Below are 72089 nucleotides of genomic sequence, written 5' to 3' on the forward strand. Positions count from 1 at the left end.
TGATAAATTTCACTTTACTTTCTCTTTACTTTGATTACATACAAACAAAAAACTCACTATTATTGTTTGGAGTTTCCCCCACCCAGAGTCGGACCTGCTGGAAAGGAAGCATTTGACAATTTGTTTTTTATTGCTGAGAATGAAGAGATATGAGGTCATGTGGCCACAGTAGCGGCTGCGAGGTTCTAGATTTCTATATTTTAGTGATTAAGTCCAGAGGGTTTTCTGCCAGAGGCTGCATCATTGCTAGCTCATACCTCTCTGCTACTTTATATTCCACATATGAGTGCAATCTTTCTGTGTCTGTCTCTTTCTTTCTGACCCATTTCACTCAACATGATACTTTCCATGTTGATCCACTTATATGCAAATTCCATAACTTCATGCTTTCTAACAGCTGCATAGTATTCCATTGTGTAGATGTACCAAAGTTTTTTTAGCCAGTCATCTGTTCTCGGGCATTCGGGTTTTGTCCAGATTCTGGCTATCGTAAACTGTGCTGCGATGAACATACAGGTGCAGATGTCATTTTGACTATACTTTTTTGCTTCTCCAGGGTATATTCCCAGGAGTGGTATTGCTGGGTCAAATGAGAGCTCAATTTCTAATTTTTTGAGAATTGACCATATTGTTTTCCAAAAGGGCTGAACTAGTCAGCATTCCCACCAGCAGTGTAGGAGGGTTCCTTTCTTTCCACATCCACGCCAACAGCGAAACAACCGCTGTTGGAAAAAGAAAAGAACATTTCCCTTATTTTTATTTAGAAACTGATTGAAAACAGGATTATATAAGCAGATTAAAAAATAGAATTCAAGTAATGTTCTGAAAATCACATATTTTCAGAGTCAGGAGGGACTTAGGGATCAAGTAATACAATTTGATTCTTTATTTTAGAGAAGAGAAAATTAATTGAGACCCAGTTTGATAACACTTATTCTTAGAGCAGAGCCAAGATTGGTAACAACATTTCTAACACCTGCAAACATAATCTCCTTGATATTTTTCTTAATTGTCGATCATCAAATGTATTGTAAGAGAACATCATATGTGTCTAACAAAAAATGTGTATTTCAAGAAAAATTGAGCCTCAGCTCAGTCAATGTGTATTGAAGGTGTCAAATATAAAGGAAAAGTGATTATTGTAATTGAAATGTTTGTCCATTATTTAAATCAAAGATGTAAGGACACATTTCCTCGTGGAATATCATAAAGTTACTCCTTTTTCTCATCTTGGTATAGCATCACAGAAGGTATTTCATTTGCTGTCTTGCTTTTTAAAGTTTGGGGGTTTAGAAATCCTTTCAAAGGGAAAAAAAATTCTTGCTAAAATTGAAGTGAATACATTTAATGCAGCATAATCAGCTTCTAAATCTACTTAACTGGAGCCCCATCATGCATTTAGTACATTGAATGAAAGGCACAAATGGGAAACATATTATAATGAGGACTGGGGAATTTTGTGAGACTAGAACTTCACTTTCCTGAAATGTTTTTAAGCATCTGATTTCGAAGTCAAGTATAGCTCAATTTGCATAGCTCTTTATTTGCATTTGACCTAGACACCTGCATTAGTTTTCGGAGAACTCAACTTTTAGGATGTTTTTGAGCACTTCACTGCCACCCCACTATGACAAAATGCCGTGGGCTCCTGAGAGGGGCACAGCATGACACTCTTTAACCTTTCACTTGTTTTCATTTAAGTCAGAATAAGTTGTTTACTTATCTCATAAGCATGTTTTGTTTTTCAGAGGCTAACAATCTGATCCAAATCTGTAAAACTAGACAAAGTCTTAGCGAAATGGGCATCTTTGAGAAATAGAATCCCAATGATACTTATTGATAATACAGAGTTCATTCTCACAGGAAAGGTGACATGCTCTTACAGAACTAATATTAGATCACAGATCAGAGTTTTCACTCAGCTTGAGGAAATTAATATTAAAAACTCACACTCCTAGGAACCTCTCAGCTTTGACTTCATGGCAGAATATACATCACTTTAAATATAACTACTTACCCTTTGATTCTCACTCAAAACCTGAAGTTACCCTTGATTCTTTTCCTGCCTAATCAATCAACATCCCTAAAATCAGATGATTTCTGAAGTTTGACAGAGTTGACCTCTCTTGTTTATCTTGGGCTTATTTCTTCTCCATTCCCAGAGGCATTGCCTTAGCTCCGTTTCTCACTATGTCTCATTCAGACATTCCCATATCATTGTTGCACTTCCTGCATCTAATTTTCCTTCCTTCCAATATAGAAGTTTTTCCAATATCACAGCCTAAATATCACACTGTCTCGTTCAAATTTTAAAAAAATAAAAACATCTGTTTCTTTTAAAATAAAAATTAAACATTTTCTCTACTCTTTCTCACATGTGCATGGTTTAGCCCTGCATTCTCTTCTATTTTCCACTCCCTCCCTTTTTATATATGACGTTTTAGCCCTGTAGAGTTCATTCTTCTGCACTGGTCTTTCACATACACTGGAACTTGGCTTTGTATAGTGCCTGAGTTACCATTTCCCTACTGCATGCTTGGTGGTGTCTGTCAAGGCAGTTAATGGGTCTTAGAGAACAGAAGGCAGTATAAGATCTTTTTTTTTTAATTTTTTTGACCTCCCAAGTATAAACCATGGAATGGTGCTAAATTTTCTATTTTCTCATCTGCAAAAAAAAATAAATAAATAAAAAATAAAAGTTGATGGCAGTACTGTCTGGCTCACTGAACTTTTTTGAGGTTTATATATGCAAAGGGTGAAGTGTATTGTCTGACGATGATCAATGGGTGCTAGCTATTACTAGTCCCAAACATTAGGAATAATTCTGTCATTATCTTCAAAGAGAATAAAGCTACTACAGATTAAGGACATGATTTTGCATCTCATGCAAACTGCCCAAATCTATATTTAGTAGATAGGGTTAAAAATAATTTTAAAAAGCTACCCTTTTACCCCACTATATCTTAAATAATGATCATCTAATTTGTAATCCAAATATGTATTATATAATGTAATTCATAGTCTATGACTGTGTATAGGTGGACTTAAAAATCAGAGTCACTAAGAAAATATCAACTGCTAGGTATCACTTATTTTATTAGTATATCATGAAATTCCAAGGATCACTACCTTTGTATTTGTCTTGGTTTCTGGCCCACACTCTGGGGTGCTCCGGACTTACTCATAGCTCTGTGCTCAAGGACCACTCCTGAATGGTCTCTGTAGAACCTATAGGACACTGGGTACATAGGCCTGTTCTAAAACATGCAAGCCACATGCTCTACAATCGCTCATGCCACGATCTCTCTTTTGCAGAAGATAGAGGTGCCAGGAACTTCCTGATCTTGTAAAGGTTGAAGTTAAAAAAAGAACTTCAGACCCAATCTTAGATTTAGTTCAGAAATTAAAATGCTACTTCTACAGTCTGGTTTTTACATCCTACTAGCCTTTACCTTTCTGGCGGTTGGAAAAATGAGCCATACCTAGAAGGAGGGCTGGAGAGATAGCACAGCAGATAGGGCATTTGCCTTGCATGCAGCCGACAGGGTTCAATTCTTCTGTACCTTTCCAAGAGCCTGGCAAGCTAGTAAGAGTATCCCACCCCACAGCAGAGCCTGGCAAGCTAGCCGTGGTGTATTGGATATACCAAAAACAGTAACAACAAGTCTCACAATGGAGATTACTGGTTCCGACAGTGCTACAGTGCTACCTACAGGGTTACTCCAAGATATGTGCTCAAGGGTCACTGCTGGCACTGCTTAGTGGATCATATACTGTCCTGGGGCTGTGTCCACATGAAAGGTAAAAACTCCCCCCTCCCGAGCCCCCTGTCCTCCCCTCACCCCCGGAACTATCTCTATTGTCCCGCCTCTAGGGGTTTATTTTATTCCTTCTTTGCCTTTGGACCCTCGATCCTGCCTGGAGGTGATGAGGCAACCCAGAATTTTCTTATATTACACATTTTTAAATCCTCTCAACATGACAGTCAGCTCACGTTTTCACTCCATGTGTGTTTTTTTAATAAAACTTTTATTTTATTAAATAACCATGTGGAAGATTACAATGCTTTCAGGCTTAAGTCTCAGTTATACAATGCTGAAACAACCATCCCTTCACCAGTGCCCATATAACACCACCAAAAAAAAGAAAAAAAAACCCACACAGTACACCTCCTATCCCGCCCCCCCCCCCCCGACCCCATGCCTTGTAACTGATAAGTTTCACTTTACTTTCTGTTTACTTTGGTTACATTCAATATTTCAAAACACACCTCACTATTATTGTTAGGAGTACCCCACTAGAGTCAGACCTATTGTGAAGAAAAATGAGGCCACTATTGCGACCGCGCGGTTTTGGATTTCTGTACGTTAACAACTAAGTTCAGGGAGATTTCTTCCAGATAGTGGATCATTGCAAGCTTGAAAACCCCATCAGTGGTCCTCATAATATGGCGGACACCGCGCCCTCCATGTGTGGTTGAGCTACCTCTGTTCCTGACGTGCCTTCTCCATCCCAGAGAGGATATCAGACCCTCCTTCCTTGCTCTCGCGAGAGCAGAGAGCAGGAAAAAGTCTCCACGCCACAATTGCTCAAAAGAACTAATCATTGCAGCTCTGAATGTGAAAAGTGAAAAGCCAAACGTAAATTGCATAGGAGGTTGCACCGAGAAATACTGAGGTCTTTTTATGCCATAGGATTCTATCATACCATATTGAGCAATATTTTATTTTAACATTTTCCATTGACAAACAAATAAAAAGGTCAAAACAAAGGGCACTCATGCCTTCTTTTGGTTTCTGCAGCAGTAAACTGTAGGAAGCAGCAGAAATTGAGGTTTAAGGGCTGGAGTGATAGTACAGCAGGTAGGGCATTTGCCTTGCACACGGCCAACCCGGGTTTGATTCCCAGCATCCCATATGTTCCCCCGAGCACCGCCAGGGGTAATTCCTGAGTGTAGAGTCAGGAGTAACCCCTGAGCATCGCCAGGTGTGACCCAAAAAGCAAAAAAGGAAAAAAAGAAAAAGAAAAGAAATTGAGGTTTAATCCACAACCTGGTCCCAAATGCTTTCTGAGAGCGGTGTAACCCTCCAGGCTCTAGCTCCTTCCCCAGAGCTTGCTAGCTGAAGCCTTCTCTCCAGCAACAAATGTAGCTTGACAAGGGGAGTAAAAATGTGGAGCTTTATCCATGTGTTCTTGGTTAATTTCTGGGCAAGCTGGGCTTCCACTAAGATCTCATAGTGGCCACAGAAGAGAAACATGGGAAGGTGAATATTATAGCATGGAAGTTTTCATAAAAATGCAATGTTCTCTTTTTGGATATGTTGCAAATACCATAATAGTATTGCAAACCTTAATGCCCAAAAGGACAGGAAGACAGAGTCAGAGAGAGAGAGAGAGAGGGAGAGAGAGAGAGAGAGAGAGAGAGAGAGAGAGAGAGAGAGAGAGAGAGAGAGAGTCAGACAGTAAAAGACAGAGACATAGAGACAGAGAGAGACAGATAGAGACAGAGACTTAAACAGATGCAGAGATAGACAAACACACTCAGAAAGAGAGACAGAGACAGAGACAGGGACAGAGAGAGAAGGAAAGTGTCTGCCATTGAGACAGGCTCGGGGGAGAGTGGCAGGAGGGAAATTGGGGTCATTGGTGGTGGGATACCAACACTGGTAGAGGGATGGGTGTTGGAACATGTATGACTAAAATCCAGTCATGAACAGCTTTTTAAATGTGTATCTCATGGTGACTCAATAATAAATAATGATGATGATGATAACGATGATGATAAAAATAATAATAATAAAGAATGCGACATTCAGACCCGAGAGATAGTACAGAAGGTAGAGACACAGTGTCCCTTGCCTTCAGCAGACTCAGTTTTGATCCCAAATATCTCACATAGTCCTCTGAGCCAGCCAGGAGTTTATTCCTGAGTGCAAAGCCTTGAGTAACCCTTGAGCACCACTAGATGTTTCCCCACCAAAAAATAAGCAACAAAAGAACTCAGCATTCATTATTCATTCATGTAATATGTTTTTACTGGGTCCCTCCTTATTCTGAAAGCTCAGAATGCTAGACTAGGTGACAGGCACGACCTCTGCCCTCTTGGAGAAAGGCTGGGGCTAGAGAAATGAAGACAGGGAAACAGCATGATAGTTTTAGCAACCCCCTCTATGAAGCCATTTATAAATAATTCATGAGAAGAGTGTTTTGAAGGTCTGCCTTAGCTACGCTACTGTGCAGGAGGGTACAGAAAAGACCCTTTTCCAGGTAGATGATCTAACCAATAATTTACACTGTGACATTGGCATATTTTGGAACCAAGTGAAGGAAAGAGCACGTCAGAGAGGAATGCAGTACCTGAATCACATGGATTAGAGATGGATGTAATTCTATCACATTGGATTTCAGCAGAGCTTTCTTACAATTCAAAGACCTTCAACAAAGATGACCTAATTCAAGAGATATAAATACTATATAGGGAGAATGGATAAAGGTTAAGATAAATAATTATGAACTATAATAAAGGAGTTCCTATAAAGTTACAAAGGAACTGCCGCTATGCTAGTAACTGTATGTCCATTCACCTTTATCTCCTTCCTAACCACTAGCATGACAAATAGCAAGAAGCATCTTTACCCTGCAATACTCCTCCTGAGTATTTTACTGAAAATGATTGACACCAGCTCAGTTTAATGAAGCAATTCCAGGAATCCCATTATTCCAAGAACATTTAGAAGGATGCGCTGGGAACAGATTAATAATATCAGAGTCCTGGGGCCATGAGTAAAACAACATTAAAACAAACTCACTGTTGTTGAGTTCACTTGCTGTTCTTTTGTGCTAATGGTCTGGACCCTTGATTCTGACATTCACATGCATCAGAAGAGACATTTCTCATGTACTCATAACTTGCTGTATTTCTATGTACACAGTATTTCTATGTACATAGAAATCCCTGTATTTCTATGTAGCTTTCAGTGAGCACCTTTACACTTTCATCCTAATCTACTCATCCTACAAGAAGGGTCCTGCTCTGTTGATTTTTCCCTTCTCTCCTGAAGTCTGCCTCTGAGCTTCAGCTCAACATCTGACACCTCACCTACACTGCAGGACTCCGCCAAGTGGACTTCCTGCTTGCCACTCTGAGTTTCCAAGAATGATGACACTGGCTTCTCCTGCCTACATGGAGCCCTGGTGCAGCAGGGAATCCTTTTCCTTGGCAGCACCTGCTCCTGAGAAGGAGATGCCAATTCAGAGACAAGTGTCTTGAACACTCGCTCTACCTGCTCCATTGAAGCAATGGAGAATTTTTTTTTAATTTTATTGAATCACCATTAGTTACAAGCTTTCATATTTGGGTTACAATCACACAATGATCAAACACTCATCCCTTCACCAGTGCACATTTCCCACCATAAATAATCCCGGTATATCCCCCCCTTTCCCACCCTCCCCCTGCCTCCATGGCAGACAGTATTCCCCATACTCTCTCTCTACTTTTGGGCATTGTAGCTTGCAACACAGACATTGAGAGATCATCATGTTTAGTCTGTTATCTACTTTAGTCACACATCTCCCATCCAAACTGATTCCTCCAACCATCGTTTTCTTGGTAATCCCTTCTCTATTCCATCTTCTTTATCCTCTCCATTCATGAAGTAGTCTTCCAGCTATGGGGCAATCCTCCTGGCCCTTGTATCTACTGTCCCTAGGTGTCAGCCTCATATGATGTTATTCTATACTCCACAAATGAGTGCGGTCCTTCTATGTCTGTCCCTCTCTTTCTGACTCATTTCACTTGCATGATACTCTCCATGAGCATTGGAGAAATTTTAAGCAATAAATGGAGGAAGAAAAATTAAATCCCAAACAGAAATACTTAGCACGGTACCTGCTACATAGCAACCACTCAAGTCAGAAATAGCTTTCTCTGTCCCAAAGGCCAGCTCCTGATCTTTGTCACTTGTCCCAGCCTTTGGCACCGATCAGGATATGGTGAGTGTCACCCCCAAAATGCCATATCAGCAACAATAATGGTTCCCATTTAACAAAGACTTGCCATTTTGCAGGGATTTATAAACATTAACTTATTCCAATGTTAAAACAACTTTTTTTTGGGGGGGGTGTAGACAGATCAATACCCTGAAGAAGAGAGAAATTGGAGCTCAAAAATTTTAAGTCACTCAATTCATCCAGCTGTTAAAATATAGAACTGGAATATCAAGCATGTATCATTAGTGAGTTGTTGATGCTCTCATCCAGGTGTGCCTACAATGATATAAAATCAAGTGTTGTTTAGCAATCCTGTGCCTGAGGATGTATTCAGGTCTCACATTGAGCATAGCTTTGGTATTTCAAATTGTTATTTGGGATAACGATACTTATCATTCTCCACACAATATGATCAAGCTTAATTAGTGGATCTTGGTACAGCATTTGGGGGAGTGATTTAGACATAATCACAAGCCTTACCTCTCATTGATCTTTATCATCCTTTTTTATTCAGTATTGACCCAGTATTATTGACCAGCTCAAAGGCCATTAATCAGGCTGACTTAGAGTTTACCATTTCCGATGACGTTTTTACAAACTGGTAGTTATTTTTTGTCTAATGCACATCCACTTCCAGCTGTCATTTTAACTGAAGATTTGAAAGGTTAAATTAATTCAACTTTCAATTTTTCTACCTTTTTCATACTTTTATTATAGCAATTACTACATGATATCATAACTCATTGCATATGATTATTGCACGTGTCATCCAAATTTCTATATTTGAACTCTTCAGAGCAAGGATTATAATTTCTCGGTTGTCCTTGAATGAAACAGTTTAATCAAGAGCAGACACCATATCTGCTATTGAGATGGGCTAAATCTTGGGTGAATATGAGAGACAGTCACTAGTTTGGTGCAGCCCAGTTGGGCTCTGTTGAGACATGGTTTTAGAAAAGACAATTAAGACTATAACTAATCTTGTATCATTTTAGGGTTAAATCTCTCAAATTCTGAGTTCTTTGTGCTTTTCTCTCCCCTGCTATCCTAACTTAATATATTGTTACCATAGCTTTTCATTTAACTTCACCAGATCTCAGTTGATCTGTTTTCTATTAGCCCCAACAGAGCCACAGCACAAGATAATAATTCAAAGACAATTTTTTTCTCTCTGGAGGGAAAAGGATCATAGTATGAGCTAAATACATGCTAATGCTGGCCATGGAACATTGTGACACAATTATAATGTAGAAAAATATCATTGTATGAACATCATAGATGAAGAAACTGAAGCTCAAAAAGACTGAAGACCTTGCCAAGGTTACACAGTTGGTAAGTTAAAGAACCCACATTTGAAGTTTCCATAGCTCTAAAATCTTGTAGATTTCAGTCCTAAAGATCTTTTCCAGTTGTTGGTAATTAAGTATCTCCTCCTTCCTTCTTGTCATAGGGTATAGTCCAGAAAGCCTGTGTTGGCTCTAACAGTACTGCAATTCTCTAAGTAACACTGCTACCTGATGAATTTTATTTTGCAGCTGGGCATTCACCAAAATAGAGAAAGTGTAAGTTGATGCTTTGGTTTGGGGAGGGCTTTGCCATGGACAGTAGAGAGTGGGTCACACTGTTTAACAATAATAGGAAGCAGAATCTACAACTATCAGGGTATACACAATTAGAGATGTGGGGCAGATGATTAGAAGGAACTGGGTAAATCTCACAATCAATCCTAAAGGAGATGGGACTAATAGCAAGTTCTTATTAGTGACTCTCTCTAGGCGGGTTGTTGAAGCAAAGCTGGGAACTAAGTTTGGTCATGAAAACTATGTCAGGAGAATCCACATCCCTGTAGCGAGGACAGAGATGAGGTAAGATTTCCCTTTTAAATACAATCACCTGACTGTACTCAGGGAAATTGGCGTCTGAGCAAACTATGGTCATTGTTCTCCTTTCCTTCCTTATCCGGTCCTTCAGTACCTTACATTTATTTTCACGCCACCATTACCTCTTTTTTTAATTGAATCAACTTGAGATACAGTTACAAGTTTTCATGTTTGCGTTTCAATCATACAATGATCAAACACCCATCCCTCCACCAATGCACATTCTCCACCACCAATGTCCCCAGTATTACACACCCTCCTTTCCAACACCCCCCTCTCCCGCCCCGCTTCTGTGGCATATGATTTCCCTCATACTCTCTCTCTACTTCTAGGCATTATGGTTTGCAATAGAGATACTGAGAGGCTATCACGTTTGGTCCTTTATCTACTTCCAGCACACATCTCCCATCCTGAATGATTCCTCCAACTATCATTGATTTAGTAATCCCCTCTCTATTTCAGCTGCCTTCTCCCCCAGCTTATGAGACTGGCTTCCAACTATGGAGCAATATTCCTGGCCCTGTGTCTAATGTCCATGGGTGTCCATCTCATATTATGTTATTTTATATTCCACAAATGAGCGCAGTCATTCTATGACTGTCCCTCTCTTTCTGACTTACTTCACTTAGTATGATACTCTCCGTGACCATCCACTTATAAACAAATTTCATAACTTCATCTTTCCTAACAGTTGCATAGTATTCCATGTGTAGATGTACCAAAGTCTCTTTAACCAGTCATCTAGCTGTTCACAGGCACTCCAGTTGTTTCGAGATTCTGGCTATTGTGAAGAGTGCTGCAATGAACATACAGGTGCAGATGTCATTTCTACTGTGCTTGTTTGCACCCTCCATATATTTTCCAAAAAGGTTTGTTCAGTCGGTCTTCCCACCAACAGTGAAAGAGTGTCCCTTTCTCGCCACATTCATGCCAGTACTGGTTGCTTTAGTTCTTTTGAATGTGTGCCAGTCTCTGTGGTGTGAGATGATATCTCATTGTTGTTTTGGTTTGCATCTCCCTGATGATTAGCAATGTAGAGCATTTTTTTTTTCATGTGCCTTTTGGCCATTTATATTTCTTTTTTGAGAATGCTTCTGTTCATCTTTTCTCCCCATTTTTTGATGGGGTTGGAGGTTTTTTTCTTGTAAAATTCTACTAGTGTCTTGTATATCCTGGATATTAATCTCTTATTAGATGGATATTGGATAAATATCCTTTCCCATTCCATGGGATTTCTCTGTATTTTGGTATTTTGATTGCAGTTTGTTTTGAGGTACAGAAGCTTCTAAGTTTAATGTAGTCCCATTTGTTTATGTTTGTTTCCACTTGCTTGGTCAGTGGTGTTTCATCCTTAAAGATGCATTTATCTTCAATGTCATGGAGGGTTCTGCCTACATTTTCCTCCATGTACCTTATGGATTGAGGAAATAAACAGAATATGCCATCTTTCGGGTCTTTAGAAATTTGAGGGACACATCCATGAGTCACCAGTTGAAGGGCCTGAGAAACTTTGGTTTTCTGGAGATCAGACATTTATCCTGGGGGATGTTAGTCATCTTGTTTCAATTTGTTGCATGTCATCAATGCTAAGGGCCTGTAACATGCCAAGACCAGCTCTATATAATGGATAACATAGGGAGCAAAATAGATTCAACTATGATTTCTATGAGATAACACTTCAGTTGAAAGAAAAAGCCGATACTTTTCCTCAAGCTTCTCTGTCAACTTCTCTTGTCTCATCCTCTGGACCAATGCTCTTTTCTGGAAACCTCAGACTTGTGGAAATTTTCACATTTCTTCTAGAAAGTTTCCCCCAAGCTCCTATCTCCCCAAAGAAGCTCAAATGCTTAAGGAGATTTTTAGTTAATATTTTTAGTTAATATTTCTAAGTTGAGAAAAGAGTATTTTTTTTTGAAATCACAGTTGAAAGGGACTCCCGAGGACCATATTTCCATGGTAACAAGAATTCTTCTGTTCCCCAATTTCCCTCTGGTACTCCACTGAGAAGTGTTTAGTAGAATAAGACAATCAGTTCTCAATATGCATATTGGACCAAGCCCAAATCTGTGACAGTGTTTTTTTTTGTCTCATTGCTTACACACATCTCATTAGGAGTTATATGTAGATTACCACTTAGATTCATTTAGATCTATAATGGTGTCTGATTAAACTATAGTTATCTGTTATTCCAATGGACCTAAAGAACTTTAGTCTGTTCTTGTGGTCTCATGCCATAAGCTCAACCTTATTGAAATTGTTTTAAACATCTCTAATACTATGTGGAATGACGTACAAGCCCAAGATACGTCCTTTGTATAGCCATGTCAATGAGTCAAAGATGTTTGAAAAATAATTTTTATACTCAAACATTCTTTCAAAGATGATATATTGTGGTTGAGTGAGACAAATTGAGGAAGGGTGTAATACCACATCTCCACAGCTGCATCTTCTCCAAGGAATAAAGCAAAGAGTGGGTAAGAAGAATGAGGATGGATGGAAATAAAATAGGAACTGTGTCTCCTTAGCTCCAAATTACATACTTGTCCAATAAATTGGGACTCTCATGGCTTCACTTTATGTTGCTAGGTAAGAAACCACACATACGAATAGGGTTATATAGGTTTAAAACTCTTCAGCTACCATAAGCTTAATTGAACCAAATGATTCTACCATATCTTAGACTCAAAAACAATCCCAACTTGAGGGTTGTACAAATTTACTGGGAATAAAGATTTACTTTAACCCATGCCAAGCAGATGAAATAGCATAGATATTGTTTCCTTTTATTTCTTCATTCATGGTTTTCACTAGTTACAAATGTACCCCATCCAGCTACATAATTGCCTAGCAGATTGTTAAAGGGTAGTTTTAGCCTGCTGCAGATGGTGCCACCTACAGCCAGATCTTTGGTTCTTGTTTATGCTGCCAGTGGCCTTGGTCATGATCTTCTAACAGCTTGTTTAGGAGATGAGAAGGAACCCTGGGGCATTTATGTTCACAGTTTACTTATATTCAGATCCAGTATTATATTTCCATGGATACAGTGATGCAAGAGGATGGATAACTACTATTATGCCAACCCCATGTCCAAATTATTTCTTAAAATGTATTGTGATGAGTAGAAAGACTCATCACAAAAAAAATGTAACCAAAAGGTATAAAAATGACAACAATTTCCTGTATCTCAGATAACAAAGGCTACATTAATTGTTAATATCTGATCTAGCTTAATATAAAACAAATGTTAAGAAAATATCAAATTCAAAGGCAATTAAAATGTGTAAATGTGACTATTTCTAGGTTATTGTTATAATTCTATGTACCATGAATTAGTTACTGGGTCTTCCATTGCTTTTTATCAACATTTCTTTGATGATTCCTGGAGTACTCTGTTTGACTATAGCTGTTGATATAAAATAAAGAATTATTCAACTATTCATAGTTTAATTACACTAAATTTTCTCCTCCTCCCTTTCCTCTGCTTCTTCCATTTTTCTTTCTAGGACAATAGGAGCATATTTTGAAAGGAATCTGGGGAAAGAGTAGAAAAGTAAACTGCTCTCTTACCAACTCTCAAAATACACCAATTGTTCCATTTGGTAGTAAATATAGTGTTAGTTTCTGTTAGATGTATTTTTTTCATTCTTACAAACCTTTCTTATTTATTTATTATTGAATTACCGCCACGCTCCAGGCCACTTTCCACTTGCTTGGGCTGAGCCTCACTCATGAGTGAACATATTCCTGGACCTTGAAGCACATCATTATAGATAAGTTTCTCGGAGAGCCCAGCAAGCATACCGAGAGTATCCCGCCCATACAGCAGAGCCTGGAAAGCTCCCTGTGGTGTATTTGATATGCCCAAAACATTAACAATAACAGGTCTCATTCCCCTGACCCTGAAAGAGCCTCCAATCATTGGGAAAGGCTGCTAAAATCTCAGGGCTGGGATGAATGGAGACGTTACTGGCACCCATTCGAGTAAATCGATGAACAACGATGACATTGATGACAGTGATACACCATGAGATACAGATTTACAAAACTGATCATGGTCAGTGTCCCAACATCCATCTCTCCACCAGTGCACATTTCCCATCACCAATGTCCCCAGTTTCCCTCCTGCCACCCTCCCCACAAGCCTGTCTCAATGGCAGACACTTTCCTTCTTCCTCTCACTCTCACTCTCACTCTGTCTGTCTGTCTATCTGTCTATCTCTGTCTCCTTCTCTACCCTTTGGGGAATTGTGATTTGCAATATAGGTACTGAGAGATTCGTTGTTCGGTGTTCATGTTCATTTCTTTACCTGTTTTCAGCATGCAGTTTTTATCCATAGTGATCATTTCCAACTATCTTTGTCATGGGGGTCCTTCTCTTTGCCTGTCTGTACTTGCGACAAAGTGGAATTTTAAGCAGTGGCTTATACAACTCAAGAATCTTTCTAAATTTTAGAGATAATTAAAGAAAACATGGGCAAAATAGATGACATGATTACAGGAATAAATTTGCGTGGTGTATCATTTCACATTTAGAATATAATCCTGCATTATAGTTCAACTATGTAATCTATCAGATTGTTGGTAACTCTATATAATTATTGAATAAAATTGGTAAGGAATAAAAAAGAGAAAAAGGAAAAGAAAAGCTAGAGGGAGAGAGGAAGACAGAAGGACTTTATGTCATGTTTTTATGTTACAGAAAATAATAAAATGCGGTGTGCATATTTTATTACCTTTTAAGAAGTCACCGAAAGTAATGCAGTTATTTGGCTCAGTGGAAATTTTGATCATGACTATGAGTTACTGAGGCATTTGATCACCATCTAGAATTTAGTCTCTCTTGAATTCCACATGAGGGGAAAAGAGGACATTCAGACAGAGAAAGCCAGAGCTGACCAAACAAGGAATTCCAGACAGAGATTAAAAGATGTGATATTAGGGCTGGAATGATAGCACAGCAGGTAGGGCATTTGCCTTGAATGTGGCTGAACTGGGTTCGATTCCCACCATCCCATATGGTCCTCTCAAGCACCATCAGGAGTGATTCCTGAGTGCAGAGCCAGGAGTAATGCTTGCACATTGCCGGGTGTGACCCAAAAAGCAAAAAAAAAAAAAAAGAATATAGAATATGGTATTTAGTAAATTATGAGCCTAGGTATTTAAGAGATGTTTAGAACAAAAAAGTAACAAATATTTACAAACAAATTTTTATAAGCTTAAAATAGCATTAATAACTAAGATAAAATTTGTTTTTAAAATTACCTTAGGTTTATTAAAGTCACTGCTGCAATACAGAGAAAATGAAATTCTGTTCTCAATGTTGCGGTCCAAATCTTAAAAGTACTTCTCATATTTCTGGCTGAAAAACCATTTAAGTTATCTGAGGAATAATAATAAGCCAAACTTTTGTCCCTCATACAAGATATCTGTGACATTTTCACATATGAGCAGAAATCTGGCCAAGTTTTAATTTCTTCTCATTGTATTCTTATTGTATTGCAAATGGTTCTAACATCTTTTTTCAAGTTTCTTTTTTTTAACTTCATGTTTTTGTTTGATGGAATTTATTTGGAGAAAGGAAAAGTATAAATTATTTTATGTTGACTGTTGTAATCAATCCCAAAGAATTTTTAAAAGTAAAGGGAACGGAAAGAAATTTGGTGGAATGGTAGTACATTCCACTAAAAGTTGAATGCTTTTTAAAATGTCTACTATTGCTGTCTGACAGTTAGAGATATACCAATGACACTGTAGGTCGTGGTAAGTAGAAGGTCAATGGCTCGTCTAGACACTGTCCCTGATAACAATAAGCATTTTCAGATAGCCAGGAAAGCATATCACTTTTAAAAAGGTAACCAGATAGGTGATACATTCTTGTATTACCAATAATTGGCCTTAGAATTAAAAGTAGAGAAACAACTTTCTTTTTTAACTGACTCATGCATGGGATTACTTTAATAAATGGCATCAAAGGAAAGGAGAATGTTCTACTTTTAACCATCAAGTGACTGTTTCCTATTCATTTATTTTAGATATTATATGTGAATATTCTTTCTATAAGTCTTTTTTGGTAGGCTATGAATTTGTAGAGGTTAAATGTTATCCACAGTATTTTTTTTCTCATTTCCTAACATTCTCCTTCCATTCTTGCTATACTGTATGATTCCCTATAGGACTTCCTTTCCTTTACTTGCTTCTCCCTGTGATTTTATTATCAAAAATGTATAATATGGATTATATGTGTCATGTTTGCAATATTAAGCATATTTGCTCCTTATAGCAAAAGCTCATCTTTGCTGGTGGTACTTGGGGTAGAATTTAGTCTACAAAAGTAGGCTGGAGCTAGCTGAATTCAAACTTTATCAGGTTACAACCCAAAAATATCATGACAAAAGAGTGTGCTTCATCTTGTCTTTTGATGAGCACAGCACAAAGTAAAATATTTTTCCTTTTTAAACACTGACAGCCAAATTTCTAAACTGGTGCCCTAATTACACTCTTGTAATATGAAGCCTTGTCCATTTGCAAATCAGTGGAGAACAAATTTTACAGCATACTGAATGCTGGAGTGTGAAAGGAACATGTAAAAAGGATAAATTACTCCTTTAAAAAATATTTCTCTAAACACTTTATTATGAAGAAGCTCAAACATAAACATCTGAAAAAAATAGTAAATATAAAATACCTTCCACCTAGATTCGCCCTAAATGAAAAAAAAATTACATTTTGATCACATTTCTATCTTTCAATCTATTTCTCTTTCGACATATTTATTATCTTAGTTAAAAATGGTATTATTTTCATGATGCATTTTAACATGAAATGCAACTATTCTCCTAAATACTTCTGCCTGTTGTAATGCTTTTGAAAAAGAAGATAGATGTATTTCTCCAACTAACTTCAAAAGAGCAATGTTAGAGAGGTAAATAAAGATAAATGAAATTATTTTCCAGGAACAAAGATAAGAAAAAAGTTTTGAGATGCCAGGTAGATTCAATTTAAAAAATGGTATTCTGCTCCCACTGCAATTTAAATCAACATGCTATTTTTCTTCTTTGCTCTAGTAGCAAGAAATAATTATTCATCATTAGATTTATGTGACACTTAAAAATTTTCATATTAATTTGGTAACAAATGATGCCTAAGTAGGTTCAGTTTTAGTAGATGTTGTTGCGACACTACACAGATTCAGGAGAATACTCTTGTATATATGCTGTTAGAATCAAATAAATAGTTAAGATGATCTGAATTTAGAATGAGGTAAAATGTCCTTCCATTGGATCGTTGTTTTGATAATATAAAGAGTATTTAATTAAATAAGTACCCGAACAATTAAGATGCTAATTTATCTTGCTATATTATTATGATGCTTCTCAGCTATATAATGACTTAACCTTTTTGGCTGAATAATTCATCAAGCATTTAAGCTGTGGAAAATGAATGAAATGAGGTGTTCTGAACAGAAGATGCTATCCATTGATTAGGTATTTTTAAATTGGGAATGAGAATGATTACGCTGGGCAGTTCCCCATCTGCCAAGTAAATAGAACGAGATATGATTTAACTTTGGGATGGGATTATCCATATTTCAATGATTTAGGAATTGAATCAGGATCAGGGGTCAGTGCTTAAAGTAACATGATAACAATGGATATCTTGTGTTGCCAAAAGACCGTAGATACATTCCTATATTGGAATAGAAGGGAGAGAGAGGATAAATGGAGGGTAAGAAAGAAATTTTTTTTATAAGATACATTTCTATACTGGGAATTCACAGGGCCATTAACTGGATCTGACAAGGGTAGGGAAACTTGAAATCCTATCAGAGTAAGCCATAAAAAGAGAGTATTCATTGTATAACTGAGACTTTAACTTGAACGCTGTGTAACTTTCCACATGGTGAATTAATAAAAGAATTTAAAAAAAAAAGAAAAAAAAAGAGTATTTCTGTGGGATGGTAAAAATAAGGAAACTTGTTGAAGATCACTGTATTACTGTCATCCTGTTGTTCATCGATTTACACGAGCGGACGCCAGTAACATCTCCATTCATCCCAGCCCTGAGATTTTAGCAGCCTCTCCTTACTCGTTTTGCCCAACAATTGGAGGCTCTTTTTAGGGTCAGGGGAATGAGACCTGTTATTGTTACTGTATTTGGCACATCGAATATGCCACGGGGAGCTTGTCAGAATATTCCATGTGGGTAGGATATGCTCAATAGCTTGCCGGTTTCTCCGAGAAGCATAGATAGATAGATAGATAGATATGCAATACACAGCATATATGCCATATATGCTGTGCATTTATTGTCCTTATTCTAAACTATGTGTTCATATATATACGTATATATATATATACATATACATATATATATTTCCCATTATGATGCTGTGTTGTGTGGCCACTTTGTGGCCGCACAGTCCAGAAATATGTTCACTCATGCATGAGGCTTGGCTGGATCGTGTAGAAAGTGGCCTGGAGCATGGCAGCGGTGGGGTAGTGGAGATTGGCTGCCAGGGCTGGGTCGGCTCACCCAGCCTCTGGGGAACCCCTTGTGCAGAATCCCTTGTTGAAGATACAGGATAATTATTCCTAGGAATACTGTACAGAGAAAGAGAGAGATGCATCCTTTTTTCAGTGACACACCATGGAATATGGTCTACATTATTGTGTAAGAGTGAGATGTCTTTTTATTGCCTATAAATTCTTACAGATATGCATTTATTATTATATAGATCTAATCTCAGATCATCTAATCCATGTTACCCGGTTTTACCAGCTGTATAAAACTTTTGCCTGGCAAGTCTATATTTTGGGGCATTTGAAGAGATCATAAAGAATAGTGTTTATTGATGGTGAATATTCCTATTATGAGAAGAAATATCGCAGAGTGAGACCACTAGAAGAAGTTGAGTATGCCAGTTGTATAGATATTTGAACGACTCATCGAGGTTCACACAAGGAGTTAATTTAAAGCATTGAATTTTTACCTTGATTTCTAGTTCAACATTGTCATGGGGAATTGGGAGGAGGAAGAAATAGGATTCAAAAAGGGATATTGGAAGAAGGGAGAATCTAAAAAAAAAAAGTAGAGTCAAACTATCTCAGTTCCCCTGCGAATGTTTTTTTTTTAATTATTTATTTACTTTTGCTTTTTGGGTCACGCCCAGTGGTTCACAGGGGTTACTCCTGGCTCTGCACTCAGGAATTACTCCTGGAGGTGCTTGCGGCATGATATGGAATGCTGGGAATCGAACCTGCATGCAAGGAAAATGCCCTACCCACTATATTATTGCTCCAGCCCCTGCCTGCCAATGTTTTATCTTTTCATTTCCTATGCAGTTATTTAAAACTCCACACATCCTAAATATTCCAATTTTGCTTCTGGTTTTGTTGTTAGACTGAACACACTGATGCTCAGAGGTCCCCCCGATCTTTCTCAGGGAAGCATGTGCAGGGGATCCAAGTTGATTCTCCTGTGCTCAAAGCAGGCACTCTATCCATGTACTTCTCTGTCCAACCTTAAAAATCACTTTTTAGACTTAAAGTGCTTTATAGTTTATTCACTTTAAAACTCACCAAATGACTTTATTTTTAAATGCTCTGAAGTCCTTCTTGGTTCACTAACATTTTCATCACAAAGGAAAAAAATCCTAAAATTAAAAAATATCCATACATTTTAACTGATTATCGTATTCTTACCATTCAATTTAATTTTCTTGACTGAAAACCATGACACGGGTAATATTTTACTTGAAATTTTCTGAACAACTCCTTATTGATCCCTAATATAATAACAATTTTGCCATTCTCATAAGCTGCCTATCTTCCTCTCCCCTTTTTCACCTTTCCTTGATGTACACAAACCCCTTGTTCACTAAATGGTTTATACATTTTTTTTATACAAAATTGTCTTAAATCTGTTATATGAGAAATAATTGCTTGGCTTCCTTTGTTCTTCTTTCTGAAACAAAAGTCAATGGTGATCTGCTCTATATTCACCTTTGCTGCAACCAATTTATTGTATACTCAATAATAAAAGACATTTGAACTTTTTACAAAGGCATAGTTTAGAATAAGGACAATCAATACACAGTAGGTATAGTCCCTAGAGATTTTTGAGAACAAAAATGTTTCAACAATACACAAGGTACAAGAATAAAAAAGAGCTTCCTGTGACTCCAGAGAATGAGATAATTAATGAAGTAAATTAGGAAAAATGCTCAATTGTGGCTTTGCCGAAATGGGTTCATATAAATATATCTTTGTTTTCACTTCATATGAGACTTCCACATCTATTTCAGCAAGGGTTACAAAAATATATGTGATAAAATAAACCATAAACTTATTTATAGCAGATTAATTGTTTGAAATAATAGCATGCTGATTTGTTTTTCTTAAATGTTGTGTCCTCTAGGTTTTATGTAACTTATCCATTCATCCATATATACGACCATTCTTTCATTCATTCATTCATTCAATCTTCCATTCATTTGGCTACTATATTATATATTTTAGGCATGTGTCAGGGTTGCAAAGATAGATGAGTTATTCCCTGTTTGAGCGTGTTGTTAGCCTAAGAAAATACCCTGCCTCTCAAATTAGGCCTCACTCCCGGGGAACAGAAGATGATCCAGCAGTAAACACGGAACCTCTTTCTTGGGTTTTCATTTCCATCTAAGTATTATAAAAAATTGAAGGTTATTTAAATAGTTCACAGGTAAAAGCAATACAAATATTCAAAAGCACGATAGCAAAATGTGATATACTCAAAAACATAAGAGTTAAGAGAGAACTTGACAGATACTGTATGAGTTTGAAGAAGGAGTGGGAATTTGGGTCAGTGTCCCAGAAGCATCCCAGTTGTGTGCCCCCTGGGGAAGGTTGTTGGGAGGGAGGGAGTGCTATTGCCTGGGCAGGTAGAACCAATTGTGCCATTGGGTTTAAACTTTATCCCCCAAACTACAGGAAGTCATTGCAGATGAGCACAATAAAACACCCATAATGGCTTCACTCTTCTTCAGCTGCTGGCTGGCATTGTTCTAAAGCTTCCCGAGAAAGCTAAAGAAACAGGATATTGTGCTCTATTGACCATGAGTCAGAAAGACTCTATTCTGGTTTCACCAACCTTGAACCAAGGTCCTGGGTGAACTTGTAAAAAGACTTTGCCCCGCCTGTGACTTGTTTCTCTAATTTATCAAAGGGTAAGACAATTTTCTGCTCTTTAGTTTCCACAGGGCCATGATATGTCCCATGGGGCCGGGAAGGGTGTATATGGTGGGTACACGGTGAAGTATTGAAAAGGACGTGGATGTTTACTGATATGCCTCCCATAAATTGTCAAATTTAAGCTGTCAATCAGTGTCTTCATGCCTGCTTTCATAAGAGAGTTTCCAAATCCTGATTTTCTATCCTTGTCTTTCTTAAAAACAGATGGCAGCTTTTAGTCAGAGGATTAAGAACTTATGTTCCGTCAAGGTCGTTGCATTTCTCTGTTTTGTTGCATCTAAACACAGCCTCCAGTGCCATAATTCAGTAGGAGCTCAGAATATTTCTCCTGCGTCACTCTGTTCCTATGGTCAGGTGTCCTGCCTCTGTTCCTATTTATCTCCTGCCCATTGCTTTGCTTTTGCTCTGTGTTTCAACTCCATGTCCAAAAGTGTACTGGATTCTGACCCTGGTCTTGGAGGCTGTCTAAACTCTAGCATCTTAAACTGTGTGTCATAACCCCATTTAGAATCACAGAACAATGTGGGCGTCTTGCAGAATCTTATACAGAATTGTTTTAGAGACTGAACCAATAGATCAGCTTGCCTTACACACAGCTGACCTGGGTTTAGTTCCCCGGACTGCATATGGTTTTTGGAAAACAGTTAGCTATGCTCAGTGCTCACTCCAGACTCTGCTCAGAGATCCTGGCAGTGCTTTGGGAACCTTATGCTGTGGTAGAATTCCAACCTGGGTTGGCTGTGCATAAGACAAGTGTTGTATCTGTCATATTATCTCTCTGGTCCCTACAACTAATTTATAATTTATTATAATTTAATGTTTGATTTTCATTCATCACTATTATATTATTATGTTTGTGTTAAATATTGTGTATATATGTGTGTATATGTCATGCAAAGGACTTGTGAATCTAAAATGTTTAAGAAGTTCTGATTCATATGCCAAGATATTCTTTTTTTAAAAATGTTATTGAATCACCACGAGATAGTTACAAGCGTTCATGTCAGAGTTACAATCTCACAATGATCAAACACCCATCTCTCCACCAGTGTACATTCCTCACCACCAATATCCCCGGTATACCCCCCTTTCCCACCTTCCCCCTGCCTCCATTGCAGACAATATTCCCCATACTCTCTCTCTCCTTTTGAGCATTATTGCTCTCAACACAGACAGTGAGAGATCATTATGTTTGGTCCATTATCTACTTTTGGCATTCATCTCCCATCCTGACTGATTCCTCCAGCCATCATTTTCTTAGTGGTTCCTTCTCTATACCATCTGTCTTCTCCCCTCCACTCATGAAGCAGGCTTCCAGGTATGGATGCCAAGATATTCTTTTTTTTTTCCTTTTTGGGTCACACCCGAAATGCTCAGGGGTCACTCCTGGCTCTGCACTCAGGAATTACCCCTGGCGGTGCTCAGGGGACCATATGGGATGCTTGGAATTGAACCCGGGTTGGCCTCATGCAAGGCAAATGCCCTACCCACTGTGCTATCGTTCCAGCCCCAGCCAAGATATTCTTAATAAATAAATCATTCATCTCGAGAGCTCAAGACAACTATTCTTTTACTATTTTTTCACCCCATTCCAAGACCTCTATTTTTGAAAAACCTGAAATACATACCTTTATTTTGCAAATACGAAAGGAGAGATAGAAAGAGAAGTAGAGATAGGGTGGATTTCACAAAGTATGTGTAAAAATATAAACGCACGTGTGAGGGAGGGTGCGATGATATGTGAGTGTTTTGTTTGCGGGCTCTCAGGACGGAGTACTCTCTCTCTCTCTCTCTCCCTCTCTCTCTGCTCATGTTCGGTGGTCTCTCACCACTGTGTATGGACTGGATCTGGATGACTCCTCCTTGTGCTCTGCTTCTGTGTGTGCCACTGTGTTCTCTTCTGTCTCTCTCTCTATCTGTGCCTCTGTCTCTATAGTCTCTCCTCTGGTCTCCTCTGACCTCTCTCTGTCTGTCGTCTCTCCTCTGGTCTCTTCCGATCTTTTTTCTCCTGATCTCTCTCTCAGGAGCCCTTCTGCTTCTCTCTTTGGAGCCCTTCTTGATCTCTCTTCTGACTCTGTCTCTTACTTCTGACTCCGACCCTTACTTCTGTCTCTGACCCTTACTTCTGACTCTGACCACTACTTCTGACTCTGACTCTCACTCGCTTTGTGCTCTTTCTTCCCCCTGCTTCTGGCTCCAATGACTCCCTGTGCTCTGCTTCTGTGTCTTCTCCCTCTACTTCTCTTACAGTATTAGTTTATATAGCAATCATGTAGGGTAGTGACAAAAAGATGGGTTGAACATTAACAAATCAACAAAGAGGGGTAAGACCCTCCTCCAGGAGATTAACAAAATCTCATATAAGGAGATTTCTCCAGATTACTAGGAGATCCGCTTAAGGACGAGATCCCATCCAGGGTGTGTCACTTTCTTCTTTCCTCAGCTAATAACCCACTTAAATAGTTTAGTAAATCTACTTCTAATATTTATAGCAATGTCATTCTGTCTGAGCACAGTAAGAGATATATCAAACTTAAAGTTTGGTTCTTCCTGAGGACGTTCACTATATATTCCAGACCACAGTCCTCAGGTCAGGTTAGTCTTCCTAACCCCAGCAGGGTCTTAGTCTCGTCCTTACTTTTGGATCATGACAGAATTTTCTATGACCATGCTCTCAACCTATAGTTGAGTATTGTGGTGCTTTAATGTGGCCCATTTCGATGCCAGGGTAGCTCACAGCTTGCCCTGCGTCCATTCCATCCCAGGTCGAGACCTTGCTTTTAGGTTCTAGGAACTAAGGGCAACTGAGTTGAGAATGCAGATGCCCAAGAGTAAATATTATTGGAGTCAATCAGCTCCCAAGTTACAAAGCGTAATATTACCTGTCTTCCTGTGTCCATACAGAAAGGACATTGCTTTTAGGTAAACTAAGTTCCCTGCGGCAAGGCTAAAAGGACAAACCCAGTGTTATCCTACATATATGCACCCCAGTTTGGGACTAGGCAACTCCTGAATGGTGTGAACCCAACACAGAACTCATTTTAATGGGGAAAGGAGTTGTTCTTTAGTTTGTTTTGGGGACACATCAGTTTTGCTCAAAACCATCCCTGTCTTTCTGTTCAGAAGTAAGCCGTAGTGCTGCTTAGGAAACTGTATGTGTTGCCAAGGATTCAAATAAGAATTGGTCATGTGAAACACAGTTACGTTTACCTTGCCACTCTATTTCTAGCCCCCATTCCCAGAACTCAGATTCATTTGACTTAAGCTTTTGTTTTTTGTATGTTTCATTTTGGTGGCACACTCAGTGTGCTCAGGGCTTACTCCTGGCTCTGTCTCAGGAATCCTTCCTGGTAGCGCTTAAGTGGTGCCAGGGATTAACTGGGGACAGATTCATGCAAGGAAAGCACATTAACCACTGTACTATCTCTCTAGCCTCAGGTTTTGTTGTATTTCATAATGAGTAAACATTATCTGTGAATTTATCTGTTAGTACATCAAGCAGTAAATATGTCATTAACATTCGATAGTATTAGAGTCTTGGAAAATAACAGGGGCATTAAAACTTCTTGTGTTTGATGAGGAAATTTTTGAATGGGTTGGGCAAACCTTGAGGAGATTATATGTGAAGCAATACAAGAGAAACCAACATAAAGAAGCTGAGAGTCATGGGGATTCTGTGAAGACACTAAGAAACTTTGCTGGAACAATGAAGTAGGCTTCACTAAGGAAAGGTTATAGAATGCTAAAGAATGGTAATTCACTTGTTTATTTGTCTAGTTATTTGTAGCTCTGGTTGATCTAAATGGATTCAGATTTCTCAGTTTCACACAATCTGTTTAAAACTGAGAAAACCAGTCTATCATAGGAATATTAAAAGAATAATTGATGACAGGGTAAGGTTAGTCTAGAAAAATATGAATAGCATCAGGTATTCATATTAAAATATAAAATTCTGTTTGGCAGTGGGTCACAGATCTAATTTATGGAAAGAAAGTATTTTGGAATGAATCAGAGTGCTAAGATTTACATGACCAACTACAAAACCTCAACTACAAGAATTTCACTGTATCACTGTCATCCTGTTGTCCATCGATTTACTCAAGCAGGCACAAGTAATGTCTCCATTTGTCCCAGCCCTGAGATTTTAGCAGCCTCTCCTTACTCGTCTTTCCCAACGATTGAAGGCTTCTTTCAGGGTCAGGGGAATGAGACCTGTTATTGTTACTGTTAATGTTACTGTTTTGGCATATCGAATACGCCACGGGGAGCTTGCCAATCTCTGCCAACAAGAATTTAACTCTGTTTTATTCTAAGAGACATTATCTTAGTGCCCACCTAAAGAGATGTGTTGTGAAACAGGACAGCAATCATTTTTAACAGTATCCCTATAGTCAACACAACAGCAATGTTCATGACCGGTTCTCGGAACATTCCCGAAAGGGGGCCAATGGTATATAATGCGTGCCAAGTTCACTAAAGATAATTCTGTGCTGTCAAATATGCAATTGAGAACAATAAATAGAGTTTTGCCAGGTGGGGCGGGCATTGGGAGCTGCAGAAGCAAAGTGAACAATGGCAGAAAGTTGTAAAAGTGCCTGGAGTGGCTGTAGAACTAAGCCAAGTTGGGCAGGACTGTAGCATAGGGTGTGCCTGGGAGCTCTGCTGCCTGTAAGAGCTAATCCAAAAATCCCTAGTCTGGCAAACAAGACTCTGGACGGGCAGGTTCTCTGCCTAAATTTCCCAACTGAAACATCGCCTCACCCATCTCCACCCTTGAACCAACCTTAAACCATAACATTCAATCATTTTGAACTTTTTGTTTGTAATTTCCTAGATATCCCATGTCTTTCACACCCACATACCCAGGCAATTCCTTGAATTTGAACCATCGTTATTAGCACGTGCCTGTTTCTATCTAGATGGCTTACTTCTCTTTCTCTTTCAAGCCTCAGCATCTTCCATAAGCCCTATGTTAAACACACACACACACACACACACACACACACACACACATGTGCACGTGTGCCTGTGTGCACACACATCTTCCCAGGCTGAGTCTTATACCCCTTTTTTTCATTTCAGAAAATTTTCTGACAATCTTAACATGCTCCCCAAGTAGCTTTTTTTTTTGTATTTGGTTATTTTTGATTATTCTCCCTCTGTAACATCATGATTCTTTCTTATTTGTTTTTATTTTTTTTACCATACAGCAAGTATATTGTCTAAATAAAACACTATAAGTCATATAGCCATGGAAGGAAGGAAGGAAGGAAGGAAGGAAGGAAGGAAGGAAGGAAGGAAGGAAGGAAGGAAGGAAGGAAGGAAGGAAGGAAGGAAGGGAGGGAGGGAGGGAGGGAGGGAGGGAAGGGAGGGAGGGAAGGAGGGAGGATGGGAGGAATGGAGAAAGGGAGGGAGGAAGGGAGGGAGGGAGGAAGAGAGGAAGGAAGGGAGGGAGGGGTGGGAGAGAGGAAGGAAGAAAGGAAGGAAGAAAGGGAGAAAGTGAAGTGGAAGGAAGGGATGTAGAAAGGGAGAGATAAGGAAAGGAAGGTGGGAAATTTGTGACAGGGAATTAGATGATACTGAAGTAGCAGTCAGGGGGTAAGTTGCAAAGATTCCATACTATGCTAATGACTTTGGCCTTTACTTTGTAGAAACAGAGAACCATTAGAGTTGTTTATATGAAGGAATTAACAGGGAAAATCAGATTATATGGAAAATAGTTGGTAGCATTTTGTGAGTAGTTGAGGGAAAAACAAATCGGTTGGTGGTCATTGCAGTTAACCTAATATGTATTAGTATACAATTATGTGTTAGTATGCAATTCTAATATGCATTAGTATACAATTCTAACCTAATATGTATTAGTATACAGTTCTAAGTAGGATGTGATAATTGGCATTTAAAAAGCACAGGAATTTAAGTTATCAAGACTTTGTGACAGGTTCTTTAAAACGATTTAAAAGACATTAATAATGCTTCATCTGTTCATCAAATTCTTTCTCTCTCATCATTTATTACCTTTAGTGGGATGAAATATACAAAGAGCTTCCAGTCTTATATAAACAATTTAATAAACATATTTGTACAACCAAAACTATTACCATGATCATGGTTTGTAGCATATCAGAAGGATACCCTCAATCCCTCCTATACCATAGCACTCTCCAAAGGTGGCCACTTCTTTTATTTTTATCATTACTGATTAGTTTTTCCTATTATTTATTTATTTGTTTGTTTGTTTTGTTTTTTGGGTCAACCCCAGTGATGCTCAGGGGTACTCCTGGCTCTGTACTCAGGAATTATTCATGGTGGTGCTTGGGGGACCATATGGAATGCCGGGGATCGAACCCGAGTCAGGCTGCATGCAAGGCAAATGCCCTATCCACTCTACTATCACTCTGACCCCCTTATTATTTATCTTAATGTAAATAAAATTGTACAACATAGACTCCTCTGTCTCTTCCCGCTATACTGTTATTGTGATTTTTGTTTGGTTGATTCCATTCTGAGTCTATTACGAATGACGTTTCATTTTGAAAGCTACATTGATTATAGTCCTATTTTAAAAAGTCTTAAACTTGTAGTCTAAACCTGGTGCTGACAGTTAATAGCTTGATAATGTTGACAAGTTGACTTCAGAAATTTCTCGCTGTGTCATTTTGTTGTTGTCATTGTTGTTGTTAAATTGAGGCATCTATTTATAAGCTCAATTTCAAAAAAATCCATGTTGAGCCAGACATAGTAAGTGGGACAGAAGCTGCAGAAATAACTTAACATGTGAATCTGACTTATTCACTATTGTTGCTGTGGTCCCTGGTATACAATAAAGATCACCAACTTGCTGAACTAATAAATGAAATTTAAATATAGTTAAAATTTCCCCTACAATATTCTCTGACCCAACTAATCTTTCTATTGGAGTTTTCTGTCACATACTAAACCATGGTATGGCTCGGGGCTACGAGGTTAAGATGCTCAAACTACTCACCTCTATCTAGGAATATCTACATTTATTTTAGTTTGAAAACTTCCATGTGGACATTGCGCGATATTTCTTGTTCTCTTGGCAATATTTTCCCACCAATTATGTTACTAATGAAGGAACGGTGCGCCCCGTTGGAGCACTATTTGCCACTGATTCCTAAATGAAAACATTGTTATCACTCCAAGAGTTTACCTTTATTAAGAACTGCTTTCCTCACCTATGCCAACACATTTACTTATCTCTTACTATTTACTGTAAACAGTCGCCATGGTTACGTATTGGTCTGATATCAACTAATATTTATGAAATCCTTAGAAGTACAACTTCCTTGCATTTACTTTGCTGCATCTGGGTAAGAACCCTGTTATTGGTTGCTTACTTGGTGCCAAAGCAATTATTGACAGAGTATACAATTAGATCAGCCAGTTGTTTTGGGCAAATGTTACCAAAATAACTAGCTTGACAACTGTGGAAATATTGACACTCTGTTTGGCTGTTTGTTTTAGAGCTGAGCTAACTCATGATGTGACTAATTTTTACACACTGCATTAGCTAACACAGGAATATTTAGGATGGTAATTAGCAAGACAAATACTTGAATATTATTTCCTATGTCCCGTCATTTATGAGAAGGCTAACACTTTTATTTCTAAAAATATAATGTAATGAATTATGAGGTTCTTTGGGCATAGAGGGGTCCATTAATTTCGGATGGGCACCAAACTTTTCTCTCCAAATTCAAATTAGGCATCTTCCATTGAATGTTTTATAGGACATAAAATTCAGGCCTCAAAAAATAAACTTTCTCTGAAGCTGTCATATTGCTGTTATCCCCCATTTGGTGACTGATGATAGTTGTGAAGAGTAGAACATTCTCTCTCCATTACCCCACCTGGGGATGTATTAAATCCACCATCAGTTCTGTGGTCTGGACCTTCTTATGCATCATAAATTCTTTCTTGTCTCTATTTCCCCTTTGTCTGCCAAAACTGAGGTTATATGATTATTCCCTATGGATAACTGTTTTTTTTCCTTATCTAATTATTTCATTATTTATTTTAGATTACTGTCTTTGGCTCTATGAATTCCAGCATCAAAGAAAGTTATTGTACTTGACTCCACAAAACTTCCAACATATTTAGAGTTTGTGATGGGAGAATTACAATAGTAAGGCACTTACTTGCCTGGCATGCAGCAGACCAGGGTTCTATCCCTGGCATCCTGGTTTGGAGATGTTCTAGAGAGCATTGCTAGGAATAATTCCTAAATGCAGAGCCAGATGTAACTCCTGGGCATTGCTAAGTGTGTTCTCAAAACAAAGAAACATTTTTTAAAATAAAATTCTGTTTTAATATGTCACATCGTAAACCTTCAGATTCTTCTTGATTGTTACAAGGACCATTTAAAGACTCTTGGCAGCTCTTCTTCAATGTAGGAGGAAGTGTTGGCTTGGTTATCTAGGATCAGTCCTAGATAACTCCATTCCTGGCAAGTGTTTGCCAATCCATTACAGCAAAGTATCTCCAAGGAGCCATGCAGTTGTTTCATTTAATACTTATGTGTGAATATATTCTCATTCATAAGACTCAAGTGTCCCAAACCAAGCAGAATGAAACAGACTAAACTTTACTTTTCTCCAATCCCTTCCCAAATTCATGACTACTTCAGAACTCTCCATCTCCACAGATTTCCTCTTTTTTTTTTTTCTTTTTGGGTCACACCTGGCGATGCACAGGGGTTACTCCTGGCTCTGTACTCAGGAATTACTCTTGGCGGTGCTCAGGGGACCATATGGGATGCTGAGATTTGAACCCGGGTCGGCCGCGTGCAAGGCAAACACCCTACCCGCTGTGCTATCGCTCCAGCCCCCAGATTTCCTCTTTTTAGATAAGCCATCCCTCCACATCTTTAGAAAATTCCCTCTCATCCTTCACTGAGACAAAACAGTGGCCGTTCAGAGAAGCTTACTCTTTTATTTTTCTAAAATAAGTATGTTTCCCTGGGTACAGTCCAATTCATACAATCCTGATTAGGAGTATTTGTACTTGCCCTATAGTTATTGATCTTGTGTTTCTTCCTAGCTAGAAGACTGGCTCCTTAAAAATTGGGAAAAAAAGTGAAAGTTATCTTACTTGACTTTGTGCCCCCAAATCATGCTCAGTAAATGTTTGTTGGGAGAATGAATGAGCAAATTGTTTAACTTGTCATCAGGCCCATTTGAAGTAGGAGGCAGGAAATAGCCACAGAGAAAAGACTTTTGAGTAATGAAAAACTATCTTCTCTGTACTGATAAGATCAGGAACATTTTCTTTCTAACTTAAGTCATAGAGATATAAAACCCTCTCCTAAAGCAGAAACACACCACGGGAGATATTTACAGGGATTAAAAGGATGTCAGGCAGTCATAGCTATTTGTATAGATTGTGTAATTTTAGCAATTTCGGAAAGAATAAAAACAAGCATTTTATTGAATTATATGCATGACAAAATCTATATGACATATGCATCAAAGGTTCAATTTTAAGACTCTTATATGAAGATTCAGAGAAATTTCCATGTTAAGAGTATAAAGAAAATGTCAAATATGATCCACCTGGCTGGCACTGAACTGAGACACATCAGGATAAAAAGGGAGCAAAGGACATGCAGGGGAAGCAGGTGACTCTGTCTTACCTGTGTTTATGTGTTTCAGCAACACCCTTAAGCAACTTTGGAAAGCAGAATAGTCAGGACAAGCTCAGATTCTAATATTTTTCATAAAATTCCAAAGCTATTTATGTTTGAGTTGACTTAGTTCTATATATAGGGTCTTTATTTAATGATAAGGCTATTCTATTCAAATAAACTTTTTTTTCCCCTTAAATGTCTAAAATTAATGAAATCCTAGAATATTTTCAGGTTGTCAGTGTAGCAATGGAAGCAGATAGATACAAATCATATGATCCTACTTTATTTGAAGTATGATTCTATAAGAAAAAATAAGAGTCCCATTATAGACTATTTTGTTTTTTGTAGGGTACATGGGTAAATTTTTCAAAACTATGTTAAAAAACTTTTTGTGTATATTTCTACATGGAAATACATAAATGATATTTTATTCTCAAGATATATTATCTTTTGTACATTTTTCATCAAACTACATACACATTTGTCATCAAACTATATCATTCTATCTAGCAAAAGAATTGAGACTGCCATGGTGAAATGTGGCAGGGAAGATAGGGTTTTACTATGACAGGGAGATATGTAAATACCCTGGTTGTGAGTGCAGTGCATTAGAACTGTAGGCCTAGAACAATAATATCAACCACATTGTAAAATATACTTCCTCGATAAAAAGGAGTTTGAGGGAAAAAAATGTCAAAAGTACATAGAGTAAAAAAGGTAAGATGTTGCAAGAGAGGTAATTAATTTGAAATGAGTGTTCTGAGTTTGGCAGGAGTTAAACCAAATAAAACAATGGTAACAATGATAATTTAGAGTAAGAGGCATGAAAGTCTTCAGAGTCTAAACATAGGAGAATGGTTATTAATGGAGAATAAATATCAGGAAATCGATGAAAGGGAAAGAATTTGAAGAAACAATATAGGAATTATACCTCATGCAATCACTTTATTTCAAGTTGCCAATTTAAAATCTTTTAAAAAGGATTCTTTGCTCATTGTAGGTGGGAATATAAGCTGTTCTGATTGCCATTGAAATCAGTATAGAGTTTTGTCAAAACAATATTAGTACTATATGACCTAGTAGTTCTACCCTTAGATATCTTTTCCAAACACACACAAACACTAATTTGAAAAAGTATATGCATATCTATGTTCACTGCAGCTCTGTTTACTATAGTCAATATCTGGTCCAATCAATGTTTCCCCCCTTGAAAAATGAGAGGATAAAGATGTAGCAAGTATACTTGATGGAATACTACTCTGGGATGAGAAAGGATCAAGCTGTGCCTTTTGCTATAACATGGATAGAACTCAAAGGGATAAAAACAATCAATAAGTAAAATAATCAAGAAGAAGAAAGACAAATACTGCAAGATTTTAATCATATACGGAATATAGAGAAACAAAGTAAGAGAAGTAAGAATGTCTAGTGACTTGAAAGTCTTGGACTCTGATCTCAAAATTGAAATTTTCAAGTTGAGAGGGAAGTCGGCCTCGATGGTCCAGAGGACATTGTTGGAAAGATATTGTCCATTTGGAAGTGGGCTGGTGTATTAAAACTGTACTATGCATCATAAACATTGAAACTGTTATGAACCAGTGTGGCCTTAATTAAAACAATTTTTTAAAATGATTGTGCAAATGGAACACAAAGAAACAAGGAAAGCGAGTCGGACTCAGTGAAAACTGTAGTGATTACTACAGTGAAAGGAGGAATAAGTGAGATGATGCGAGTAGGGGACACTTTGGTAATGAGATATGAGAATTCTGAAGGTTGGTGTGGTGAATCTCTTCATACATAGGTATGGCGATGTGCTTCAAAGAGTTGGGGCATTAATACAGCTGTCTTGTCTTGTACTTTATTGACCCACATTCAATCCCCAGCACCACATATAATCCCTGAGCACTACAAGGGACCTGAATGTAGAGTCAGGAGTAATCCCTGAACACAGCTCAGTGTGTCCCCAAATAGGAAACATGCCCCTGAAATTCTATAGTGTTATAAACCATGAGTAAGTCATCATTGCATGCATACGCTGAATGAGTAGTAAAAGCTAAGTGAATGCAACAAAAATGTATTACCGAGATGAGTTTATTGAAATAGAGTTTATTTACCTACACACTGGGTGCAGAGACTTGTGAAAATAAAGGTATATGAAACTGCGGTTCTCTGAGGGAAATGAATCATCTCCATCTACCTTTCATTTCCTTTCCAGTTCCACAGCGCTTTAATTGCTACCATCTTTCTTTTAGTGCCGTAAGCCCATCCTCTTCAGATTCAACAGGGATCCTCAGCACTGGCAAACTTCAAGGCAGTCTTTGTCTTCTTGACATCAATTCTGGGAAGCTTGATACAGCTAACTCCTTTCACTGTGAGCGTTTCTCTGCTTGTGACTTATCCAAGTTTATCTTTTGGTGATTTATTCACATCTCTCAAACTAATTATATTTAGCTTCTCCTACTGACTTCCTTCTCTCACACTAGACATACTGCTACTACGTATCCCAAACTCATGATCAGTTCCCTTCCACTGCCGCTGGAACTGATCTCTGAGTACTTACCTGCTCCCAAGATTTATTTATTCATTTTTATATTTTTTTCTGCTTTTTGGATCACATCCGGTGATGCTCAGGGGTTACTCCTGGCTCTGCAATCAGGAGATACTCCTGGCAGTGCTCAGGGGACCATATGGGATGCTGGGGATCAGACCCAGGTCGGCCGCATGCAAGGCAAATGCCCTACCCACTGTGCTATCACTCCAGCCCCTGGTCCCAAGATTTCAACTATCACTTCCCTAGTAGCAAACTAGCAAACTGTTTAACTCTACATCATTATTGCTCTCTGTTCTGGCACGATCTTCTCTCTACTTTTCAGATTCCCGGCAAAAGTACCTTATTGTCTTAAGATGATTTCACTTTTTCCAGCCCCAAATCTTTCTCACTGATTTTCCATCAGAAATAGCTCCCTCAACTTCTCTTCTATTCTTTCTTCTTTTTCACTCACCATAGTATACTGGCTACCGAGATTTGCCAACTCCACATTTTCAAGTTCTGTTTTTAAGCATATCTTCCATGACTCTCACCTCAGCAGTTTACCATCGGTCTGTGTTCTCTCTCACCTGCACTTGTTTCTGTGGATTAGTGAGAAGCTATGCCTCTTTTTCCAATTTCCTGTATTCATCTCTTCTCTGTCTACATTTTTCACCTCTTGCCCCCCAAATTTTGCACATACGCAATGAAAGTAATAAATCAGAAGGTTTACATCATTAAATGTTTTTAATTACCACATAAAGTAAATCTCAAAACTCATCAACAACTCCCCTCAAACCCATCTTACTATGTACACATGCCACTCCCTTAGCTACGCCCTGTTGCTGCCACAGAAACATCCTTAGTCTGTAGTTCTCCCGGACTCTTGCTTTTCTCCTGCTCTATGCTTGGTGAACTCTTCATAAAAGATACAACTTATGAATTTTCTTTCTCAAGAAAACTTTCTGTCGGTATCTCTTATTATGGCTATCTCACGATCTCACACGATCTCATGGACATGCTAGCACTTACCAGACAGGCTGCATTGTGACCATCTGTTTGCCCACCCGTTTTTCCCATTAGATTGAGATTTTAACATTTTTTTCACATGTCACACAATTCACAGACGACATTCAATAGCGTAACACATTTCCACCAGTACTCTTAAAGATGTGTCTATAACTTCACCTTTTTTCCTGAGTCAGGAAAGTGTATTGTGACAGTATATTATAATAGTGAGAGTGACATGATAATGACCTTGAACCTGTCCTCACCTGTATATATATGAATTTATATTTAACATCATGTAGAACTTGCACTTTGGAATTGGACAACCCAGATTTTAAATTACATTGTTTCCACTCATGACTCAAAATCCCAAATGAAGCATTTAACCCTTGTAAGTAAGTACCAGGGTGTTTTTTTCTCTATGTAATATAATAATTAGAAAATTAAAAAAAAAATGAATGGATAGAAGAGCAAATGAACTATTTCATGTGACTTACTTGGTGGTAATGGGTTCAAGAATACTTAACAGTAAGTAAGTCTTTTGTTATTATTACTATGCCTACTACTCTTCAAAGTAGACTGATTTTCCTTCAGTGAAATGTAACAACTCACGCTCATTTTCTTGCTATGGAACTTGAGTTCACAGGAGCACTTTTGTGAAAGAAAAAAGTAGTTACCCTTGAACTCTGTCTCAGCTACATTTACTCACGAAATTGGAAAAATAACATTCACACCATTGGGCAAAATAGAAAAATAGCATTATCTGAAAGCATCAAAGTCATATGGATTACAGAATAGATTGTTCCTTCCGCCTTTCCTAACCATACCTTGCCCGCCATGGATAAAGAAAAGGATAGAATTCTGCAAATATTCGGCGGTAGAATTGTGTATGGATTTTATGATGAGCTCAGCTTTGTTCAGATAGACAAAAGGGAAAGAACTGGATTAGGAGAGGGTTCTTCAACTGAATGTTGAAAAGAAAGAAAAAAAAAGAACCTGATGATTGGAAAGGAAATTCTTTAAGTGTGAATTGCTCCGAGTACAATATAAACCTTGTCAGCTATGGGATTCCAGCTGTTGTTTTATTGCCTTTAATTTCCCATTAGCAGTACAATGTCTGGGAAAAGTATCTGGTCCCCAGAGGGGAAGTTAAGGTCGGGACTGTTGTTTTGGTCTCCAACAACATTTTAAATAGTGTTTCAACAAAGTCATTCAAAAGTTCATCTTTCGCCTAATTCATATAAGGAGGAATTATAACTAAAATGAGCTGCTTTACCTATTCTTTTTCTATTCATTCACTTATTTTCTTTCCTTACCAGAAATATGTTGTTGAGATAATAACAAAGGGATCTTTATAATAGAGTATTATGGATACAGATCTTAGTTAGAAAAAGGGGCATTTATTGACAGAGGAAAGTGGACTTTATTATATGATTGAACCCCGTGTAATAATTTCATTGTGAATGTGCACTGTCCAAAAGAATGTTCCTGTTAGGGACAACATGATTCTACTATATACCTGACAAATTACTGGTGTCTTACAGGCAAAATGCATATATGTAAATTATCTCTTTCTTAATCATTCTGAAGACATGATTGGTACATAGATTTTCTCCTATCTATTGATTCAAGGATAAAGACAACTAATATTTGAGCTCATTTCTATAAATAGAAAGAAATAAAAATAACTTTTGGATCCACACAATATTTTTCACATTTATATAACCATACTATTTGTCAAACCATCAACATAATATGTACCAGTGTGATTTGTTATTTGTGGTATCTTCTATCAAAGACACTGAAAGTTTGATGGAAAAGAACAACATATTTTTTTCCTTATGTATATGATTTTATTTTCTTTATTTTTTCTTTATTTTTGGGGGGTCACACCCAGTGATGCACAGAGGTCACTCCTGGCTCATGTACTCAGAAATTGCTCCTGGTGGTGCTCAGGGGACCATATGGGATGCTAAGAATCTAGCCCGGGTCGGCCATGTGCAAGGCAAACACCCTACCCTCTGTGCTATCGCTCCAGCCCCAATGTATATGATTTTCAAATCTTACTGAAATTTCTGGAGTCAGGTAATGAAATGCAGGTGCATTCCACTGACAGGCAGCATGTGAATGTTACAAACATTTGGTTAGAATATTTGGCACTTATAAATGCTAACCTTGTAAAAAGCAGCATTCCTATTATTCCAAACCCCAGAGTCAGGATTTCCTGGTCCTGAGCTCTATAATAGGAGCCATATTGTTTCCTGTTGATCCACAGAAAAAATGATCATCTGATCAAGGCTCAAGTTTTCAATCAATTGCTCACTGTCACTCTCATCCCGTTGCTCATGGATTTGTTCGAGTGGGCACCAGTAAAGTCTCTCATTGTGAGACTTATTGTTACTGTGTTTGGCATATCCAATACACCACAGGTAGCTTGCCAGGCTCTGCTATGTGGGCACAATACTCTTGGTAGCTTGCCAGGCTCTCTGAGAGGGGCAGAGGAATCAAACACGGGTCGGCCGCGTGAAAGGCGAAAGCCCTACCAGCTCAATCAATTGCAGTAAAAAAATATAACACAAACATGAAAACACAAAATAGCTGTTAATACCTAAGGGTCAACACCATGACAAAAATTGTCTAAAGCTACTACTAAAGAACAATCATTTATCAACTTCCGGACATGGCTTATGTATAAAAGAAGCAGTCAGCAACTATTATTTGGGGCTAAATGTTTTCTATTAAGCAATGTACAAGTATTGTTGATCCCAAGCATAATGCTTGGCCCTACTTAGTTACATATTTCAACTATTTTCAGCTAATTGACGGCTTCTGACGGTGTTTTGCCTTTAATCTTGTAATTTATACTAATGGCATGCCCATTATAAACCCATTCCCCAGTTGGCTAAGAAAAAAATAATATACACACAGTTACATTCCTGGCAATATTTTCCCATATGATGACAAAGAGATATCAAAATTCAGAATCCTGAAGGTTTTCAGAGATTCCTGTCACTCGAGGCTCCCATCGCAGGGTTGAGGCAGATGGTGGTCCAGAAGGGGTGGGAGACCTCACCTCCCATGTTCTCAAAACGCAGAGTGACGCAGGCATTATTCTGCCCAAGCCTTGTCTGTAATAGTTGGCTTCAAATACAATTGGACTTGCCCTCTGTTTCCCTGGCCTCCCACGCCTTCTGTGTAGAGACTAAGTCTGTCTCAGACATCATACTGTGGAAATTTTGTCACTACATGGCCTGAAGCTGACTCCAGAAGCGTCAGGCCCACCATCAACATCCCCCTCTCTCTGAGCAAGAACACCTCAGCACTGTGGCAGATATTTTAAATTTATTGAATCCCTGTGAGAGAAACCCTTACAAAGATGTTCATGATTAGGTTACAAGAAAAGAGTGTTCCAACACCCATCTCTCCACCAGTGTACGTTTCCCGTGCCAGTGTCCCCAGTTTCCCTCCGACCACCCTCCGACCCCCAACCCCATGTCTGCCTCTATGGCAGGCACTTTTCCTCTCTCTCTCTCTCTCTCTCTCTCTCTTTCCCTCCCTTTCTCTCTCTCTCCCTTCCTCTCTCTTCCTCCCTCCCTTCCTCTCCCTCCCCCTCTCTCTTCCTTCCTCTCTCTCTCTCCCTCCCTCTCTCTCTCCCTCCCTCTCTTTTCCTCTTTCTCTGTCTCCTCTCCCCCTCCCCTCTCTCCTCTTGGGCATTGTGGTTTGCAATACAGATACCGGAAGGTTAGCAGGAATATCCCTTCATTGACTTTTAACACTCAGTTCTTGCCCAGCGTGGTCATTTCCAGCTTTTATTGTCATACTAATCCCTTCTCTATCTTACCTATCCTTTGCCCCACACACATTTGTGGTTGAATGCCAATCATTAACTAGTATGGCTGAAATTCTTTATTCAAAAAGTGGAGCTTCTAAAAACTCTCTTACCCATCAATTTTTGCCAATTGATTATCCATCTGAGAATTTTCTCGTATGTGTTACTAATAGTCTGTTTACAGGGTAGTAATTATTGAATTATATAAAAATTAAGTGAGCCAACCAAGTGGTTGGCTCCTGTGGTGCCAATCATTGCAAGAGATGAAATTTTAGTCATTCAATGAATGCTAAAACTTCCTTGGTAAGCTTGAAATGCTGATTTGCTTAAAATAAAGTCATCCAGGACCTGAGAGATGGTACAGCAGACGGGGAGCTTGCCATGTGTGCAGCTTACACAGGCTTAATAACTGACCGCCACATATGGTCCCCTAGGTCCTGCCAGGAACGATTCTTAGACTCAGAGCCAGAAGTAAGTCCTGAACATTGCCAGTTGTGGCCCCAAATTTACCCCCTCCAATGTTTTTTTTTTTTAAAGTCATCTTTCTTAATAGTCATTGACACGTACTTAAGCCTAGGCAGACTATTTTACAAAACTGAACCTTCAGCATCCTTACAATAGACATACGAAGAAAACCTTTCACTGTATCACTGTCGTCCCATCGCTCATTGATTTGCTCGAGCGGGTGCCAGTAATGTCTCCATTATATGACTTGCTACTGTTTTTGGCATATTGGATACACCATGGGTAGCTTGCCAGGCCTTAATTAATAAATGATTGTACCTTTCTGAAAAATATGTATTAACTATGATAGAAGTGATATAGTAGAATTCAGTATCAAAATGCTACTATTAAGTGTGTTTATAATAGTCTGAATCTTTTTCTTGGTAATGATTGTTTATAACACATTGTTTATAACACATTATAGCATGTTGTTTATGTTGTATGTATGTTGTTAACTTTACTTAGTTTATGAGTTTGTTTCTTTTGTGGAGAAGTGTTGGGTTACACCTGGTTGTGCAGAGGTCTTACTCCTGACTCTAGGCTCAGAGATAACTACTGACAGTGCTCAAGAGACTATTCACAATGCTAGGGATCAAACTCTCATTGAATGCATGGAAGGACAGTACCTTCACTATAGTATCCTTGAGACTCATTGGATCATTGTTTATACATATATATATTTATTTATAGATGTATATGTACATCTATACACCTGTACATATACATCTATAAAGAAATGACTGGAGGAACAGTGATACCCTGACATTGTTTACAATATTCTGTCACGTCAGTGGACAAGTTTAGGTAAGATGTTCAAGTTCCTTTTCCTCTTTTGGACTATATTATGGATTGATGGAAAAGTGAAAATCTAATATATTTAGCATCCCTGGAAATATGTTTCAAGTATTTTTAAAGCACATGTCCCCAGTGTTTTTCCTCATCAAGTCTCCTTTCCTTCTTTGCTTGTCATGTCCCATCATGATACTGTGTTTATTATGAATTTTATCATTCACACTTAATTTAAGATGGTGTTGATATAAAAGCAGGGCTTATATAGTATTTCCTTTAGTTTAAATCAGTCAACGTATAACCTGTCTTGTACATTTTATCCTTCATCTGTAAATATAAAAAGTCTTCAAAAATTGTTTCATTTAAAATTTTTTTTAAAAATAAAATTGTTTAGAATAACCCTTTAAAATATCTGGTATATTTTTATGATTTATCAATTCATTGAATTTCTCATATTTTGAAATAATTTTTTAATGATATTTATTTATTTTCAATGTTGATAACATTCTACTTCTACTTCTCCTATGTTTTTTTCTTTTTGGAGCATACCAAAAAATGCTCAGGGGTTACTCCTGGCTTTTCATTCAGGAATCACTCGTGGCAGTGCTTGGGGGACTGTGTGGGATGCAGGGGATTGAACCCAGGTCAGCCATGTGCAAGGCAAACATCCTACCCACTGTACCATTGCTCTGGCCCCTAAAATTAGTTTTAATGTCTTTGTTTTGTGTACTAGGTCAGGTATTGGAAATTGATGAAATAATATCCTTGCGAGTAATTACCCTCACAATCCACTAAAATGAAGAAGTAAAGTAACCAATTCAATTAAAGTAAAGGATTAGCATGTACAAATACCATTCCACAGTAGAACTCAGATAAAACAGAGAGAAAGGGGTCTACCCTATCTGAGAAGAGAAACCAGGAAAAGTTTCATGGAGAAGATTATAGCTGAACAGTGTTTAAAGGAGAAATTTGTGCCTCCCATGAAAGCATACATACGGGAAGAGGGCGTTAAAAACAGAAAGTTTTGTTGACCAAGTTCCTGGGATTAAAAAAAAATGAAGCACAGAGCTTGAGATAGTTTTGCATTTTCAAGGACCTTCAAATTCACTTGGAGACAAGGTGGGTGGAAGATGGAGCTTTAAGTCAATTGATAAAGATGAAAGGACATTAGGGACCATATGCTACACATACGTGTGGTTTGTCTAAATTTATTTCAGGCCTTTGTTAAACTCTATCTATATCCATTTAACTATGACTATTAAGGTGAACATTTTTAATTTCTTGTGAAGCAGGCACAATGATAATCTCATTTCTGCCCTACCATGGCTAAAAGATTGAGTTATTATATTTCATTATGCAAACATCACACTATGTTTTTAAGTAATAGTGGAAAAACATTTTTTAAAGTATCATGTTATGGTCACATCCCACTTCTTTACCTAAAAAATTGGCATAAAACCTGCAATGATTATACAGTGAAAAATGGTACATCTCTTAGGAATAAATGAGAAACTTTTGAGTGAATTTAGATAAAATAAGCATATAACAATTTTCTAAGTAGCAAATTGTGGAGAACAGTTTGGACAGAACATGACCAATAAGTACCATGGCTTTATAAAAACTATTTGAATTACCCCACCCAACATTAAAAAATAAATTTAGTAGCAACAAGAATACTAAAGGAGATGTTGAGAGAATGGTATCAACTGGATTTGATTTATCACTGAATACAGGGAAACAAAGAAATGTAAAAAAAAATAACCAGGTTTCTAATGAGGCTGTTGATTTTTCAATGACAAAGAGACAAAAAGGGTCGTACAGAAACCAAGTGTGTGAGAAAGGATGGATTAAATTGAGGTAGGGGTATGAATGAGATATTCAAGGAATTTGCTTTGTAGAAATTTTATTAAAGGGATCTGGTGCTCAGGAGACGGAATGAGAGCTGTGTTACAAATGAGCCAGCAGAACAAAAGTGTCAAATCATTTCACAGGAATGATAACTCAGCAAGAATTTGGCGAGGGTAAAAAGAAAATTGTATCAATGTTAGAAATCTGAGGAATGTGGGCATTTAAGGAGCCAGAGGAGTTACATGAAGATGGCAAGAATAAAGAGAGATTTCGGAAGGAGAACTCAGAATGGAGAAAATGGGAAGAAGTCATGGAAACTAATAGAAGAGTAGGGTTTGAAATTATGCATCAAGATTGTAATGATGCCAGGAAATGTTTATGTGGAAAGGAAACCGGTGATGTGAGAGAAACAGAGAGAGAATAAATGGTGGGGGTATCAGTTCTTTGGAATATATATTTTTGAATACAGACTAGATGAATATGTTGAGGTGAAAATCAAAGGAGAAACTATGCTTGAACAAAAACAGAGAGATCAGAAGAAGCATTTTCACTTTGGATTTGGGACTTGAGGTGTATGAAAGAGGGTGTCAAAAGATGAAGTCAGCATAGAGACCACACTAAAGAACTTGAACTTTATCTCACAAACAACATCAAAGCGTTTAAAGCAGGGCAGAGATGATTCCAGGGCTCTATTTTAGAAAGAACATTCTGACAGCTGTGTTGGATGAGAGCCAACGTATAAAAGGACATCAGTCAAGAGGTTGATGACATCCTGGCCAAAGAGGATGAGAACCTTCATGAGGGTATGTGAAGTGGGCACGGACCCCATGACGACTCTGAGCAATTCTGTTATCTGTCCTTGATAAGTCTTGGTAAGTGTGTTGCTTCTCTGGACTCTGGAGTTCCCAATATTAGCCATGAGAATAAAGCCACCAACCACTTTCTAAGTTAGCTTAGACAGCAATGCTGTATGATTAGGCTTGGCCTTCACCTGGAAATATTTCTCTTCTCCATTTCACCATGGCAGCTCCAGTGCTGAAGCAGGAAAGATTATAGTTTTAAAGCCACAGCTGTTGAATCAGTTTAAACAAAATTTGATTGAAGTAGAGAGACATTATAGTACTTTAAAAGTTTCAAGTATGCATAATAGCAAACACCTCTAAACATATTAAGTTTACCATTAAAATGCCAAATTCCAGTCTTCATCATACAGTTCCTTTTTTACTCAATATAGCCATCCATTTCCTTCAGTATTGGAGGTAACTCATATTTGAATCACAATCTTTTTCCAGTTTTGATTATAAATGTGTATTTTCTGGTATTTCTAGTCATAAATTTAATATAAATTAAAATGAATAATTAAACAAACAAGATTGCACAATTAAAATTTTGCTCCTTTATTATTACTCTGCTACTATTACAAAATTAACACTAAATTAAAAATAAACTTTTTCTATTTATAGTTTCATTTAACTATTTTTGATTTATAGTCCATTTCAGCCTAAAATAGATAAAATAAAAATTGTGACATGCAAGCAAAATATGACATAATATTATTGTAAAAATTATTTTTAAGTTCCCGGTAAACTTTCATAGTCTGGAACTCAATCTCTGTTGAATCACAGAGGATAAGCAATCCCTGTGAGACTACGTTCCCCAAAATGAAAGCTCTAAACTTCATCTGTGTACAGTGAGATTTAGACATCAGATATAGGGCATGGACTCTCTTGTGAAATCGCCATTAACCAACAGATTCTTCATAGAATATTAACTCATTTCCCTTTTATTCCCCAAGGAAAGAGATTGTATTTAGACAGCAATCCTCTCTTCCAAGATATTTCGAGGAAAGAAGAAATTCTGGCAGATGCAATAGATCTATGCCTTTATAAGGTAAGAGACAATTCACACATCCCACAATTACTAAAAATGTACTAGGTTTATATTAGAAAGATAATCTGTCTTCTTAGCATAGCATCACTTACTTTTTTTTTCACATTCTGACTTCCATTTTTTCCCCTGTCATTATTTATGATGTTCAAAAGCAATACTGAAACAAAGCACTGTATTTAGCATAAACTAAAACATATGTCAACAAGGCAGAGATATAAGCATCCACCTATTCGATCAAATTGTTTCAAAGGCAATCCCTGAGGTTAGATATTCTATGTTGCAAAAATCACATTCTTTAAAAGTAGTATGAAAGCCAACCAGTCACCTCGGAAATCTAAAGAGGAATCACGAGGCAAAGTTTATGGTTATTGTGTTGGTTCTTTTGGCAGTGTATTGCTCAAAACTCCTTGACTAAATTGTATTTGAACAAACATTTATTTGCTTACTTTGGGGCGCCAAACACTATGGTTCTAGAGTAATTTCAGACTCTGACCTCGAGAGTTGCTCTAAGCTTTTCTGGAGGACCATGTAGTGCTGGGATGAAATCTAGACCTTCTGCCCGAAAAGATGGATTCAGCTTTTTGAGCTATTTTTGCATTCCCTGAGTCTACTTTTAACTATCATCTGGGAATTTCTAGCAATGCACATTGACACTCCATTTTTCTTTCTGACTTTAAGGAGGATTTACAAATAGAGCAATAGTCCTTTAAGGTACTAAAATTGTACTAGGATGAATTTTCCAGTAAAGTAAAACCCATCAAAGTAACCTGTTTTGGTTGTTTGTTCTGGAAAACACGTTTAATACTCATATCTGTCTATGACTTATACATAAAGGGAATCTGGATACTTATATTTTTCGTCATTAAGTATCTTCTTCCATGCCTACATTAATATGTTTGCCATTGTATTCATCACACTGAATTTGTATAACATTCAATAGTTCTCAGGGCTTATCCCTGGCTCTAAGTTCAGGTACCACTCCTAGTGGGGTTCTTGGGGTGATATGTTGCACTGGAGACGAAATCAAGGGTGTCTGCATGCAAGGCAAGTGGCATTCAGGCTATCCTATCTCTCCAGTCCTAACTGTAGAAAATTTATAAACTCTCTCTAGACTAACTATAGATATGAATGAATAGCTGTATGTTTACATAGATGAATGAATCAATGACTATAATATGGATGGACATATACATCATACTGAGTGAACACTTTAAAAAAAAAAAGGATAGAGGATACCAACAAGGGCCTAGGAAAAATCTGTACCCTACATTTTATTTTATTCTTTTTATTCACTTTATTTTTAAACAGGGTATAGGGCAAATGCAGTTCCCCACTACCACAAATTATGTTTCCACATTTAGAGTCTTCACAGGGGTCAGCAAATTCTGAGAGCAAAGAATAAGGCTTCCTTGGGAAAACCACCGACATGATCATGGTTTCTCGCTGCCAGATCATGTATCCTACATTTTAATGGACTTTTAGTGAAAGAAATAAGAGGGTTGTCTTTTATAAACTGAAGAACAGATCATAACTAGAAATTTGCATTACTAAGGCTTGAGGAAAAACAGGAACATTGAATTTTAAAAATCATCTGATTCCTGAACTTCTAAATATCTGATTTTCCCAGACTGGTTTTTAGTGAAACATTTTTGGAGAATGCTGATTTCTGGGGTCTTGCACGCATTTTATTCAAAGTGAAATTGAAAGTAACTTGTGAAACATCAGAGTGAATAGGGATTTGAGAACTGAGATCTAGAAAACTGAAATCTAGTATGGAATATTATAATTTGTGAAAAAGCTAAATTTTCTTGGAAAACTCTGAAATACAGATATCTCAGGTTCACTTAAAAAGAACCAACCTACACCCCAAAGAAGAGCTCTTAACTCTACTAGTTCTTTATAAAGTCTAATATTGTAGAATTTCTTACTCTTAGTACTCCTTCTTGTTTACTTTTTATTTAATTTTATATTTATGAGCCAAATTTATAATGAAAGATGCATATCTTTTGAGTAAATAAATTGCCCCTAGGTATAAATTTGGTGTGTTCAGGAATGTTAGCAATTTTCAATTCACAATTTCTAGAATTCCTAATGCTGGAAGGGACCTTAGAGATCACCTAGTACAAACCCCTTATTTTCTTATTTATGCTTACAGCACTAATTATCACAATCTACTGCACAAAACACTGGTTCAGAGGCATTAGCAGACCCAGAGGAGTGTTCCAGGTACTTGGTTTCTAATTGCTGGTTACAAGTCAATCTTGGCACAAAGACGGTATTTCCCGCCTTTGCTAAAAATGAATGACCTTGGTGTACACGGTTTATTTTCCTCTGTGTTGAGAAGAAAGACAGAAAAGCAAAATTTTATTAAAAATTGTTTGATTGGCCTTATCTTAGCTCAAGTTAATTTCCCTAGGAAAACTAATTAGACTGAATGTTTTTCTAATGTACTGAAATATTCTGATGCCAAAATATAATGGACTCTATGACCTCACTGAACATTCAAACAGAAAATAGTGTAGCGCTTGCACTAGATAAATAAAGTTTAAATGTTTCTTTTTATTTTAAGAATCAGGAAACATGGACCAGAAAGATAGTACAGCTGGTAGGGTGTTCACCTTGCATGTGGCTAACATGTGAATAATCAGAAAGAGACAATAATTATAAATTAGTGATTTAAGGCTGGAGCGATAGCACAGCGGGTAGGGTGTTTGCCTTGCATGCAGGTGCAATTCCTCTGTCCCTCTCAGAGAGCCCAACAAGCTACTGAGGATATCCCGCCCGCACGGCAGAGCCTGGCAAGCTACCCGTGGTGTATTCAATATGCCAAAAACAGTAACAACAAGTCTCACAATGGAGACATTACTGGTACCCACTACATTGCTACAGTTTTCATTGAATTTGACATAACGATTCAAACCTGGCTTCAGTAAAAGTATTATTAAATTTGGAGGCTCTATCTGGTGGTGGTTCAGCCTGAATTATGGTTCTGTGATCAGGCACCATGTCTGGGATGTATGGAGGATTACATGTGGTGCCAGAGATCAAACCCAGGTCAGCTGTATGCAAGGCATCCATATGGTCCCTTGAGCACTACCTGCAGTGATTTCCAAGTGCAGTTAGGGGTAGCCCCTGAGCATTGCCAGGTGTGATACAAGAACCAGAAGAGGGGGCTGGAGTGATAGCACAGCGGGTAGGGCGTTTGCCTTGCACGCGGCCGACCCGGGTTCGATTCCCAGCATCCCATATGGTCCCCTGAGCACCGCCAAGGGTAATTCCTGAGTGCAGAGCCAGGAGTGACCCCTGTGCATCGCCGGGTGTGACCCAAAAAGCAAAAAAAAAAATAAAAAGAACCAGAAGAAAAAGAACATGAAGAAGGAAAAATAGAAATATTTTAGGAAACAGATTGGTATTCTCTGAGGAACCACCTTCAAAGCTAATGGATAGAAATGTACAGATTTTTCTTAAACAACATTATGGTTTTTAATAAAATCTTTATAATCTAATAATTGCAATAACAATTAAAATATTGACTAAAATTTCAAATTTGATAAAAGTCAGTTTTGCCAGCCCAAGAGGATTGGTCAGTGGTTGGTCAATGGTGTGTGAAGTGGAGGGTAGTTTAGATAGAGGAGGGTCCGTTGTGACAATATTAGTTGTAAATGAGCACTTTGATCAAGAACTGAGTGTTGAAAGCAGGTAAAGGGATATACATGATAAACTTTCATCATCTGTATCACAAGCTGTAATGCCTAAGATGAGAGAAAGAAAGAGAAGAGGACTACTTGCTTTAGAGGAAGGCTGGGGTGGTGGTTGGCTTGAAGGGGTGGGAGGAAGACTAGGGACACTGATGCTGGGAAGTTACACTGGTGGATAGATTGGTATTGGAACATTATATGACTGAAGCACAATCATGAGCTTTGTAATGCTCTATCATATGGTGATTCAATAATAATTGTTTTTAAATGAGATTTGCTTTAGCATTTTATTTTTCCAAAAGGGTGAGGTGGAGAGAATGTTGCTTCTTCACCTCCATTCAAAACATACTATGTTCAAAACTTTTTGTTTTAGGGGGCTGGAGGGATAGTAGGATGCTGGCCGTGCACACCACATAACCCAGTTTGATTCCCAGCACCGTATACAAATCCCTCAAGCCCTGCCAGGAGTGGACCCTGAGAACAAGGTCAGAGGCACACTTGGAAAAGGCCCACAAAGAAAAATTCAAATGTTTTTATTCTTGATAAAAGGATTTCACTAAACTTGAGATAGAAAAATGTCTTTATAAAATTATGAAACAAAATGCACACATTAGATCACTATGATAATTATTATTTGGGGGGGGGCTTTTTGGGTCACACCTGGCGATGCACAGGGGTTACTCCTGGCTCATGTACTCAGGAATTACTCCTGGTGGTGCTTGGGGGATCATATAAGATGCTGGGAATCAAACCCAGGTCGGCCCTACCCATTGTGCTATCACTATAATCACTATGATAATATATATATACTATATAAATTATAGATCACTATAATAATTATTTTTAAAAGACTTAAAATGTATTGCAAGAGGTGGATTAATAAACAACATAAAGGATTAAAAACATTTTAATGGTGTATGAATGATAATGCAAGCTATAGTTAACATATTTATGTGCTTTTTACAGAAGAAACAATTTCAGAATCATACCTTATTTAAATGACTTCCTACAATGTTCAATATTTAGTTAAACTAATTTTTTGAACATGTGTTCAGTCATCATTTTAGGATGGGGGACTTAAACTAAGCTGTTTACCAAATGCATCTTCTGCTAAAATTGAGCAAGGGTAACAGCATTCATGCTCCATACCAGCATATGACTAATAATTCAAAGCAATAAACTGCTTTAGATATAGATCTGTGTTTAGTAATGAAAATGTAATCGTCAAAGTGTAACTCACTCTGGAGTCTCGCTCCTGCCAAGCCAAGTTACCATCAACAGACATGTTAATGCCTGACAGCATATTTCAGCGCCTTAATATCAGAAAATTAGGAAATGCCAATTTTATTCAGAACTTCACAGTTTCCACCTACGAAGGTGTCTCTCTGAACTTGTGGGGTGGGTATAATTGTAAAGCTCTGGTTGCTCAATTACTGATAACCATCTTTTAAGGATTGCATTGCTAGTTCAAGAAGCAAACTGTAATTTGCAGTAAAGGTGGTACAAAAAGTATAAAGTAAAATGTTTCCAATGTCTCATGGTGGATGATACATTGTCATATTATTTTAGCAAGGGCAGTGTATGCTGAAATTACATATTTCTTCCTCACATCTCATGTTGTACCTATTCCCAAATGTCAAGACAAATGTTTCCTGTCATCAAAACCACTTCATATTTTTTACAGTTTAATTTTAGCCATTCATTCCTCAAGCACTTACTATAGAACAGGTTCCCTATAGAACAGGTAACACAATATTCAGGGATAAGAATATATGAATGAATGAATAAAACATAGATGGCCCTGCCGCACCAGAAGGACACAATATAGGTCATGTATATAGTGCAAATAGATATCTACAAAGCTTTTCTTTTTTAAGCGATGTAATCAAGTTAGGAAAGGGGAGAGTGGAATCTCTGAACAATGCAGTTCCTGACAGAGCAAGAGACATCTATAGAGAGGAGTCTTCTGGAGAAATGTATCTAGACTGTGAACTGAGCTACAACCCCATGCCGCCTGGGGAGGGGAAAGGATTTTTTCTCTCAACCCTTTCTTTCTGTGGGGAGACGGTAGTGACAGCATCAGTGCCCACATGGAATCCGCCATCTCTTAGAACTCACAACCTAGAGGTATGAGTCTGCAGTGACGTGACACACAGGAGATCATGGGATGGGGGTGTTACCAGCAGGCTCTCCGCCCAGATGAGCTCCGGAGCAGCCTCACACAAAACGGCCTCCTCTGCTCCTTAAAGACTATGATCTGGGAGGTCCACTAACCCATTCTGGCACCCAGCGGCTTATAGAAATGCATCTAGACTGTGAACTGAGCTAAAATATCAGAAATCCAAAACCGCGCGACCACGACAGAGCTCGTATAATCTTCATTCTCAGCAATGGAAAACAAACTATCAAATGATGCCTTTTCAGCAGGTTTGACTGTTGGGGGAAAATTCCAAATAATAACAGTGAGTTCTCTTTTGAAATATTGAATGTATTCAAAGTATAGAGAGAATAAAGTGAAGATCATTAGCCACTCAGGTGGGGGGGGCCGGGTGTGGGAGGGGGATATATTTGGGGTTCTTGGTGGTGGTACATGTGCACTAGTGAAGGGATGGGAGTTTGATCATTATATGCCTGAGACTTAAACCTGAAAGCTTTGTAACTTTTTTCGCGGTGATTCAATAAAATAAAAATTTAAAAATAAACAATAAAGAGGAGCCTTCTTTAGCTTTCATTCAGTAAGAAAAAATTGTCCAAAAAATAACAGACAAAGTTATTTGGTTTTTTTAAAAATGTGAGGCCAGAGAGATAAGTTAGTGCCTCGCACATGACTGAGCTGGGTTTGATCTCTGGCACCACATGTAATCCCCCATACATCCCAGACGGGCTGCCTCATCCCAGAACCAGGAGTCAGGCTTGGCCACTGTCATATGGAGCCCCCAAATTTAATAATATTTTTGCAGAAGCCAGATTTGAATTGTTATGCCAAACACAATGAAAACTATAGAGTCTTACATCACTAATTTATAATTGTAGTCTTTTTCTGGTTATTTGTCTGTTCACATTAGTATTTTTTGAGTTTTTAAAATTTTTGATTGACCTCACTTTACCTGGTTTCCCAAGAACTGCTTGAATTTTCAAATTCCATGGCTAAAGAGAACATTGTGAGCGCAGGAAGAGTAAATGTAGGAAAGCTAAGTTATCTCGAATGAAAGCATACAAGTGACCCACACAATTCTCTGGTCATTGCATCCTCAAAGAGGTCAATGTAATAAAAGTTTAGAATATCAATTTTGGAGCTTAAAAAAAGTCATGAAGCCTATCTCTTTGGCGAGTTCTTTTTTTTTTCTGGCTTTTGTAGTCACACCCAATGATTGTTCAGGGGTCACTTCTGGCTCAGCACCAGGTGTTTCTCCTGGCAGTGCCCAGCAGACCATATGGAATGCAGGAGATCTAACGTGGGTTGACCCTGTGCAAGGCAAATGCCCTCCCAGCTGTATATCATTCCAGTCCTCTTTGGTAAGTACTTTACACAGGTTGACAGATAACTGGTTGTTGAACTTTTTGCATAAAGAAGTAACTTCCCCAAGTATTTCATGTAAACCATTGATCTGAGTTTATTTGGGAAGACATTGTCCAACTGAAATCCCCTTTAAGATCCCAGCATCATGCCCGAAAATTATCTTGGGTGCACTTTAGCACTGTCATCCCGTTGTTCATCCATTTACTCGAGCGGGCACTAGTAATGTCTCCATTGTGAGATTTGTTACTGTTTTTGACATATCGAATACGCTACGGGGAGCTTGCCAGGTTCTGCCATGTGGGTGGGATACTCTTGGTAGCTTGCCAGGCTCTCCAAGAGGGATGGAGGAATCGAACCCAGATAGGCCTTGTGCAAGGCAAACGCCCTACCCACTGTGCTATCTCTCCAGTCCATCTTGACTGAATTAGCAATATTTATTTATACTGTGATCCTAAGGATATCAGCTCTTCAATGACAATTTTTAAAATTTTATTGAATCGTGTTTGAGATTCAGCCATATAATGAACAAACAGCCATCCCTCCACCAGTGCACAATTTCCTCAACCAATGTTCCCAGTATCCCCTCATCCCCCCACCCCCATCCCAGTCCTCATCCTGCCTCTATGGCAGACAGTTTTCCCTATAGTCTCTCTACTTTTGGGCATTGTGTTTTGCTCGAATTTTCCTGCCACCATTCAAGCCTACCTGCCAGAGGCAGATGCTATGCCATTTATTTTCCATTTCTCATTTTGAATATTGTGAGAACTTGCGTGGCCACAAAAGTGGCTGCATGCTTCTGAAATTCTAGATAGTAAATTGTTGTGTTCCAGAGACATCTCTGTTGGGCACTAATTTATTTTGGAATTCAGTTGGGAGTCTCTGCACCAGGGCTGTTTGTGCACTAAGATGGCACCTGGAGGCAGATTGTGGGCATGACAGGCAGGCTGAGAGTGAGCAAGGACCTGGGGAGGGACAGCCCGGTACCTCTGCCATTATGCAGCCTGGAGATTTAGTCCTGGAACCTTCATACCTGGGCCTTCTTGTGGAAGCTCTTGGTCACCAGAATTTCATCTGGAGTAGGCGGGGAGAGGACACCTGCTCCATCTGGAGTGCCCCAGTGAAACTGGCCTGGTATGGGGTCTGGAGAGATCTCTGGCTCTGTGGTGTCTTCTGGGACTTGCTATTGTCTCCTATTAGGCAATGATCTTGGGAAGAGTTTCTTTATCAGCTCCTCAGCAACTTGATTTTGAGGGAAATGATCAATTCCTCTGAAGCTGAGCTCTTATCTCCTGTACTGGCCCAAATGAGGACATAGTGGGAAGCCAGGACAAGGTAGAAGCATTAAAGTTTTTTATTTCTCCTGACATAGCACTGTAGCACTGTAGCACTGTTGTCCCATTGTTTATCTATTTGCTCAAGCGGGCACCAGTAATGTCTCTATTGTGAGACTTGTTGTTACTGTTTTTGGCAAATTGAATACACTACAGGGAGCTTGCCAGGGTCTGCTGTGCAGGTGGGATACTCTCGGTGGCTTGCTGGGCTCTCTGAGAGGAACAGAGGAACTGAACTCAGCTTGGCTACCTGCAAGGCAAACGCCCTACTTACTGTGCTAATGCTCCAGCCTTCCAAAACACCACTGGAAATAATTCCCAAGCATAGAAACAGGAGTAACCCCTGAACATCAGTGCGTGTATCCAAAAACGAAAAAAGTACAGTCCTCTCCTCACCTTGAGCTCTTTCAGGCAGGAGTTTGCCTCTTCATATGAAAGATTTCTCCACTTCTCCCTTCCCAAAATTCCAGGTGCCCATCTTTTCACCTGGTAATATACTGTAATTAGGTAGGAAAACAGTATCCTACTCTAATTGCATAGAAAGTTTTGTGGCTAGAACTCACTTCAGAGGCCTTTGGCCCTGAAGTCTTTCTCTGTAAGTTCTCTAAAGTATTTGTGTATGTGAGTGGGCATGGAGTGGTCAGAGGGAGCTTGGGAACATTAATACTTATTAATTTGTGTATTAACATACCTGGGGCTGGAGTGATAGCACAGCGGGTAGGGCGTCTGCCTTGCAGGCAGCCAACACAGGTTTGATTCCTCCATCCCTCTCAGAGAGCCTGACAAGCTACAGAGAGTATCCCACCCACATGGCAGAGCCTAGCAAGCTACCCATGTCGTATTCGAGATGCCAAACACAGTAATAACACAATGAAGACGTTACTGGTGCCTGCACAAGCAAATTGATGAACAATGAGAGGACAGTGCTACAGTGCTACAATTAGCATACCTGAAATTTGTGCTAAAATGATATTTGGCATCAATTGGTAACATTTATTGGATGCTGACTATGTGGAAAGCATGTGTTTGCGTTGTACAAAATTTTAAAAGTTTAGCTCTAAACACACTACCATGTCATCTTGGAACAAATAATTGGGCAATTCTTTTTATTTGCAGCATAAGTATAGGTAGCACCATTGTCACAGAGCTCCTTTGCTGTCTCTCTCTCTCTCTCTCTCTCTCTCACACACACACACACACACACACACACACACACTCCCAATTCCTTCTGCTTAAAGCTTCATCTGGACTGTGGATAATTTGGCTCTCACTCTGTCAGCAATTCACTTTCTAGTATGACCCAGTGAATCAAGCAATATATATTTCCAGGCAAATTTGTACTTAAAATGTGTATTCACAACAAAAGCATATACATAAAACATTAGAAATCTTTGTTTTTTGACCAATCCTATAAATATTTTTTTGTCATTACTATTGCGATGTTGGAATAGAAAGACAAATTTAATAAACCTTCTAGAAAGCCGAGAACTCCCCCTCCAAAAGAGAAAAACAAAGATGTGAACTATATCTTGACCCTTTTTTAAGATAATAAATCAGCAACTAGATACTCCCACTCCTACTCCCAAATGCTTTAAGGGATTTTTCATTTTTTTATTTCAGTAATTGATCAAAGACCTATTTTAAATTCTTTCATAGAGCAATAACTTGTCTTGTAGAAAAAAACATAAAATAGCTATCTGGGCAAAATTCTGTTAGATGACTATTATTTAATTAAAATAAATAAATTAAAAAAAACCAAAAAACACTCGGTTATTAAAGCAGTTCTGCTCAGCATGGTTCAGAGTATTTTCTCCCAAAATTCAGTTATTGCTTTTCTCTTTTATTGGTTGATTTATGGCAAAATCTGAGACACAATGACTAACTTTCATCAATTAAGTTACCTGAGAAACAAAGTTTCAAATCTGTAATAGGTAATGCTACCAAAGCACTGGATTTTGGTTTGTCCTGAGAATTGAACTACACTTTAATCATGCTGAATAAAATGAATCAGAGGGAGGAAACAGACATAAACTGATTGTACTCATCTGTGGAATATTACAGAAAAAGAAAGGAGATATGAGGCTAATAATAGAAGTGAGGTCCAGAATGACTAGTCCATGGCTGGAAGTCTCTCTCAAGTGGTGAGAAGGGGGACAGTTAAAACAGAGAAGAGACCATGATAGCAAGGATAGCTGCAAATGATTACTCTGAGTGCTGAAAAGTGGTAAAGGATACATAAGATAACCTTTAAGTACTTGTATTGCAAACCATAATGCCCAAAAGGAAAGAGAGAAAGAAAGCAATAGAGAGAGAGAGAGAGAAAGAGAGCGAGCGAGCAAGCGAGAGAGTGAGAGAGTGATCGAGCAAGCAAGAGAGAGAGAGAGAGAGAGGAGAAAGAGAGAAGTGTCTACCACTGAGGCAGGCTGTGGGGGGTTGGGTGTGGTGGTTGTCGGGAAGGAAACTGGGGACATTGGTGATGGGAAATGTGCACTGGTGAAGGGATGAGCATTGGAACACTATATGACTGAAACCCAATCATGAGCTACTTTGTAACTGTGTATCTCATGGTGATTCAATAAAATATTAAAAATAAATAAAGTATATGAAAGCATATTGCCAAGCATATCTGAAAAATTTTCAAATAGCATCACATTATGTGACAAAACAGCAGTTGATATTTCTTGAGCATGAATTTTTTTTTTTTTTTGCTTTTTGGGTCACACCCAGCGATGCTCAGGGGTTACTCCTGGCTCTGCACTCAGGAATTACTCCTGGCGGTGCTTGGGGGACCATATGGGATGCCGGGGATCGAACCCAGGTCGGCCGCGTGCAAGGCAAACGCCTACCCGCTATGCTATCACTCCAGCCCCATTGAGCATGAATTTTGAGGACTTTGAACTGTACTAATTTTCTTTTTTTGTGAACCAGGGATGTGGCTCAACAGTTGAATACTTGCCTTTCATGTATGAGATACTGGGTTTGAGTCCTGGCACTGTCAAAATACAATTATGATCCCTAATTTATATAGGAGAAGCAAGTTAAAATATTCTTTTCATCCTAAATATATTGTTGTATAAAAGGAATTTTCTTAAAAGCTCAATTGTCACAAAATTTCTGACTTCAAATAGCTATTACTCTATAAATATCCAATTATTTTGATAATGTGTTATAAATTATCTGAATTACTTAAATTTAGGTCCCATCCTAAAGTTAATTGTCATCTAGGATAACTGATGTCCACCAATATAATATTTTATTTTCGTGCTACTTTTCCTCTTTTGTTAATAAAATGGTTAATGCCTGTTGCATGTGATATATAACAAACATTAAACATATTAACAAAATAGGAAAATATGCATATATCTTTTCCATCTCTTTTCTAGAGCTAAAAAAATATTATATAAGCTCCTAATCAGGTTTCTTCCGTTTGGGGGAATTTTACTAACATTTTCAGTGCCACACTACGTAGCCAAAGTTTTCTTTGTTGTCATTGATAGTTTGCTTGTTACTCATTGCTTGAAAAGGCATTGATATATAATTGAGGGTTTCATCTTTATGACACCCCACTTTAAATTTTCATTTCTGTAGCAGTTTACATATTAACTGGGCTATACTATAGAAGAAGAAACAGTTCCCCAATTCTCAGTGGCTTAAAGACAATGAAAGTTGATTTATTTTTTTTTATTCTACATATTCATTATGGAGTCTCAGAAAATAGTCCTGTAGTACATTTCTCATCTAGAGACATTTTCATGGCATCTTCACTTTATATCCTCTAACCAGTACTCATGGGAGAGGCAAGGATTAATGCATTAAGGATTTTTTTAAGGTCTTCTCCCCAGAAGTGGCCCCACTCCATACAAATTCAGTTACATTTTGAAACTGAATTTTCAATGATGCAGGGAAATGCAAAGTCCTTCCCAAGAATTCAATGAATATTTGACTACTAATCTGTCCATTATCTCTGAGAATTTGTGCATGTTCTTCTGTATTCCTGGAATGCATGTTCTGTTCTTTCTTCTCCCTTACAAAGTCTTAAGTCAAAACGCAGTTTATATATATCCCCTCTAATATAAAACATTCTTCAATATGACATTGAAGAACAAACCCTATTCTCTGATGTTCTTGATAGAAGTTTGTACTAGCCCTGAAAAAAAATGTGTTCTTGTTCTATTTATACTTGATTTCCCACTAGACATTGGGGCTTTTCTTTTTTTAAGGAGTGGTGAACACACATGCCTGTGCTCAAGGTTTACTTCATGTTCTGTGCTCAGAAGTCACTCATAGTGGGCTCAGGGAAATATATTCAGTGACAAGTTTGAACCAGAGTTGTTAACTGCGTGTGAGACAAGCATCTTAACTCCTGTGCTAGCTCTCTGGCCTAACAATGAACTCTCTAAGCACATGGTCAATATTTTATTAAATATTTAGCTTATTGCTTACATAGTGTCTGGTATATAGTAGATGTTAAATAAATGGTGATGATAGATGGACCAATATTTGAGAAAAAAATTATAAAATTAGCAATTTATTATTTTTAGGCTGATGTTTAATTCATATTTAACATCATTTTAATGTGAGATTTAGTGGGATAATTATTTTTATTTTAAATTGTGTTTTATTTTTTCCTTTTTTCATTTTAATAAAATTCGGTTTTATATTTTTCTAGTTAAATTGTGTATTATTTTTTGGATAGTATCCCTAATTTCATAATAACCCTGTACATGGACTACTCCATACACTTTCTAAATTGTTTGCTAAGTTTTACTGCATATGTATTTTATAAGCAAGTTATCAATTGCCATTAATAAAAGATGTCATTTTGACTGTACCATGTTCAAAAACTCTTAATGGATTACTGTCATTTATCATTTAAGACTCATATACTCAAATAACTTCCCACTAATATAAGAAAAAAGTCAAAAACAATTTACGTTTTTCTAAGGTTCTTTATGCTTGGGTATTTTCTTTTTATTAAGTGTGTTCATAAAACTAAGCATTAATTTCCAAACTTTACCGAGAATGACACCTTAAATATCAAAATTCTTCCAATACTACTATTTCATTTCCATATTTAAAACTTTACTCATAGAATGTGTTTAAATATTTCTTCCATCAGAATGCAATGATCTCTCTGCATTTGGCCATGGGTCACTCTAGCGTGTTGTTCTCTTATATTAGAAAATCTGCCACACTGTTATTGTCATACAAGTGACAGTGTTGGAATGGATCAACTCTATGTGTCCTCAATAATGATTATAATAGTTAATATTTATTAAGTGCCTTTATGCTAGTAGGTGTTTAGATAAGAATGCAAGCATTTTCTGGGAGCTCAACAAAACTTCTATCACTGCACAATAAGCTAAACTACATTCCCTAGTTTCCTGGGTCCTTATACTTAACCTTGTGACTACACTCTAGTTAACAAAAAGTGAGTGGAAATGATAAAATTTACTGCAAATTACAGTAGGTCACCTGTGCTTTTTTCCCCTCAAAGACACCTTAGTAGTTTCATTAAAAGAAAACTTTGGGCTTGATAGAAAGCAGATAGATTTCAACTGTATTAAGATAAGGAAAATTTTTGTTAAATTCATTATCCTTTAACTAATATGATCGAATTCTTATTAAACTCTATGTTGTTCATTTATAATAATCACCATTTTATAGATGAGCAAATTATTAAGAGATGTTAAGTAACTGGTCCAAGGTAATGGAGCGAGTAAGTGATGGACCTTAGATTCAAACCAGACTGGTCTTAGAGCCCAAATTTTAATTACAATGATACATTTTGTTTTGCTTATTACATATTAGAAAGGAAAAGGACAATAACTGCAGAAAAATGCAGACAAATATATTTATAGTTGTGAAAGTGAAAGGAACAAAAGGGATTAATGGAGTAGAATCAGAAAGTTTAGAATCAATACCATGTGTTTATGACCATTTAGCACATCATAATGATAGAATTTCAAATTAACAGTGAAAGCTTTATATTCTGTACTTTATGGTGATGCATATCAAAGATGCATTAAAATAACAAATATACACATTAAATCATTATGAAATAGAGAAGATTGTCTATCTGATCTTAATTCTAACTCCTAATTTAATATTCAGTGCTCAGCTAATGTTCAATAAACACTTATTGAATAAATACTTAATGTTTCTTTGAGACCACATATCATCAAATTCTAGGTCTCAATTTCATTTTTCTTTTAAAATATATTCTACTGAATGTATATCTGGAGGAAAAAATCTTTAATAGGAACATATTTTTAGATCATTTAATAGTAGATTGTAAATTTCTTCAATTAAAATATTAAGTATAATTAAATAAGGTGAATGAAAAATATGTCTGAATGCATTGTAGCACTATCCTCTGTTGTGCATCGATTTGCTCGAGCGGACACCAGTAACGTCTACATTGTGAGACTTGTTACTATTTTTGCATGTCGAATACACCATGGGTAGTTGCCAGGCTCTGCAAAAAGCATATATGAATAGACCATATATAGGGGATCTGCCTGCTAGAACTCATCACCTATGGACTTCCATTTGCTACAACTTGGACTGACTCTGTTTTGCTCTTGACTCATAGAGTGGCTGAAATGATGCTGTATAGCTTTGACATCAGATGACAAGAAACTCATTAACTTTTATCTTCTTGGGGTTCTTGATACATTCCCTCTTGGGAAACTTATGCTAAGAACCAAGATGCCATCACACAAAAGGTTCATATCACACAGAGACCACATATAAGTACTCCAGTTAACAGTGACAATTAAGCTGTCGATAACCGCTAGTGTCAGCTGTCAGTCATGGCTATGTGTTTTCTGAAAAACAAGCTGAGTCAAACCTTTGGATACCACCTCCATTCCCCATCTGATGTTTGATAGCAACCATAGGAAAAATAAAGAATAAATCTAGTTTCATAGCAGTTAGAAAAATGGCACAAAACTCAACTGTCTTGAGAACTTCATGTAGATGGGGAAGTCCAAATTAGTGAATCAGGGGGAGAGGTCAAGTTCAATAATACAAAAACCATATCACCATCATCATCATCATCATCATCATCATCATCATCATCATCATCATCATCATCCAGTTGATTGTCGATTTTCTTGAGCAGGCTCAATAATGTCTCCAATTCTTCCTAGCACTGAGATTTTAGATGTCTCTTTTTACTCGTCCTTCCCAAGGGTGCCACATTGGAGGCTCTTTCAGGGTCAGGGGAATGAGACTCATCATTGTTACTGTATTTGGCATATGAATACACCATGAGGAGCTTGCCAGGCTCTCCCATGTGGGCAGGAACCTCTCTCAGTATCTTGCCAGGTTGTCCAAGAGGAAGAACTAGGGTATGAGATGTCAGCCAGGCATGAGGGCAAGAGACTCTGCCACAAAAAGCAAAACAAAACAAAACAAAAAAGCATATATACAAGGGAAAATATGTTTGCAATCTCTTACCTGGCTTGGTGTCCAGCTGAGCTCAGAGAGCTGGATGATCCTGGCAGAAGCTGCATGGAGCAGAACTACCCCACGGAGGCTTTTCGAGCTCCTGATGCTTATAGATAGTCATGAGAAAAGAAAAGGTTGTTGTTTTAAACCATAATGTTTCCATATCATTTCAGTGCATTATGGTGAGATCACCTCAGCAGACTTGCATTATTTATTTGCAGTTAAATCTTGTTGAATTGCGATCTAACAATTTATTTGTCTGTGATTTAACTATCTATTTGCAGTTAAATCTTGTTAACTTGTTTGTCTATTTGATAAATCTTGATAAACAGATCTTTTTAAATTATTTATTTATCTTGCTTATTTATTTGAAGTTAAATCTCGTTTAATTGTGATCTTAATATTTATCTTAATTAGTGGCCTGAAGATATAGCACAGCGGGTAGGGCTGTGCTATATCTTCAGGCCACCGAAGACCTTACACAAGGCCAACCAGGGTTTCGATTCCTCCGCCCCTCTTGGAGAGCCCAGCAAGCTACCAAGAGTATCTTGCCCACATGGCAGAGCCTGACAAGCTACCCGTGGCGTATTCAATATGCCAAAAACAATAGCAACAAGTCTCACAATTCCCATTACTCAGCAGGAGTAATGGGAATTAGTTGGAAAGTTTTAGGGTAATTCTCTGTCTGCACTGGGGAAAACAGAGTAGAGCAGTTAAATCCTCAAGGTTGAGTGTTGTAGAGCTGGGAACGGGACTGGAAAAGATTTGGTATACCTGCAGTGCTGGAAAGCTAAGAGGTTTATCTGGAGCAGCCTGGGTGGAGATTTCTAGTTGTCTGCTCAGAGGATAGATGTAGGGTATGTGCATGCACTGCTCCTCTCACCTGCTCTCTGCCCTTTGATATGTTTCTTTGCTTCTTCCTCTAACTCCGTACATCTCTCTATAATCACTGTATGCCCTCACTTTGCACTGCTGTGTCAGCAGATTGTGGATTGATCATAGCACTTGAGTTAGGAGTAGATCAGAGTCCAACCAATGCCTCAGCACATCTCTGATTTCCTCTGATTGTTTTCTTCCTCCAGTCCCTTCTCCAGATAGACAAACAGCCTCAAGGAGGACGCAAGGTTTAGAGAATCTTTGTAGGGCCAGAGTGATTAGTACAGTGGAGGTTTTTGCCTTGCACACAGCTAACACGGGTTCAATGCCCGCCATCCCATATGGTCTCTTGAGAACCTCCAGGAGCAATTTCTGAGAGCAGAGCCAGGAGTAATCTCTGAGCATTGCCAGTGTGACCCCAAAACCAAATAAATAAATAAATAATCTGTTTATCCAGAAATCGATGCACCAGACCCATCATTTAGTAGATCTTTGCACTTGGCAGGGCAAACGAGTGGAAGATATTAGTTGTTCTTTTCCAAGCCATACACATCTAACTTCTCATAGTATCATCCTGTTTTTCTTCTTCAACTTACTGTCATTTAGGTAATAGGGTGATAATGGTATTAACATTTATGATCTTGATACACTATCCTTCGGGTTTTAAGCCTGCTACTTATCAGAAAGCTTCCATCTCAGACGTTGGTTATTTACAAACTATGCTTTCTTGGAACCCTCTCCAGTGCTGTTTGCAATTTGATCTAACAGTATATCTCAAATAGTTATACTATATGAACAGTATAACTGAGCAGTATACCCACGTCATAGAGCACAGCAGCGATCCCCACAGCTATAGAAGGAGGCCATGTGACTGACTGGGAGGTTCTGCTGGATTTACTGAGCATTTTGTGCTTCCAGAACGCTAACACCATCCCCTACAGGTCAACCTCTGTACCGGAGTGCTTTCCTAGCATGCTGGCCTGTATCTGCCCATGCTCAGATAGCTCTCTGTGGCATGGCCTGAGATATTTCATTTCTTCCATTAAATAAAATTGCAAGTATGCAAATTCTTAGCCTGGAGGAAGCGCTGACACTTTCATCTTTCAGCAAGTAAAGGGAGCAGGAGTGAGAGCTTTTTGTCCAGATTTAATTCTATCCTATAAGGAAGGACATGGCAGGGAGGGAGGGGGCTTAGATAATAGGAAATTTAGAGCAAAAAAGTGACCTCACCTTTGAACTGCTACTTTATCAATATGAATATAGCAAGCATATCCAATTCATTCCTTTTTTTTGCGGGGGGATTTGGGTCACACCTGGAGATACACAGGGGTTACTCCTGGCTCTGTACTCAGGAATTAACTTCTGGCGGTGCTTGGGGGACCATATGGGATGCTGGGAATTGAACCTGGGTCGGCCGGGTACAAGGCAAACCCACTGTGCTATTGCTTCAGCCCCTCATTCTTTTTTTTTTATATAAAAGCAGATTTCAAGAGGTTCCAAAAATGCATAACATGTATTTCTCAATTGGCATAACATATATTTCTCGATTCTAAAGTCATGGGAAATGGAAATTCTTAAAATAAACAAACCAAGAACAAAGGAGCAGACAGGAATAAGGAATATAACATTCCCACAACTGCAAATGTTTCCTTAAAGAAAGAAATTTGGAGGCCACTGGAGTAGAAAGTAACACGGAAAGAAATAAATCAAGCTGCACGAAAACTTTGGCCCACTCACATTTTAAATCACTACCCACGAACGTGGAAAGGAGAAAAATTATGGTCTAAGATAAATCCAAATAATTAGCCACAAAGCTCAGCAAACAGAGTGGCTTGGAAGTTAATGTTTTAGAGTAAATTAAGGCTTATATAAATGCTCCTAACAATTAAAACGCCTTTGGATGGATTTGGATAATGAAGGAGAGGGGAAAGGCCGTTAGAGAGGATCATTAACAAATGACAGAGAGCAAAATAACAGCATGAACAAACAATTGTTTTGCTTCAATAATTCTTAAAAATAAGAAGGAATCTGAATGCTAAAGAGCTAACAGTATTTAAATAAATACAGGTGTCGGAGCTAGATAAAAGGACTCTGACAGAAGAGCTTGAACCTGCTTTCTTCTCTGTGTCCAAACAGAGGTCTGGGGGCTGGAGCGATAGCACAGCGGGTAGGGTGTCCGCCTTGCACACGGCCGACCCGGGTTCGATTCCCAGCATCCCATATGGTCACCCGAGTACCGCCAGGGGTAGTTCCTGAGTGCAAAACCAGGAGCAACTCCTGAGCATCGCTGGGTGTGACCCAAAAAGAAAAAAAAAAAAAACAAAACAGAGGTCTGTCTGCTGGGGGAAAGAACAATGGCCAAACTGAGCATGGGAGGCGAGGAAGGCATAGAAGGTCTCACTTACCAAGGAGTTCCCTACACCCCCCAGAGTGGGAACTTCACCTGGGACCCGTGGCAGAATCCCAGGCTCTACCACTTACCCGCCAAATCTACACTTTTTCCCTGTTTTCCTAGGATCCACATCCATGGTTAAGATTTGAATCGCTCCGTTCTAGAAAAAGAAGAAAAACATGTAAAGCAGGGAATCATTAGCGTCTCAGCACATGTCAAGTCTTTACACTAAAGCGTTTTGAGTTTCTGACACAAAGCTCAGCAGAAATGATTCAAGATGGTCTGCACACGTGGAGGAATCTCCAGGACTGGCAGAATCCACCAAGAAACCAGCACATGAAAAGGATATTGATGGCTAAAATTAGGGTGAAATTTTAAGATGCATCGTGTACTTTAGCAACATAGCATAAAGGTTAAGAATAACACTGGTGCCAGTCTAGTACTAGGGTTCAATCCAGGGTAGAGAGTTCAGATGCTAGTTCTATCACTCACCGAGTGAGTTTAAGCAATGGCTTAATTTCTTGGGGCCCAGGTTTCCATATGGGCAAAGGGGGGGACAGTGATGTGCCCATCTTTGAGGTAACTGGGAGAATGGAATGAGATGATGAAGGGAAAGCACTTCTGAATGCAATTTGGAAGCTCACTGGAAACCTGGAACAGAGAAAGGGTGTTGGTGCAAAAATTAATGAATTTCAAATGAAGCATAGGTGAGTTCATACCGATAAAGCAAGGTTACCTCGTGAGTTTTTTATAAATGCAGCAGTTTGTGTCTGATGATAACGTTAAGGAAAATTTTGTGATGAGATTACAGAAGTGCAACATCTTTATAATTTTTCTATAAATCTAAAGTGATTTCAAGATAGTTTAGCCAAAACTTAAATTATGTCAAATTTTGCATAATGTTCAATCAATACTCAATAAGCATGGGATATTTTGATAGTTTTTTTTAAATCTGGATAGTGTATAATCAGGATATAAATATCCAAATATTTTAATATAATCAAACCTATCTCAGGCTTAGAAGATAGAAGTACTATTTGTTTTAATATAGCACAAAACTGGCAGAGAGCTAATACAGTTAAGGAACATTATTGTCTTTGATGACTAATTTTAATTTTTTTTATCAAGAAAACATGATTTACAGAAGTGTCATAATGGAGTTTAGAGTTTACATTGTTCCAACACCAATCCCATAACTATTGTGAATTCTTCATCAATATCCATGTTCCCTTCTTCCTATTTGTTTATTTATTTATTATAAAGCTGTTCATGATTGTATTTAAGTCATACATATTCCAACATCCATCCCTCCACCAGAGTACATTTATTATCACCAGTGTCCCCAGGTTCCCTCCCATCACCCGCTACCCCCATCTCTCGCTCTCTCTTTCTCTCTCTCTCTCTCCGTCTCTCTCTTACTATCTCTCTCTCTCTTTATCTTTCTCTCTCTCTCTCTTTCTCTCCTTTTGTGCACCATGGTTTGCAATATTGATACTGAAAGTTAATCCATACTATCCCTTACCTATTTTTAGCCCTCAGCTCCTCCAGCTTACCTTCTTGATAGGCACATTTAAGTTTGGTTAGCAAGTGTAGCTTTATTGTGGTTTAAGGCATCAAAGCAAACTCAAGAAAACTGGCCCCTGACAGGATGGGATCAAGGAATCAGTGATAAGAAGTTTCAGTGTGCATTTTAGAGACCATAAGTCGTTTTTTTCTTTGGGTTCCTTTGAGATCTGTACTGCAATGAGCAAGAACAACTAATGAGTCCAGACTGGATAACTTGCCCGCACCAGTGCACAGCATGTGGAGAGAGGACAGGAAGGGCTGGGAAGACAAGAGCAAAGTAGAAAGGTATGGGGAGAGGGATAGTCAGAAGTCCAATGCAACCATAAAATCCATACTGAAAATATTTTAATAAACCAAGGAAGGAGGGCAACTACATAAACTCTTACATAAATTGTTCTTAAAAGAAAAATAAAGGAACAATCTATGGAACTCTAACTATACCCTCAACAACTAGTCATTTGATTGCTCAAACAACAAACTAGGAGAAATTGGAGCATAAATGTTGTAGCTCAAGAGTTGATGCTAGTCCTGGTTATAAGGCGTTTGTATTTTAGTTTTTCTTTTTGCATTTTAGCAGGTAGGGCATTTGCCTTGCACTCGGCCGACCTGGGTTTGATACCTCTGTTCCTCTCAGAGAGCCCGGCAAGCTACCGAGAGTATCCTGCCCACACAGCAAAGCCTGGCAAGCTACCTGTGGCGTACTTGATATGTCAAAAACAGTAACAACAAGTCTCACGATGGAGATGTTACTGGTGCCCACTCGAGCAAATCGATGAACAATGGGATGACAGTGCTATAGTGCTATACATTAAGTTATATTTTATTCATGTTACATGTACATGCACGTATGTATTAAGTAGCACATATTCCAATGTAGTCTGAAAACAACTTTATGATAAGTAATTGTGAGTTAAAAGAAAGAAACCTTCAGGCACCATTAGAATTACACATAGCAGATGCTTGATAAAGGTTATTGTTTGCCTTTGTTTAAAAACTAGTTAAAGATGTAGGACCATGACAGAAAATATTGAAATGTTTGTGTTTGTGAAACTTGAGAAAGGTAATAAAGGAATTAGGGTATCTGAATTAAAAAATCTAACAGTATTTTATTGAGGGAAGATTTACCCTAGTGGTGTATCTCTAGAGGGTAGAACTAAGATCACTGAATCCAAATACCAAAAGGACCACTTTGATACAATGGAAGGAGGTTTTTAATAATAACTGTAACAGGTGATGAGCTGAGCTAATGCACTACAGGAAATTCTTTCTCAAGTTGGGACATCAGCCACCATTAAACAATTCTGTAATTTTTTTCTTAAATTATACAAAAATCTTGGAGCTGGAGCAAGAGTACAGCAGGCAGGACATTTGCCTTGCACACAGCCAACCTAGGTTGGGGCCCCGGGCATCCCATATGGTCCCCCAAGCACCACCAGGAGTGATTCCTGAGTGCAGAGACAGGGGTAACCACTGTGCATCACAGGTGTGACCCCAAAAGCCAAAATAAAATAAAATGAAATACATGAAAAGCTTTATAAGCGATTTATACAGTGAACCACACAATATGTTTGAAGAGAAGGTTTCATCTAAAACATACTAAAAGATGAAATGATAAAGATGTGGTGTGTGTGTGTGTGTGTGTGTGTGTGTGTGTGTGTGTGCACGTGCGTGCGTCATGGAATACTACTCTGTTCTGAAAAGATAAGATCCTGTCATTTGCAACAGTATAATGAACTGAGAAAGGATTTTGTTTACTGAAGTAAGTAAATAAAGAGAAACATTGCATGATTTCACTTACTTATGTTTTATAGATAAGCCAAACAAATGAATAAGCAAAATAAAACAAAACAAACTTTTAGATTGTAAACCCATTAGTGGTTACCAGAAGAAAAGGAGAAAGAGATGGGCGGGTAAATCAGGTTAAAGGGCTTAATTATAAGTTAAAGGATCTGGTGAACTGGGTCTTTAGTGTTGAACATGTTGTAGAATATACAGATGCTGATTTATAATGATGCACACATGAAACAATATTATAGAGCAATGTTTTTCTTTAGTAATTAAAATTGCTAATGCCTAACAGTTTAAAAACAAGACACTTCCTTCACATGGGCAATCCAGGCTTAACATTTTGGTTGCCTTTTGAGAACCAATGGCAAGATCAAAGCTAATTTCATTTACAGCAACAATAATTTTTTCCACTGACTCATTCCTATGAGCTGTTTTGACCCTAGGAAGCTGCAGTCTCAGGGCTCAGAAGATGACAATAAAGCTGATTCTGGAGGTGCAGGATTGTTTCAGATCTTTCTTCTATCATTAAGTACTACTGTGTCAATTACTAACTTCTCTGCTTAGTTCTCTCACCTCTGAGATGATGATAGCAGCGATACCTCCCTTATAGGATGATAGACTCATTGGACTCACTACTTGTGAAGTCGGGGGTGCACCATCATGTTCTGAATGGAGCATGCAATAGTTGGTGTCTATTATTAATATTTGAGCTTATGACTCCAGGTAGAAGGGCTGCACATCTTTCTTGAGCAATTCTCAGCAGAGTGTTTGGATTGACATGCTTTCATCTGATATTACCATGTAAATGCAGGCCATGTGAGATTAAAAAAAAAGTCATGTCACACAGGAGGGTTTAATGAACAATCTTGCTCCTTTTATATGTCAGATTTTACGATGGGTTTAAATGAATCAATGATGTGGTTGAGGAGATGTGAAAGGATGACTTGGTCCTTTTTTATATCACTTTGAGAATTTTTATGTCAGAATTTCATAATGGAAACATGAAGTCTGTTAGAGTAAAGCTTTGGGCAATGACAGATACCACCACTATAATTCAGCACCGTGACATTGGCGACTAGGGGGAATGAAATCAAAAGGGAAACTTAAAGTTTATAATATTAAAAAATACTGAGGCTGGAGCTATAGCACAGCAGGTAGATCACTTTGGTCCCTAACACCCCGTTGTCCCCTAATCCCACAAGGAGTGATTCCTGAATGCAGAGTCTAGAGTAAGCCCTGAGTATTTCTGAGTGTGGACCCCATACAAACAGACAAGCAAAAAATACTATTAGTACACCAAAGAATAACTTCAGTTCTTGGGTATTACTAAATCACTTTATCATCATCTAACATTAGTTAAAATTACATCTTCGTCTTGCCAAACTAGAATTAGTTTTATTTTATTTTTTCTTCTATTTTAAAGAATAATGCATAGGATCCATTAGGAGCTATATTAGTTTTAGCAATTCTTTTTACCCGGTGAACAAAAACTGACTTTGATATTGGCTATGTAACCCTATTTTTGGATCAGACTAAACAGAGATGGCAGGCATACTTGTCGACTTTGGTTGCTATTCAGAGAAAAACCACAAAGCTCGGAAATTGCAGGTTCGTTCACTCTCCAGTGCTTAACAATCTCCCAAGGAAGGCAGATGCATTTTCCCAGATAGTGGTTTCATCAAAGAACAGCCGATAATGACAGATAAAGAGCTGCCTGGTGGTTTGTGCTTATGTCTTTTTTTCAAGGATTTACTGAATACTAATAGGACACAGCTTTTGTCTGAGAAGAAGCTTCTGTGGCCCATGATTGCCTTGTGTCATTAAACCTAGCCACCAATTGTTCACTCCTCGGGATCTACTTTACCAAAGCATGGGGAAAAACAATTAGGTGTATTTTAAAAATAATATCAAGAAGCTGGATTTTGATATTCATAAGAGATTTGTGTCTATGATGAGCGATTTCTATTTTATTACAGTATAGTCACCACACGATGAGGAATAAAAAGATCCTATCCTAGTGAAATGAACCTGAAATCCCACCTCGCTTTACTAGAGTCTATTTTATTTTTGTTATGTGGCCACACTTTGCAATGCTCAGGGCCCATTCCTCACTCTGCGCTCAGAATTCACTCCTGGCAGTGCTCAGGGGGCCATATGTGATGCTTCCCAGGAAGAAACCTAACCAGGGTCAGCTATATGCAAAAAAAAATAAAAGAAATTGATCCCCTGCATTCTCTCTGGCATTATATTAGATTATTAGATACGAGTGTGTGAGTGAGTGTGTGCATGTTTCTGTGATTTGAAAACATGTGTGTGTATGTTTCCATGATTTGAAAAATACAATGCTCCATGGACTGGAGTGATAACACAGCGGGTAGGGCATCTGCCTTGCATGTGGACAACCCTGGGTTGGATTCTTCTGCCCCTCTTGGAGAGCCCGGCCAGCTACCGACAGTATCCCACCCGCATGGCAGTGCCTGGCAAGCTACCTGTGGTCTATTCCATATGCCAAAAACAGTAACAACAAATCTCACATTGGAGACATTACTGGTGCCCACTCGAACAAATTGATAAGGAATGGGATGACAGTGCTACAGTGCTCCAATACTCCAACAACAATCCCACCAGTGAGTGACCTTCTTTCCACCCTTGTTCCCATTTTCCCAGCCTCACCCTGCCGCCTGCCTCCCTAGGAGGCACACCATAATTTGTTTTATATTGCTTGTGACAACAAAATGATTAAAGAAATTATCAAAAATACTTCAGGAAAAGAAAATTTGTGAAAATTTTCACCATAAAGTTGTTAAGTTCTGCCTCAGGATTTATTAAGTTATTTGTTATTAGTTGTGTCATCCGTATTATTGCTTTTGTTTGTTGAGTTTAGTTGGCTTCTATGTTACTTTCCCAACTAATTTTGTGTACTTCTACTGGTATTTCATTACTGTGAAATTCGGAGGTGTCCAAATTTGGTTCTTTTCTTTTCTTTCTCTTCCTTTCTTTTTTTTTTTTAATGAATCACCATGAGATACAGTTACAGACTTACAAACTTTTCTGATTACGTTTCAGTCATAAAATGATTGAGTACCCATCCCTCCACTAGTGTCCACTCTCCACCACCAATGTTCTCATTATCCCTCCCACCACCCCCACCCCTTCCCACTCCCTGCCTCTGTGGCCGGCACATTCCCTCTTACTCTCTCTCTACTTTTGGGTGTTATGAGTTGCAATACAGTGTTCTGCGGCCATCATGTTTGGTCCATAGCCTACTTTCAGCACACATCTTCCATCCCGAACGAGCCCTCCAAGCGTCATTTACTTAGCGGTCCCTTCTCTATCCCAGCTGCCTTACCCCAGTATGTGAGGCTGGCTTCAAAGCTTGGCCCTTATTTCCATTATCCTTGGGTTTTAGTCTCCTGTTATGTTACTTTATATTCCACAAATGAGTGCAGTCATTCTATGTCTGTCTTCTTCTCTAACTCATTTCACTTACCATGATACTCCCCAGGTTGATCCACTCATATGCAAATCTCATGATTTCATCTTATTTTAACAGCTGCATAGTATTCCATTGTGTATGCGTACCAAAGTTTCTTTAACCAGTCATATGTTCTCAGGAAATTGTTTTTTTCCCATATTCTGGTTATTATAAACATACTACAATAAACATAACAAGTGAAAATGTCATTTCTACTGTACTTTTTTTGCATCTCGAGGATATATTCCCAGAAGTGGTGTCCAAATTTGAAGTTGGATGCTTACTTCTGATTCTGACCACTACTTCTGACTTTGACCCCCATTCTTTTTAGGATCTATAGAACTGGGCCGATGCATTGATAAGGTAGTGGCTGTGGGAATTGGGCATAGCTGTCGGGGGTTCCAGAAGTATTGGGGCATTGGGGGAGGAGGTAGCCAGCCCCCACACTGAGAAGACCCCAGAGTTCTCAACCTAACACTTGGATACCTGGAAATTTTGTAAGTTTGCTATCACTGTAGAGATTCTTGGTGGAGCTGTGGATTTGGACCATTTATGTGGTGGCAGGAGTAGGGTATGGGTGCAGCTGCCAGGGCATCTGCCAGGTAGGATGGGGACATAGCCTGCTCCCCTCCTGAGAAGAGCCCAGAACTTTTAGCTAGGAGGCAGTGTGTCCATAAACCTTAGTGGATTGGCTTAAGTCTCTCTTAGAGATTTAGTTTGTTGCCTTATATCTTCTCTCACTTGCTCATGAGACAGCATCCTTGCCTCTCTGGCTATAACTAACACTTCAGAAGGTCACAGACATCTTTATATTTATGAAATGAACCCATTGTAGGTCTGGAAAGGGTTAGACTTACATGTTCACTGGTGAATGCAATGCACTATATTTTTTTATTGCAGATTTTGTTTGTTGCATTGAGATAATATTGGCTTAGACCTTTGTATATGTTAGAAGTGCTTTTTCCGCACCTCTTTAAAAGCCAGTGCTCCCGCTACCATCTACTGGGCCCACTCTCCTTCTGTGCTTGCTACGTTCTCCTGCTCTGGAAACTTCTATTCGGTTATCTAAATTCAGGGCTTAGTTTTGGATTTCTTTATTCTCTTGCTTTCTTTCTAGTTCACATATGAGTGGGGTCAGCAGTATTTCTCTCTCTCTCTCTCTCTCTCTCTCTCTCTCTCTCTCTCTCTTCTCTCTCCTGACTTATTTCACAGAGTATAATGCCTTCCAGTTGTATACTTGTTATTACAAATGGTAAGGTTTTTGTTTCTTATTCTTTTAAAATTTTTTTAAAAATTTTTTAGTGAATCACCCTGAGGTGTGCGGAACCCAGGTCCGAGATCTCCAAGTCTGCTCAGATTGGGATTGGACCTCTTCCACCCAGATCTCCCGTTTTTCAGTAGCTGGTCATTCACACTCACAAACTGCCCCTGGCGATGTGTAATCCCATCAATGGCCAATATCCAGAGACCATAAAACCAAGTTCTGGACATCTAGTAGCCTAGTTCTTCCTTTTGGAGAATGTGACAAGCTACCGAGAGTCTATTGCCCATACGGGAGAGCCTGGCAAGCTCCCCATGGCGTATTCATACCCCTAATACAGTAAAAGATATACACATACTTCTCAGAGAGCCTGACAAACTATCTAGAGTATCCCGCCCACACAGCTGAGCCTGGCAAGCTACCTGTGGTGTATTCGATATGCCCAAAACAGTAATGATAGGTCTCATTCCCCTGACTCTGAAAGAGCCTCTAATAGTTGGGAAATATGAGTAAAGGAGGCTGCTAAAATATCAGGGCTGAGTGTAATAGAGACATTACTGGTGCCCACTTGAGTAAATCAACCAACAACAGGATGACAGTGACAGTGACAGTGACACCCTGTGGTACACTTATTTTTTATTCTTAACACACTCATACACATGGTTGTATCGGTGACATGGTTACAGTAGCATTAACTCATTTTTTAATGTATTCAGTTACTGCAACTTCACCACCAACCAAGTGAGTGCCCAAGGCACTCCACCTTTTGCCTCTTTTTAACCGCCTCATGCTCTTTTCTCCATTGGTTAAGTGCTCTAAGTTCTGACATCAAAGACTTTTGTCCTAATTCCATATGAAAAACATTTTTCTTCCTCTGACTTATTTCACTTAAAAGGGTTTCCTAGTGTTCTATCTAAGTAAGATTAGATAGAACTGTAAGATTCTATCTTTCTTATAGTAATGCATTGTGTACACCGCAACTTTATCCAAACATCTGTCATTGGACAACCCTGTCATTGGACACGGGTTCCTTCTATATCTGGGTAGTGGTACTCAGCACTGCAGTAAACATAGGTGTGCATGCGACTTTTCAAATTAATGTTTATGTTCGTTTGTTCTTTGGTTAGATGGCAAAAAAATGGGATTGCAGAATCATCTGAAATCTCTGTTAATTTTTTGTTTTTTTAGGGGACCATGCTTGGTGGTGCCCAGGATTTACTCCTGATTCTGCACTCAAGGCTCACTTTTGGTGAGCTTGGGGAGTAATATGGGTTTCTGGGGATCAAACCTGGATTAGCTGCATTCATGGCAAGCATCCTAACCACTGGACAGTCTCGATGACTCCATGGAAGCTCTATTTGAAAGTCTTACATTATTTTATACAGAGAAAAAGAAAAAAAAATCCTACTTGTGCTGTATTTGTATACCATATCTTTCTGGGTTGTGATATTCATATGCTGTTGAATTTATTGATTGTTTGGTTTTCATGTCTTCTTTACTGTACATAGCATAGTAATTAAGATACCAGTGCAGTTTTGTTGACTTTTAGTGATGCATACTTAAAAACTTGTACAATATTA

The sequence above is a fragment of the Sorex araneus genome, chromosome X, assembly GCF_027595985.1.
Source record: "Sorex araneus isolate mSorAra2 chromosome X, mSorAra2.pri, whole genome shotgun sequence".
NCBI classification, from domain to species: Eukaryota; Metazoa; Chordata; class Mammalia; order Eulipotyphla; family Soricidae; genus Sorex; species Sorex araneus.